Source organism: Podarcis muralis, chromosome 7 (assembly GCF_964188315.1).
Source record: "Podarcis muralis chromosome 7, rPodMur119.hap1.1, whole genome shotgun sequence".
NCBI lineage: Eukaryota > Metazoa > Chordata > Lepidosauria > Squamata > Lacertidae > Podarcis > Podarcis muralis.
In genome coordinates this window covers 20,223,059-20,295,147 of record NC_135661.1, presented here as the reverse complement: position 1 = coordinate 20,295,147, position 72,089 = coordinate 20,223,059, and the positions used below count along the sequence as shown (strand labels likewise).

Sequence of the window (72,089 nt, the reverse complement as noted above, 5' to 3'; positions counted from 1 at the left end):
GTTGAAGAACCATCGCTTCAAAACTGGTGATCTTTGCTTCTTCCAGTACACTGCTATTAGTTCGCCTGTCTTCTGTGACAGGAATTTTGAGGTCCTAGATATATGGTAATGTTCATAACCGCACGTACATAGATCAGCACAGGAAGACCGACCTGAAGCCATTTTGATTCTTAAACTGAGCAAATATTTTCTCTGCAAGGTCAAAGTGGAAAAGCCTCCCCATTATCTTTTCCTTCACAAATCCTGTCTTAAGGGTATGTCTTTGTTTGAATAGGGTGTGAGCCTGTGACATGGCTGAGGAACTAAGTATTTATCATTACAAAAGACTGGCCAGGCTCCCCAGGCAATCCAATCAAGTAATCTGCCAGACAGGAGATAAGGAAAGGAGAAAAACAACATTCAAATTTCTGTTTAGACCGCCTTTTCTGTGATGTAGGTATGATGTATCTGAGGGGTGGTCTTAGGTTACACCCCTTCTGTGATGTATGTATGATGTTTCTGGGGGTGGTCTTGATCTACAGGGTAGCAATTTCAAAAGTCTATATAAGGCCTTGCGGCCATTTTTCTGGGTCCCTCCTCTCTCCTGCGGGTGAGGGAAGCACCCTGTTGCAACAGATCAATAAAGATCAAGCTTACTAGTTGCTTTGCTTCTCAATATTCTCTGGTTGGCCTCTGTTATTCTCTCCTACCAATAGGGAACCTACATAAGGACTCTATATGGGCTCTTGGATACCCCATAAGGGAAAAGGGCAATTTTTGTTTACAACACTTCCCAAGTGATGTGTAAAAATTTTCAGAGACACCCTTGATGGATTCTTTTGAGGAGCTGGAGATGGCGTTTATAAGTGGTCCATGTTTCACAAGCATACAGTAAGGTTGGTAGTACAATAGTTTCGTAAACAAGCATTTTTTGGTTTCCCTGCGAATGTCCCGGTCCTCAAACACTCTACACTTCAATCGGGAGAAAGCCGCACTCAGAGCGCTCAGAGGAAAATCTCTCTTCTTGAGCTATGCCTCTGGAGAGGGTGGTTGTTTTCTCCCAATACATGGAACCAGCTTCAGAGGAGAGATTTTATTTAGAATTGCAGCCGGGGCAAGAAAGTGTTAAAATGCCCCTTGATGTCTAAGAGACCCACATTACCTGCAAGAAACCGTCTCGCCCCTAGTTATATCACCGGTGCAACGTCCACTTGGAAGGCTGACCCATGCCAAATTTTCTTTCTCAGTCCCACCCCCATTAAGGTTGGCACTGTTCCATCACCTTTTGAAGGACCCGTGGAAAAGAAGCTCAAAACAGACCCAACCCATCTGTATAAAACTTGCTTCTGGGAATGCTCACGGAGAGATGGATCTTATCAGCCTTTGAATGTATTCCGCTAATCTACATTAATGATTACCCTTGTCAGCCAAGAATCCGGTTAAGTTTTCAAGGGAAGGCAAACTCACTGCTGTTTACAACTCTCCCAGCCTCATTTGCAATGCTAAAAGGCAGCTGGGAAGGTAATTAAACGATCTGTCTTCCCTCCCGAGGCGCATCAGTGTTGTTGCGGGTGGGAGGTGTCAGGTATGAAAGAGGGGGAAGCTGGGCTGTTAATATTATCTCTCTGCCTTCATGAGATCCGGTCTAGTGGTGCAGCTACCACATTACTAGGTAGGTGTTAGAAGAAAAAATGCTCCCTTTCACTTATTGGGTATTCCAGAGCTCGTATAGAGTCCTTAAATGGGTTCCCTATTGGTAGGAGAAAATAACAGAGGCCAACCAGAGTATATTGAGAAGCAAAGCGGCTAGTAAGCCTGATCTTTATTCAAGGAACTGTTGCAACAGGGTCCTCACTCACCACACGCAGGAGGGAGGAGAGAACCCAGAACAATGGTGCGCAAGCCCTTATGTAGACTTTTGAAATTGCCCACCCTGTAGCCTAAGACCACCCCCCAACATCATCCATACAACACAGGAGGCGGCGGTCTACAGCAGAAATCCTGTCTGCCAGGATACCCGATAATGGTCACTGATTGCATTACCTGGGCAGTCTGGCCATTCTTTTGTGATGGTTAAATGTTTTAGTTCCTGAATCCAGGTCACAGGCTCACACTATTCATACAGAAATACACCCGTAAGACAGAATTTGCAAGCAAATGACATTGGGAAGGCTTTCCCCATTTGCCTCCCTTTCTGCAGAGGAATATTTGAGGTCATTGGGAGAGTCAAATTGGCTTCAGGATTGCTCTCCATTCTGTTTCAGACACATGGTTCATATAATTAGATATGTGTGCATTTATGATTATTTATTATGTATTTGAGACCTTAAAATTCTTATAACAGGGTTCCACTAGGAACTCATTCACCCAGTCGATCCAAAAGGGGTTGAATTCACCACCCAGGGCATCAGCTCTGACCCTATTTGCATATTACATTTATTTTATTTTTTAAAATAACATATTTATAGAAATTTTCAAAAAATCCAAAAGAAAAAGAAAAAGAAAAAAGAAAACATTTACATTTAAACCTTACTTTCAATAACATCTTTCCAAGACTTCCCCACCCCTCCCCTTCTTGTATTCCATTTCCATTTGTTTATTTCAGCAAGTTCTTATCCCAAATTTTAACCTTAATGTATTTAGCCCATTATTCGATTTAATTCATTTTATATAGCCACTTTCCCCTTATAATCCACAGTCTTTAAACATTAGAATCTTTTTCTAAGGTCGACCCCAGTTCCCTTCCACGAATTCCCTTTTTTTTTTATATACTCATAACAAAACAGAATAAAAAAGGAAGAAAAATTCAAAATATAGTTGTACACCCTTTGGATTCCCAAACTCCAACCCCCCTTTCCCGGTTTCAGTCCCCAAAATCCATCAGTCTATCTAGTGTCAGCCTGGAGACCTCACATCCGAGGCCCTTAATTCTCTCTCAGTTCCTCTTTGCCGGTTTTTTGGGTAGTCCTTTATATCAAGCGCCAAGTCTCGGAGAAGTTCTTTCTCAAAGATGTTCATTTTTCTTCCATCCAGAGCTCTATATTTAAAAGTAGAACTCAAATCTTGTTTCTTAATCCTTTTAAGTCTGGATGTTCCAAATGCTCCAACTTCCATCTTGATCAAATTTGTAATCCATAGGTCCTCAGATCTCCCCATCAGGAGATCTCTCCAATCTTCATTATCCAATTCAAGCCAAATTTTCATAATCCAATTCTTGTTTTCCTTTATATCTTTCCTGACAGGCCTCTGGCCTTCCTTGATCTTCTGCGACGATGTAACTCCTCCTTCATTCCCTTCCAGCTCATCATGTATCTCTTGTTCCCTTTCATCACATTTCTCAAGTTTCTTTTCCTGCTCAGCTGCAAAAACTTCTGATTCCGCTACAGGGGCTTTTTGTTCAGGAACAAAACCTTGAGTCAGGTCCCTTCCATTTTCAGTAGATTTATCTATTGTCTCCTTCAGTGTAGAAACCCCTGTAGTCAAAATATTGCTCTGTTCTTGAAGCTTTCCCAGGAGATAAAAAGTCCTGTTTAGCTCAATAAGTATTTTTCCACTTGCAGCCATTCTTGTAATGTCCCAAAACCCCCTCTAGAGGGGTTATGGTTACTTAGTATCCTTCCAGTTCCAACCCAAAAGTCAAACTAACTTGTTATTCCTTGTTTTCAACACTTTATATCCAAATTGTATCAAATCTAGCCAGCAAAGGCACCAGAAACAATGTTCTCTTTTTATTCCCCAACTTTGACAGCTACTTTGACAGCTGTCAAAATATTCTGTATCTCTTCACCAGGCTCTCTCGCGGATCACCCCCGGTTCCCGGGGGGTTGCACTTCAGTTCTCAAAATCCACTCTTATCCTCCAGCAAAATTACTTGTACTTTCCAGTCGTGAAATTAATAACTTTTATCCAGTAAAGAAAGAATATTCTTTCAACCTTAGTTATCTAGTCCTTGCTTTAAGTTGTTTACAAGGCGGGGAGACGGACTTCCTCTTTGTGTCTTCCCCGATCGTGCCAAATTCAAAGAAGATGCATATTACATTTAAAGCAGTATTATAGAATTGTAGAGTTGGCAGGGAACACAAGGGTCATCTAGTTCAACCCCTGCAATGCAGGAATCTTTTGTCCAACGTTGGACTCGAACCCACAACTGTGAGATTAAGAGTCTTAGGCTGTATCTAAACTGGGCTGCAATCTGACAATTTGAGTCTAGGTGTCCTGGGTGGGTATTCCAGGAGAGTGATTTATACAGCATTATAAAATATAATTGACTTATACATTTGCCTTCCACAGCTGTCAGCTGCCATTCCAAGCCGGGGAGGTGGGGGCTGGCTTAGGAAAATTGATTCAGAGCCGAGGGTTGGGGGATCGCTCTCTGTCTAAACACTAGATAAGGTTCATTACCGCTTATCCTTTTTCGAAAGCCACCTAAGGGAATGAAAGTCTTTATTACACAAGCTGGTAGCTCGTTTTTCTTCCCTCTGAACATTCGGCTCTGAAATGTCCTCTCTTTTATTTGTATTCCGGCAAAGAGCATTCACCACACCTGCTTTTCGTTAGAGGCGGTGCCATGGGGGGCCAGGGTGGCTAAGGGCTCCTGCCCCTCAGAGAAGCTGGTTGCCCTTTATCTCCACCTCGTGACTTGAAGGAAAAGCCCCTTTCCCATATAAACCATAACTGAATTGTAAACTATCATGGAGAATAAGGTTGTCCATGGCTACTAGCCACAATGGCTAGGTTCTCCTTCCACTGTCAGAGGTGGTTTGTCTCTAAATTGCTGGGAATCACAAGTGGGGAGAGTCAATGGCGTAGGAAGGGGGGTGCGGTGGGTGTAGGTCACCCTGGATATCACCACTGAGGGGGTGACAAAATGGCCAAAATGTGTGTTTAATTTTTTTTAAAATGGGCTCATGACACTTTATATCATTGCATTTTGTACGTTTTGCAATTCTAATTACACTCATTACAAAATAGCTCAAAATTTAAAAAACATAGGTAAAGGTAAAGGGACTCCTGACCATTAGGTCCATTCGTGGCCGACTCTGGGGTTGCGGCGCTCATCTCGCTTTATTGGCCGAGGGAGCCGGCGTACAGCTTCCGGGTCATGTGGCCAGCATGACTAAGGTGCTTCTGGCGAACCAGAGCAGCGCACGGAAATGCTGTTTACCTTCCTGCCGGAGCGGTACCTATTTATCTACTTGCACTTTGATGTGCTTTTGAACTGTTAGGTTGGCAGGAACAGGGACCGAGCAACGGGAGCTCGCCCCGTTGCGGGGATTTGAACTGCCGACCTTCTGATCATCAAGTCCTAGGCTTTGTGGTTTAATCCACAGCGTCACCCGCGTCCCTAAAAACAAACAAACAAACAAACAAACAAACAAACAAACAAACATAGAAAGGTAGAAAACTTCCCATTACAAGATAGCCCTGCTAGTGATGGCTTACGATAATCTTTCAGATATCGTATAAATTTACTCCGGTCCTTTTGGAATACTCGATCATGCTGGTTTCAGATTTTTCCTGTCAGCTTTGCCAGTTCTGCAAAGTCCATCATCTTCATCTGCCACTCTTCTTTCGCTGGTATGGCAATGTTGCTTTCGAACTCGAGTCCTGCTTCTGAGTTTCCCCAGGCATCTGGTTGGCCACTGTGAGAACAGGATGCTGGACCATTTGGGCCACTGGCCTGGGTCACCTGACTCTTCCTACGTTATTATGCAGCCACTTCCCCCTCTGGCCTAGGCTGTCATGGCCTAGGCACTCTATGGATTCCAGTCACGCAAAGAGACCAGGATAAACTCCGGGAAGCGGTAGCATCAATCTTCTTGCAATAGCAGCTGCTGTTGACAGCCGCCGTTTGACAACATGCATTGCCATGAATTTTTTATTCCACCTCTCCCCCCTCTTTTAGAAAAAAAACCCATGAACCTATATTTCACGGGAGAGGAAGAAGAACCTCTGAGGTGAATCATGTCAACGTTACATTTCACCTTCAAGAATGAAGGTGCAAAGCCGGGGTTGAATCCCTGCCATCAGATCTGATCTGTCCAAGATGGGTATTGCTCAGGCTGGGTGAGAATCAATATCAGGCTGGCGTGGGAGGAAATAACAGGTCTTTTAGTCCAGCACAGAGGCAGGGAAACTTTTTCCAGCCCCAAGACTACACTCCTTTTGTGGGCGACGTTTCATGGGGGCAGAGGAACACAGGCAGGTTTGACTTTTGTACAGTAGGCTAAAAAGGACCCCTGACCATTAGGTCCAGTTGTGACCGACTCTGGGGTTGCGGCGCTCATCTTGCTTTATTGGCTGAGGGAGCCGGCGTACAGCTTCCGGGTCATGTGGCCAGCATGACTAAGCCGCTTCTGGCGAACCAGAGCAGCGCACAGAAACGCCGTTTACCTTCCCGCCAGAGTGGTACCCATTTATCTACTTGCACTTTGACATGCTTTCGAACTGCTAGGTTGGCAGGAGCAGGGACCGTGCAACGGGAGCTAGTTTCTACAAATAGAGTGGTACCTCAGGTTAAGAACTTAATTCATTCCGGAGGGCCGTTCTTAACCTGAAACTGTTCTTAACCTGAGGTACCACTTTAGCTAATGGGGCCTCCCACCACCTCCACACGATTTCTGTTCTCATCCTGAAGCAAAGTTCTTAACCTGAGGTACTATTTCTGGGTTAGTGGAGTCTGTAACCTGAAGTGTCTGTAACCTGAAGCATCTGTAACCCAAGGTACCACTGTACTCGCAACATACCTTCACTATTCTCCATCCAGGCAGGCGAGAAGCACTCCTCAGAGTTCAAAGAAACCTTCTGGTCAGTCAAAAAGCACCCTCTGAATTTTGCAATGCTTTTCTGAAACCAAAGGATGTGTACAAAGACACGTATGTTAGTGCAAAGTGCATACAGAAAATACATCTGAGGGCAAACGGTGCATAAGAATGCCTTCTACTAGGGTTCAAATAGCTTCGGGGAAATGCAAACAGTACAGATTGTCACAAAGGTGGCGTGCCAACCCTCCACTCTCTGTCGAGTTGCAGCAAGATTCCAGGAGATTTCCAGGTGCTCACCCAGGATCTGTATTGAAAACTGCCGTAGCTAATAATAATAATAATAATTTATTATTTATACCCCGCCCATCTGGCTGGGCTTCCCTAGCCACTCTGGGCGGCTTCCAACAAAATATTAAAATACCGTAATGCATCAAACATTAAAAGCTTCCCTAAACAGGGCTGCCTTCAGCTAAGAAATATGATTTATTCACATTTTTAAGACTGTATCTAGATGAAGAGAATACAAATCTTACAGCATGGTCATCTCAAGAGGTACTTGTTCCTCATGGCAGTGCAGCCCTGGAGTCCAGCCTGCTAGAAGACGGATCTCCCAGCACACCTCTCTCACACACCCCATCACCCTGACAACCTCTGACTGCCCAGTCCCCAAGCTTCTGAAGGTAATGGGACCCTTTATATATCCAGCTGTTCTTTGTCAACAACAAATTGTCCCTGTTTTTGTGTGTTGAATATATGCTATATGGTCATTTATGGACCTAATAGGTATCTAAAGCCATTTGCACATGCAGAATGTAGACACCCTATATACAGAAATGAGCAAACCAGCGATATTTTAGGGAGCAGGCTAGCAGGCGGGGGCCATTACTTACATCATAGGAGCCTACACAACACAAAACACTGTTGCTGTAGGTAGGTTTTATTTTATTTGTGTTTTTATCTTATATTTTGGAAATGTACACCCAGTTTCCCCCCTTTAATTTTTTGGGCCCCCCCCCAAGAGAGTGGGGCCCTAAGCTATAGCTTGTTTAGCTTATACGTAAATCTGGCACTGGGCTTGGCTTATCTGCAGCTAGCTGTGTGATGCTACTTGGGCTTGTGGTCCAAAACTGAACGCAGCAACAGTGCTTGGCTTGCTTTTAATTAACCAAACTTTTTTCTTACTTCATGAAATTTATGAGCTTGCTCAAAGTTTAGCTCTTTACTGAATATAGAGATTATGGTGAGTTTGCCCCTCCCGGAAAACCATAACATCGTATGAGGGGGAATGGATATGAAGATCCGCACAATTTTTCCTGTGAAACTCAAAAAAAAAAAAAAAAAAAAATCTCAGATCTGTGCACAAGAGGGGTGCATTTGGACATAGGATATTCATCCATTCCTAGCTGGTGTGGTGTAGTGGTTAGAGGGTCAGACTAGGACCCAGGAGACCAGGGTTCAAAAACCTCACTCAGCCATGAAGCTCACCTTGGGCCAGTCACTGACTCTTAGCCTAGCCTACCTCACAGGGTTGTTGTGATGATTGAAAGATGAAGGGGAGCACCCTGTACGCCACCTTTTGCTCCCTGAAGAATGCAATACACAAAGGTAAAGGTAAAGGGACCCCTGACCATTAGGTCCAGTCATGGCCGACTCTGGGGTTGCGGCGCTCATCTCGCTTTATTGGCCGAGGGAGCCGGCGTACAGCTTCCGGGTCATGTGGCCAGCAGGACTAAGCTGCTTCTGGTGAACCAGAGCAGCACATGGAAACGCCGTTTACCTCCCCGCCGGAGTGGTACCTATTTATCTACTTGCACTTTGACGTGCTTTCAAACTGCTAGGTTGGCAGGAGCAGGGACCGAGAAACGGGAGCTCACTCCGTCACAGGGATTCGAACCGCCGACCTTCTGATCGGCAAGTTCTAGGCTCTGTGGTTTAACCCACAGCGCCACCCGCCTCCCAATGCAATACATAAAACACAATAGTCCGGAGGGCACTGGGTTTGAAAAGGTTGGACAACAGTGTTTAATACAGGATGAGATAATTTCCTGGGAACATGGTGACCTTAAAGAGCTCATCTTCGCCACTTCCCTTCAACAGCTTAAGGGATGCTTGGTGTGGGTTGCTGTTGTTTTTAGCTCAGCTTCTCACTTAAATCATCCTCTTCCAAGTCACAGCTGCTCTCTCTCTGTGTGTGAAAAAATAGAATAGTGAAAATAAAATTAGATCTGGCCGCTGACGACTTTAAAAAAACAACAAAACGCCAGCATCACATACTTTGAGTGTAGGAGGTGAGAAAGGAAGGCTTGAGAGCAAACAAGTCTGTGTTTGGGATTGTCTGGGAGAAGAAGAGAATTAGAAAGCGTGATGACTTTAAGAAATATGGGTGGTGGCAAAGTCTTGGGCAGTGACTGGCTGAGCTGCTGTGACATCACAAGAAGGATATATATATATATTCTATTTTACAATTTAGAATATTCATTTATACAATCTTAAAATATCAATGATTTCCATGAAGGCAGCCATGTTTAGGAAAGCTTTTAATGTGTGATGTATTACGGTATTTTAATATTTAGTTGGAAGCCACCCAGAGCAGCTGGGGAAGCCCAGCCAGATGGGCGGGGTATAAATAAAAAAATATACTATTATTAATTTTATTATTAATTATTATTATTATTATCTTTCCATGGTTCATTTTACATAGTATAAATTTCTGCATATTTTATATAATCTAAACCATTCAATACTCTATTATTACATCTATAAAACTTATTTACACTGCTGAAATAATAATAATTTATTTATACCACGCCCATCTGGTTGGGTTTCCCCAGCCACTCTGGGCTGCTCCCAACAGAATATTAAAAACAATACAGCATTAAACATTAAAAACTTCCCTAAACAGGGCTGCCTTCAGATGTCTTCTAAAAGTCAGATAGTTGTTTATTTCCTTGACATCTGATGGGAGGGCGTTCCACAGGACGGGTGCCACTACCAAGAAGGCCCTCTGCCTGGTTCCCTGTAACCTCACTTCTCGCACTGAGGAAATAGCCAGAAAGCCCTTAGAACTGGACCTCAGTGTCCGGGTTGAATGGTGGGGGTGGAGACACATTATTTTAATGCTGACAACATTTTCAAGTGTACACAATTTCCCCCCATATATTCAACAAACATTTTCCAATCTTCTTCAAACGAATGTTGTTCTTGTTCTCTTATTCTGTATGTTAGATCCGCAAGCTGCGCATATTCCAATCCGTTTAAGTTGCCATTCTTCTTTGGTTGGGACCTCATATTCCACCTCTAGTCCTATGATTCCTTTGCTCATTTGGGATTATGGCAGAGTGAACAATGCAGCCATCCCCTGGAGATGAAAGCCACACACACACACACACACACACACACACACACACACACGCAAACACAAACACTTTAATCCTCAAATATGGGTGACAGAGAACAAGTGTATCCGAAGGAACATTTTGTGCGGTCTATTTCCTGTTTATCACACTAATGGTGCCATATGGGGTTTATTCTGTCATTCTGGACTATATTAAACCCGGCAGCTGTGGCTAAAACTCACTTGAAAAATTCCCCTTGGAGGTCTGGCAACCAGATCATAGAATCAGAGTTGGAAGGGATACCAAGGGTCATCTAGTCCAACCCCTACAATGCAGGAACTCTGCCCACCTTGAACCACCAACCTTCTTGTTCACAACCAGATGTACAGACCCACTGCACCACAGGACTGCCTTGTTGCCTTCTGCTTCCAACAGTTTGGAAAACCAGGAGGCTGTCTGTCAGACGAAAAGTGGGTGGTGATGTCGCCTGAAGGTTTTGGAAGCCTTGGCTTCAAAGACCGACTGTGAGTCGTACACCTGTGAGCTCCATCTTTGTCAGACCTGACTCGTAGTCGAGTGGTGGAGCATTTGTTGTACATACAGAAGGTCTCAGGATCAATCTCCAAGTAGGTCTTGGGAAGATCCCTGCATGAAACCCTGGAGAGCTGTTGCCAGTCAGTGTAGACGATACAGAGCTCAATTACTGAGCTCGATCCTGACTCTGGCTCAGTGCTTGCAAGCAAGGTGACAAGGTGCATTAATGGCGAGCACGGTTTGCACCTCAAAGAGTGCCAGGCTTCAGGGAAAGGCGTACCCCCTCCCTTTGGCCGTGGATAAGCAGAACAAAGCAAAAATAGTCTCTTACCATTTAAAGAGATTTTAATGGTCACAGCGAAAGAACAAAGAGTCCATTCTCGGAGTAAAGGTGCTCCCAATTAAGGTTTCCACCCACTCCCCCCCCTTGATTCACCCTCTTCACTTCATTTCTTGCAACTTGATCTTGCAACCACTGTGCCTTCTGTGCAGCTACCTTATCTAATCTCCGTGACCTTGGACTGATCGGCTGGACACTTTCCAGTGAACCAGAGTTTCTCCCGGTCCTACTTCTCCTAGCTGTTCACCACCCAGTTCTTCCCAGCTTCTGCCTTCTGAACTATGTCCCTCTGCGAACCGCTGTTCCAAATCTATACTGTCCCACTGCTCCTGATCAGGATCATAATAATAATATATAATAATAATTTATTATTTATACCCCGCCCATCTGGCTGAGTTTCCCCAGCCACTCTGGGCGGCTCCCAATCAAGTGTTAAAAACAGTACAGCGTTAAATATTAAAAACTTCCCCGAACAGGGCTGCCTTCAGATGTCTTTTAAAGATAGGATAGCTGCTTATTTCCTTCACATCTGAAGGGAGGGTGTTCCACAGGGTGGGCGCCACTACCGAGAAGGCCCTCTGTCTGGTTCCCTGTAACCTCACTTCTCGCAATGAGGGAACCGCCAGAAGGCCCTCGGCGCTGGATCTCAGTATCCGGGCTGAACGATGGGGGTGGAGACGCTCCTTCAGGTATACTGGGCTGAGGCCGTTGAGGGTTTTAAAGGTCAGCACCAACACTTTGAATTGTGTTCGGAAACGTACTGGGAGCCAATGCAGATCTCTCAGAACCGGGCCGCCGGTGGCCGCCAGGACACTTTGATCTCTCAGAACAAAGTGTCCTGGCAGCCACTCCCAGTCACCAGTCTAGCTGCCACATTCTGGATTACTTGCAGTTTCTGGGTCACCTTCAAAGGTAGCCCCACGTAGAGTGTGTTGCAGTAGTCCAAGTGGGGGCCCTGTGCAGCCCTCCATATATTTCCTTGTTCTCTTCACACAAGTCTGGCAGGAACACTTCCCACGCTCCCAGAAAAAGCGTCTTTTTACTCTCTCCTCCAAAGGTGCTTCCTGGCAGGTTTGCAAGCTGCATTGCCTCCCCCAAAACTTGGCAATCTCCACCACCATAACTTGACGCTGGAGGGTAAACATTGAGATGCAAGACAAAGGCGAAAAATGGAGCGAGATTCTGCAGGCATGGTGGGATCCAAGACTCCATTAGAGCCCCATTCCCTGGACACATTTCCTTCACCCCATTGTCAGCTCGACATCCTTGTTTTGTTTTGTACACTAGGCTGCTTTCTGCATGCACTCACACATGGCCATAGTTCCCTATCAGAGCACCTGCTTTGCATGCAGAAGGTTCCCAGGTTCACTCTCTAGTTAGGAGTGCAGAAGACCTCTGGTCTGAAACCGTGGAGAGCTGCTGCCAGTCAGTGCAGCCAATACTGAGCTAGGTGGACTAACAGTCTGAGTTTGGCGAAGGCACCTTCCTATTTTCCTTTGAGAAGGGCCATACTTGCATGGCAGGGGATCTGTTTTGCATGCAGAAGGTCCCAGGTTCAACCCCCAAAATCTCCAGGCAGGACTGAAAATGTCTCCTGCCTAAAACCATGGAGGACCGCTGTCAGTCAGAGCGGAGAATGCTAAGCTAGATGGACAGTGTGCTGGTCCCGGGGGGTTACCGTGCAGCGTGGTCCGAGTCCAGTCCGAGGGTGTGGTATGGAGGCTGTCCGTCAAGGCTGAAGCAGGGTCCAAGGCAGGGAGTCGGGTGTGGTCAGAAACTCTGGCAGAAGAGCAGGACAGGGTGCTGGCAGGAACAGGCTACCAACAATGTTGCTCCCGCAACCTGGGACTGGCTGGCTTTTATCTCCTCTGAGGCATAGGGCAGCCCCAGTCCACAGGTGACTCGCCTCTCCTGGCCTGAAGGCGAGCACTCCTTCTGCGAGAACTTAGATCCCTCCGCCTCTCTGCCCTGAGCCTCTGCAGCTCAGGAGAGGCTGGAGGGTTACCGGACCCAGAGGCAACCTCACCTTCCCCTGACAGGGCTGAGAGTGGAGCACCTGCAGGCAATGGGTCCTCCATCACCTCAGGAGCCAGAGCAGATTCAACTGGTGTCTGCTCCTGAGGATCCGGCACAGGTGAGGGCCCTTCAGGTTCAAGCCCCAGCCCTGGCTCAGCAGGTCCTGGAGGTGGGGACTCCTGTGCAGGCTGGGATTCCTCAGGTTCAGCCTCTGAATCCGATTCCCAGGCCATCACAGACAGCTTCTGTGCTACCAAATATAGCAGTTCTTTCCAAGAATGCCAGGACAAAAGGAATGAGGAGGTGGAAGGGGAACCAAAACAGTTTTATTAACAAATAAACAGCAGGCATGCAAAGCATAAAATAAAACATACCCGACAGGGGCTACCCAATCTCCCTTTCAGCTGCCCGGAGCCCCAGGTAGAGCAGCAGGAGAAAGACCCCAACCGTCAGTCCCCCAGGATCAGATCCTTTGATCTGGGTAGAAGCTCTCTGGGCCTCTCCCACCTATGGCTTTTATAGCCTGCCTTGATGTAATCAAGTGCACCTGGCATTACTCATGATTAGCCCAGGACCCTGAGATGGAATTAATACAGAGCGGCTGAGAGTCTCCCACTACCTGCAGCCGGGCATCCAGCCGGCACTTGCAAGACAGAAGAACCCAAGAAACTCCTGACAGGTGTGTGAAACACAAGAATCCAGCAGACCTCCAACTGGGGATGTTAAAGGGAAAGGGACATGCCACCTAACTCCTCGAAATACAATTGTCTTAACATTTCCACTATAGCTTCCTATGTCCCTGTGTTCTCTCTCCTCCTCTAACCCAGTCTCAAGCCAGAATTACTATCAGAGTTCAGGGACACATTCCAGCCAGGCAAAAACACTCAACTCTATCTTATAATCAATTTCATTTGGATATCTATTTGGACACCCACCTGGCACCCAGTTCGTTTTGCCACAGCCTGATGATGACTTGGTAACAGAGAGGCGGGCTCTTTGATTGGTGGCACCATTGCTGTGGAATGCCCTCCCAGCTGAAATGCAAAAAGCCTCATCAGTATTGGCATTCCACCGGCCCTTAAAGACACACCTGCTTATTTCCTTCTCTCCTGACTTGAATCTTTAGCTGTGATTCCTGCATTGCAGGGAGTTGAACTTGATTTGGGTCCCTCCCAGCTCAACCATTCCACTATTCTGTCTCCTGCTTTGTTTGTTAACTGTTACACTGTTTTAATGGACATGTTTTAATTATGGAAGTTGTAAAGTAGTTTATTTTACTAGATATTTTATTTACGGGTAGCTGTATTTTCAGAACTGATTTTACCCTTGTTAGTTGGCTTTTATTTGTTTGTGAACTGCTGTGATATTTCTTCTTGACATGAAAGGCAGCAAATAAATTCTAACAGTAGTAATAGTAGTAGTAATAATAATAGTTTAAATTTGGATTGTTGGATTAGTCTTACTGTTAATGCAAGTTGATGTTAAGGCAAACATAACTGACCAGTTATGCAAGTGCATTTTGCAATTTTATAAGCTGTGTGACTTGGTTGCTCAGCTCAGTCTTTTTACACGATCTTTTATGTGCTGTGGTCTTTTAGGTCTTTGTTGTTATTGATTACAGTCTAGTAATGATTTGTTGTAATCGTCGAGGGTGAATTTCTGTTTCTTATTTGCTGGTATTTTGAGAGTCTTTTGTTTTGTTCTTGTGCAATATTATATTTGAAATGAATTGTTGAATGTTACTTTATTTGATGTGAGTTTATTTTAAAGCCATGTGACTTATTTGCTTTGGATTGGATTGTTATCAGATGTGTGACCTTTGTTTGTATATTTTGCGGCTTCAACGGCTCATACGCTGCCTTGTGTACAGCAACATGGAAAGGCAGCGTGCGAATTAAATGTGAAATGAAAATGAAATGCTGGTCTATTTATTTTCTTTCTGCAATATGTATACTTGAGTTCATAATGGCCTGGCTTGATGGCACTGTGTTTAGTAAGTGGTGCTGACTGGGGAGGGGAGGGGGGGTTGAGAAGCAGCTCTTGCCAATGATTGGCTAATGTCGGGGGGAGAGCGAGAGAGTCAATGAAACTGCCTGCAAACCCTGAAGCACTGCACAGCGATCGGAGCCGGCTAAGAGCGAGGAAGCATCTGATGTAGACTAGAGCCAGGGAGATGCAGCACCCTCCCATTAAACTCAGGATCTGTCCTTCTGCGCTCACCGCTGTGCATCGCTGGGATCCTTGAACAAAGCAAAGAATCTGGTCTGCTGATGTTTCTGGGGGATTTGGGAAAGAAAGAAAAAACTTTGGCAGAGAGAAATTCTGCCTTCCAGAACTGCAGGAGAGAGAGAGAGAGGAGGAGGAATGATTCAAAGTCCAAAGATTGATTCTCGAAAAGGTGACTGCTAGATCGCTCCTTCTGAAGAGGCTGTGTGGAAGCTGATTTGAGCATCATGGGTTGTCCCAGAACAGGGCAGGGACTCCTGTAGAACGAGACGTCCCAGCGGAAAGCATGCCTGCAACAACCCACGTTCAAGTGTGTGGCTTCTCTTCCCAAACTTCCAGCTAGAGCATCTCTGCTTGAACAGAAGATCTGGACAAAGCCCAGGGCGAAGATCAACTTCTGCGAGAAGGAGGCTGGGGGACAACCAGACATTGGAAACGCCCACCAGGACTCTTGGTAGGTCTTCTCCACCCCATTCCATTTAATGCTTGGTGTTGGCCAATTGTGTAGAAGTGCAGCACTGCTGGATCAAAGCCCACCAAATCCAGCAGAGGTCAGCCAGATCCTGCAAAGAAGCCTACACAGATTCTTTTGAGAAGCCTACATTAGCAACAACTTTCTCTGTTCTGAAGGCGTTCTGGGGGCAGACAAGAGCAGGGGGATTTTTTGAAAAGAGAGATTTTTCGGTGGCTGGAAGCCCTGTTTGATCCCTTCAATAATGTCTGACCAGGAGATGGATGACTATGACATGGACAGTCTGTCTGACACATCGCAGATGATCAAGGGACTTCCGCCTTACAACATGGATGATCAACTGCTGCCCATGGAGCGCCGTAGCACCTGCGGCTGCTGGGCCTGGACATGCCTGGTGGCAGCAATGAACTCTTTGGCCTTCCTCTTGAACTTCCTCTTGATGGCCACCATCTTTGCCATTGTGCTCCTGCCCACCATTGTGGTGGTCTACTTTGGGTTCCAGTGCCATTCCCGGGTAAGTGACATGCGACTTGCAGATGCTTCTGGTTAGGAAGCCCAATCCCTCACCTTGCATCAGAGGGTTAGGCAACGTGGTGCTCCCCTGCCCCATATAGCTGGACTAGGGATGCATGTGGCACTGTGGTCTAAACCTTTGAGCCCTTTGGGTCTGCCAATTAGAAGGTCAGTGGTTCGAATCCTTGCAACGGGGTGAGCTCCCGTTGTTCTGTCCCAGTTCCTGCCAACCTAGCAGTCCGAAAGCATGCCAGTGCAAGTAGATCAATAGGTACTGCTGTGGCAGGAAGGTAAGTGGCATTTGCACGCTTTCTGGTTTCTGTCACGGTGTTCTGTTGCGCCAGAACCGGTTTAGTCATGCTGGCCACATAACCTGGAAAGCTGTCTGTGGACAAATGCTGGCTCCCTCGGCCTGAAAGCAAGATGAGCACTACAACCCCATAGTTGCCTTTGACTGGACTTAACTGTCCAGGGGTCCTTTACCTTTACCTTTATAGGTGGACTACAACTCCCATCGTCCCATAACATGGGCTCTGCCATTTGGGGCTGATGGGAGTTGTAATCTGAGAGGCACAGATTTCCCATCCCTGGCCAACTGTTCTTAGAATGGCTGATAAGATCATAGAGTTTTCAAAGCATTTTTTCCTAGGGGGGGCATTTTCCTGCATTAACTTTACCCACACATTTATAAAAGGATGGATGAGGCGGGCAGGACATGATTTCTAAATGCTGAAACATGTCCCCTATGCACGCTCCCAGATGCCCCATAGTCTGTGTTACTCTTTCACATGTTCCCAGGACGAGCCTTTGCATTCAAACAAAGAGGCTTCAGAGATAGTGGGAGGCCACATACCTTGCTCCCCAAAGTGGCAGCAACTTGGCCCCACCAGAGGTTTGTGGGCTACAAATCCCATCACCCTCAACTCACTGGCTATAGTAGTTAGAACTGATGGAAGCTGTAGTCCATTAACATAATGGCGGGGGAAAGGACCACCTCTTTCCGTATGAACCTACCTGGACCCTGAGATCATCTTCTGAGGTCCTTCTTCATGTGCCTCCTCCTTGAGAGGTCCAGAGGGCGGCAACACGAGAACGGGGCCTTTTCTGCAGTGGCTCCCCATCTGTGGAATGCTCTCCCCAGGGAAGTTCACCTGGCGCCTTCATTATACACCTTTAGGCACCAGGCAAAAATGTTCCTCTTTAACCAGGCCTTTGGTTGATCCGATTTACACCCTATGCCCTTTTAAAATGTGGTTTTTTTCGGGGGGGGGGTATTGAGTTGCTGTTTTTATTTTTATTAGGTATTTTGTGGTTTTATATCTTGAATTTATTCTGTGAACTGCTCTGAGACCCCTGGGTATAGGGCAGTATATAAATTCAAATAATAATAATAATGGTTTCATTTACCTTGTATTGGGAGGTTATGGCGGGTCTTGTATAAAAAAAATAATATCTTCTGTAAAACTTTTTTTTGTGCTTTCAGTTTAGCATAACACTGTTTTAGTTTAGGAAGAACATGTTGGGTAATGGGAGACATCATAGAAGCGTATCGATCATGGAGAAGGCAGCGTTGATGGAATTGGCCTCTTCCCTTGTCTAAAACATGCTCAGAGGCAGTGTTTCTTAAAACAGGAATAGGGAACTTCAGGCCTGGGTGGGTCAAGTGTGGCCCTCCAGGCCTCTCCAGCTGGCCCCTGGAACACTCCGCGAGCCACACACCCCAGTGGCCCTGCCAGGCTGGACTTAGATAAAGCCTCCTGCCTGCCTGGATGGAGGCTAGAGAGGGGTGTGTTAGTGTGTGCTGAAATGGCAAAGATAAACGTTATATTTGTGCCTCTGCCCACTTTTGCCCCTGGCCCTGCTCACCACTGCCATGTAGCCCTTGGAAATCTTCCAGAAGGGAATGCAGCCATCCACCCTCTGCTTCAAAATGTCCCTTCAAAGAAGGAGAATCCCTCACCTTCCAAGTTATCCCATTCCACTGGGATGGGATAGCTCGGAAGACAGCTCTTGCTTTCAGAAAGTTCCTCCTAATATTTAATTAGAATCTCCTTTCCTGTTACTTGAAATCTATTGGTTTGGTTCCTACCCTCTGGAGTGGTAGAAAACAAGCTTCCTCCACACTCCAATTGGCAGCCCTTGAGATACTTGAAGATGGCTATCATATCACCTCTCAGTCTTCTCCTCTCCAGGCTAAACATAACCAACTCCTTCAACCCTTCCTCATATGGCTTGGTTTCCAGTGTGTCGAATTTCGTTGTGTTAACGTATCATTATATGTGTCATTTTGTATGTTTATGCTGTAAACCACCCTGTGATTTTTGGATGAAGGGCCGTATATGAATTTAATAAATAATGATAATAATAAATAATATAGAAAACATTGGCTGGTGCCCATTGTGGGCTGGCAGGGCAGAGTGCAGGGAGCCCAAACAGTGGGCGGAGCCAGAGCCAATGATTGGCTGAGTCAGAGCCACTAATATGCAGAGGCAACTCATTCTAGTTCTTCATCTGCTCAAGGCAACATTGAAACGAAGGAGGTCAAACACCACCCTCTTGGACTGGATGCTAGTGAGAAGGCGAGCAAATGGGGGCTGGCTGAGGATAGACTGAGGTTGGTGGATCAGTTAACCACACTAAGGGGCCAGTCTCCATTGGAAAACAATGGGCTTATGAAGCAGCTTTCATGGTCAGAGCTCTGGAAAAAAGCCAAGACCACTCCAAATTTTCAGCACCAGCTAGCAATGGACAGCGCCAATTTGCCAGTACTTTTCTCAGGATGTGGCTTTGACATTTCTCACTCTTGTGGCTTCAGACTCTTCTGTTCTAGCAGTTCATTCGGTTGCAGAAACCTGGCTGGACCAAAGCTCTGGCTTAGATGGGGTGTGAGAAGCTGAAACTTGGCCAAGAAGAAGGGTGTGTGCGGTTCTCATTTTAAAGCCACTAAATGCAGGTGGGCTTTCACGGGGACTTTTTGCTTTATTAATTGCAAACTGATGCAAAAATCTGACGAACTAGACTTCCGGTCGGTGCCAGCGCTTAATGGCGGTCCTACCTCCGAGCTCCGGAGAGGGACTGCTTCGCAAGTTCGGGTCTTACCCGCTACGGCGAGCGGGGGACCCCTAAAATCCCAGGCGCTGAAGCCTGAGAACAAGGAGACTCGGTGGGCACCTTTGCGCCCCCCGGTACCGTGAAAGAGCCTTTTTAAAGGCTACGGATCGACATCGGGAGTGAGCGCGGTGCTGAGAGTCGCTACCCAGCCTGCGAAGTGAAGCCGCGTCGCCATAAGCGGAGAGCGCCGACTTCTTCCTGAAAGGAAAATTTGGACTGAATTCCCGTGAGTAGGAGCTGGAGAATAATCGGGACCTTTTAAATTTAGTAAATTGGGCTAAAAACGGGGAGATTTAAATCAAGGAAGTCTGCCTCCCCCCGACTGCATGAAAGTGAAAGCAACGGAACTCTAGACTTGCATCCGTTGAAACCCGCTCTTTGATCAGCTAAACCGGACATTTAGACCTTTGATCTCCCCTCTAGCTAGCAGGGCAGAGGGGAGGTGAATGAGATTAATAACTGCATGATTCTTTTGAAGTAAAAAACCTCTGCTGTCTCACCTTTTGAAAGTATGAAACGGTCTGCCTTCTTAGGACACTGAACTGACTTTTCCCTGCAAAGTGATACTTTGATACAAAGTTTTCACAGTGCCTGGCTACAATATATTACAAGAAGAAGCAATATAAATTGGGCAACTGTGGCAATTTGAAGTTATAAGTTTTTAGTAACATTGATTTTGACTGTGCTAATCTCCTCTTTTACATCTTTGGACATTCTCCTTTGTCTTAGTGTTCGTTATTTTGTTCTGTGGCCATTTTGATTTGCTCCCTCTAGAGGATAAAGTAAAGTCCGGCCCGGCCTAGGACAGTGGAATTTTCCAACGGAGGACAAATCCCGTGGGAATTGACCTTGACATGAGTGGCTCACAAGAAGAGATTGTTACAAGAGCTAAGACCAAGCAACAACAACAACAACAGCTGCAGCAGCAACAGACAAAGAAAAGAGGCTCAATTTCAGGCGTAACAGCCGGATCAGCAGGAACAACAGGACAAGACAAAGGAACAGCCGCCTCTATGGAAGCTCTGACAGATGCTCTTCTCAAGATAAATCAAACTCTGGAGTCTTTGACAAAACAGACTTCAGAGAATACACAAAAATTAACAGAAATATCAGTAAGATTAAACCAGAATACAGAATCCATAAATAAATTGGTGGAGGAAAACGCTACCACGCGCCAAATAGCTGAAGATGCTAAAGCTACTGCTGGAGAGACACAGGAGAAATTAGAGCCGATTGCTAAGAAGGTTTATGAGCATGATGCGACTTTGGCCTTGTGGGAGTTACAGAGAAAAGAGAGAAACTTGAAATTAAGACTGATTCCGGAGAATGAAAGAGACAATCTTGTGGAATATCTGACACGGGAGTTTGTGGATTGTTGGGACCTTGAGGAAGACGAATTTAAAATTACGACAGCTTTCAGATTGGGTAAAAAACAAGACAGAAAGACCCCGAGAGATTGCTTAATCACACTCAGATCCAAGGAGGAAAGAGACAAAATATTAGGACTACATTTTGAAAAGGCCTTGCAAATCGGAAATTCAGCTGTACAGATCTTTAAAGACATCCCAAAATACATTTTGGATTTGAGAAACTTCTACAAGGATTTGGCTCTTCTGCTAAAGAAAAATTCCATTCGCTTTAGGTGGGAGTTCCCACAAGGACTGTCATTTGACTACAAGGCAAAGAAGGTGAAAATAAAGACAATCCAAGACAAGGACAAATTTCTGGCAAGAAATCAGGAGGACCTGCAGAAGGGGACTGTGGACGCACTTGCAGAACAGAGGAGAGCATTGGAGATTTTGAACCTCTCGATCGGACAAAAACCACTACCATCAGAAGAAGAGCAACAACTTGGAGCTGTTGGAGGAGTTTAGAAAAATAATAAGATGGCTCTGCAATTCCTTAGCTGGAATTGTAATGGGCTCAATGGGCCCTTGAAGAGAAGACAAGTATTTCATATATTGAACAGAGAACAATTGGACCTGATATGTCTACAAGAAACTCACATAACCAGAGCTCACAGGAGATTACTCACAAATAAAAGGCTAGGACAAGAATTTATTTCATCAGATAAAGTTAAGAAAAGAGGAGTGGTAATATATGTGAAAGAGAAATGGGCCCCAAAAATGATATTTAAGGACGAACAAGGGAGATACCTGGCAGTGGAAATACAAATACAAGGAGAAAAATTTTTAGTGGTCGGAATTTATGCACCGAATGAAGGCAAATCTGACTTCTTTAAGAGACTTCATGAAACCCTGACTGACTATTTGGATTACAATATGATAATTATGGGAGACATGAATGGTGTGGTCTCCACTAATATGGACAAGGCACAAAGATTAACAGTTAGCAAGGAAGGGAGACTCCCTAAGACTTTTTTTGAAATGACAGAAAATATGGGCTTGATAGACATATGGAGAACAAGGAACCCTCTGGAGAGAGAGGGAACTTTCTTCTCCCAAGCAATGATGACCTGGACCAGAATCGATCAAATTTGGATTACTAGTGGAATGGCCCCAAAGATTAAGAAAGTGGAAATCTGCCCAAAAACTTGCTCCGACCATAACGCCGTGAAGATGGAGATGAAACTCACAATGACTGGTCAATTTAGATGGAGAATGAATGACACCCTCTTTCGAGATAAGGAGATTCTCACGAAGGCCCAAAAGACCCTAAAAGACTACTTTGAAATAAATCTGAGGACCGACGTGGAGAAAAGAGTGGTCTGGGATGCAAGTAAGGCGGTGATGAGAGGATTTTTGATTCAACAAAATTCAATAAAGAGGAAAAAACAAAATGAGAAAAAAGAAAAGATTTTGGAAATGATAAAGGAAGGAGAGAAAAAATTAAGAACAAAACCAAAGTCTCAGGACATCTTAAGAGAGATTAAGTTGTATCAAACACAATATATGGAATTGATGAACCAAGAGATTGAATGGAAGATAAAGCAAATGAAGCAAAAGACTTTTGAATCAGCAAATAAATGTGGCAAACTTTTGGCATGGCAACTGAAGAAAAGGCAGAAATTAAATACAGTTACAAGTCTAGAGGTGGACGGGAAAAATATCTCTAAACCCAATGAAATTAGAAACTGCTTTTTAAGCTACTTCAAAAAACTCTACACTCAAGGCCCGCAAAATGAAGAAGATATAGACAAATTCCTTGGAAAATATGGATTACAAAATATCTCTCACCAAAGTAAGATGGATTTGAACCAGAGAATTTCAGAACAAGAGATAGAGGCTGCCATTCAGAATATGCAATTGGGCAAATCTCCAGGACCAGATGGACTGACTTCCGGATACTACAAATCTCTGAAGGAATGGCTGACTCAACCACTAAGAGAAGTTTGTAACGAGATCCTTGAGGGAAAAAGGGCACCTGAATCGTGGAAAGAAGCATATATTTCACTCATACCAAAGTCAGAGACTGAAAAGACCCAACTTAAGAACTACCGCCCAATATCATTGCTCAATGTGGATTACAAAATTTTTGCAGACATTTTGGCAAAAAGATTTAAAAGAGTGTTGATGGAGAAGATTCATAAGGACCAAGCAGGCTTTCTCCCTAAAAGACACCTGGCAGATAATGTAAGGAATGTAATAGACATTTTGGAAAAGCTAGAGGTGAATATAAACACTAAAGCAGTATTGATCTTTGTGGATGCGGAGAAAGCCTTTGACAATATTTCTTGGAGTTTTATGAGGAAGAATCTTCATGGGATGGGGGTAGGCCAGGGTTTTGAAAATGGTATGGCTGCAATATATTCCGAACAAAAAGCTAAACTGATTGTAAATAATGTTGTGACTGAGGAGCTTAAGATAGAAAAAGGAACACGACAGGGGTGCCCGATCTCCCCATTACTTTTTATCTCAGTTCTGGAGGTGTTGCTGAATATGATAAGAAATGACCAGCAGGTCAAAGGAGTGCAGGTCGGAGCTAAACATTATAAGTTAAGAGCGTTTGCAGATGACTTAGTATTGACTTTGCAAGAGCCAAACACTAGTATGAAAAAGGTTTTAGAAATAATACAACAGTTTGGCCAGGTAGCTGGATTTAAGCTGAATAAGCAAAAAACTAAAGTTTTAGGGAAAAACCTAACAGACATGGAAAAGGAGAAATTTCAAGAGGAGACAGGTTTGACAGTAGTCAAGAAGGTGAAATACCTAGGGGTCTACTTAACATCTAAAAATTTGAATTTGTATAAGGACAACTATGAAAAATGTTGGTCAGAAATTAAAAAAGATCTAGAAATATGGTCAAATTTGAAATTGTCAATGCTAGGCCGAATTGCAGTGATCAAAATGAATGTATTGCCTAGAATGTTGTTTTTGTTTCAGACCTTGCAGATTCTTGACAAGATGGAATGTTTCAAGAGGTGGCAGAAAGATATTTCGAAATTTGTCTGGCAGGGCAAAAAGCCCAGAATTAAATTTAAGATATTGACAGATGCTAAAGAAAGAGGGGGGTTTGCCCTGCCGGACTTAAAATTGTACTATGAAGCAGCAGCTTTTTGCTGGCTGAAGGAATGGATGCTCCTCGAGAATACAGACATTTTGGATCTGGAAGGTTTTAACAATGTTTTTGGTTGGCATGCATATTTATGGTATGACAAAATTAAGCAGCATAGTGCCTTTAAAAATCACATTGTTAGAAAAGCATTGTTTAATGTATGGATGAGATATAAAGATCTGTTGGAAAACAAAACCCCTAGATGGGTGTCACCAGTCGAGGCTAAAGCAGTAAAGAAACTTAATATGGAGGTCGGATGGCCGAAGTATTGGGAAATTTTGGAACAGGATGGAGATAAGTGGAAATTACAAAGTTATGACAAATTGAAACATAAAGTACAAAACTGGCTTCAATATTATCAAATAATGGAGCTTTTCAAACAGGACAGGAAAATTGGCTTTCAGGTGGAAAAATCAAAACTAGAGATTGAACTGCTAGAACCCAACAATAAGAATTTATCAAGAATGTATAACTTGTTGCTGAAATGGAATACACAGGATGAAAGGATGAAATCAGCTATGCTTAAATGGGCACAAGATATTGGTCATGACATTATGCTCGCTGACTGGGAACAGTTATGGACCACCGGTGTTAAGTTTACGGCATGTAATGCCTTAAGAGAAAACATAATGAAAATGATTTACAGGTGGTACATGACCCCAGTCAAGCTGGCAAAAATTTATCATCTGCCCGATAACAAATGCTGGAAGTGTAAAGAGACTGAAGGTACCTTCTACCACCTTTGGTGGACATGCCTGAAGATTAAGGCCTTCTGGGAAATGATCTATAATGAAATTAAAAAAGTACTTAAATGTACCTTTTCTAAAAAACCAGAGGCCTTTCTCTTGGGCATTGTCGGCCAATTGGTGGCAAAGAGGGATAGAACTTTCTTCATGTACGCTACAACAGCAGCAAGAATACTCATCGCAAAGTATTGGAAGACACAAGATCTACCCACTCTGGAAGAATGGCAGATGAAAGTGATGGAGTATATGACATTGGCCGAGATGACAGGCAGAATCCGTGACCAACGAAAAGAGACGGTGGAAGAAGAACGGACAAAATTTAAAAGTTATCTTAAGGACTACTATAAACTTAATGAATGTTAAAATGTTGTGATTCCCAGAAGTAAAGGGGTACAGGATATAAGGTCAGAATTATAAAAGAGGATTAAGATGATAGAGAATGGAAAGTAACAATGGGGAGTTGCTAGTTGAATTATGGTCATTGGGATGCAGAGAGGGGGGGTATGGGGAAGTCCAAGAAAAGAGGTTTATGAAAATATGTTTGAAACTATACGTGTATGTTTGTCGATTTTAGTGTTTGTTTGTTTCTTTTAAAAATTTGTAAAACCAATAAAAATTTTTTTTAAAAAAAAACAAAAATCTGACGAACTAATTTAAGGCTGGGAAAATGAGAAACGGAAATGGATAGATTGGTCCGTCCTTATGCTGATTATGGTGATTAATGCCACTGAAATCATCAGGGCTCAGGAAAGCATTAGTAAACACACCAAATCAGTGCCGTCCTATGCATGTTGATTCGGAAGTAAATCCCCACTGGGCTGTATCAAACGAAGAGTAGAGTCACAAAAATGGACACAAAAAGAGCCTGTTAGATCAGGTCAATGGGCCATCTAATCCAGCATCGTGTTCTCACAGTAGCCAAACAGATGTCCTGATGAGAAACCCTCCAGCAGGACCCAAACACAAGGGTCCTCTCCACTCCTGAGGTTTCCAGCATCTAGTATTCAGAAGCCTCCAACTGAGCAGGCAGAGCAGCCATAATGGCCAGTAGCCACTGATAATAGCTTTAAAGTTGCCCATCCAGGTTGGTGGCCCTTCACTTCTTCCTGGGGGAAGCGAATTCCATAGCTTAACTACGCACTACGTGACAAAGTCCTTTCTTCCGTTTGCCCTGAAATCTAACGTTCTAGGGAGTCTATGAGTTCTAGGGATAAAAGCTTTCCTCGATCTATGTTCTGCATGCCATGCATAATCTTATAAACGTCTATCATGTCATGGTCTAGGATGCATGTGTTGGGGTACGGCGTTTATCCTTGAATACTCTCCAGAATCCTTTAACATGAGAAGATCCATAATAATAATAATAATAATAATAATAATAATAATAATAATAATAATTTATTTATACCCTGCCCATCTGGCTGGGTTTCCCCAGCCACTCTGGGCAGCTCCCAACAGAATATTAAAAACACGATAAAACATCAAACATTCAAAACTTCCCTAAACAGGGCTGCCTTCAGATGTCTTCTAAGCATCAGATAGTTGTTTATTTCCTTGCCATCTGAAGGGAGGGCATTCTACAGGGTGGGTGCCACTACTGAGAAGGCCCTCTGCCTGGTTCCCTGTAACCCCACTTCTTGCAGTGAGGGAACGGCCAGAAGGCCCTTGGAGCTGGACCTCAGTGTCCAGGCAGAATGATGGGAGTTGAGACGCTCCTTCAAGTGTAGATCAGGCCAAAGGCCCATCGAGTTCAGCACACTCTTCTTGCAGTGGCCAAGCGGATGCCTCTGGGAAGCCCATAAGCAGGTTTCCAGCAACTGGAATTCAGAAGCGTTACTGCCTCCAACCATGAAGCAAGTGCATAGCCATCAACTCCTAACATCATGCTTGCTGGGTCAGATGAGAGTTGTATCCCGAGGGCCAAAGTGTCCCTACTCCTGCTGCAGATTTAAGAAAAGAAAGCGTGAAAGTTGGAGCCAGGAGATGTGGGGAGGAAAGCAAATTATTATGCATTCTTAAAAAAAAAAGCCCACGAAAATAGCTTTGCAGTAATTACCAAACCTCTGTGACAATCTGGATAAATACAGTAACGTCTCGGCTGACAGAGGATCCTTCCCAGCGCTGATTACTCACCGCAGTTTTTTATTTTATTGTCACAATATTTCTCTCCATTTCCTCGCCACCCTCGATTCCCTCCCCGCTTTTGCCAGCAGCCCTCCTGCTTTTGTCTGTGCTTGCCTTCACGCAGGCTGAAATCTCTTTAATTTCATTTTAATTAAGGCTGCTCCCTGCTAGATGCGGCCTCTGCAATTCGTCTATTCAATTAAACAGTGAAAGGAAGAGTGTGTGTGTTTGTGGGGGGGGGGGGGAGATATCCGGCCACTGGCAGCAACCGTAGAAACAGAATCTACCCTACAGCCGCGGATCCCAGAGCACTGCGCGGGCTTCCTTCCCAGCCTCTGCTGGACAACCTGCAATTTATTCAAATTGACAAACTAATTTCGTTCTCATTAGGTATTCCGCACATGGGCTGTGCATGGATTCACCGCTCTCTGATTCTTCCGTTAAGGGGAGAGCTGAGAATATTTGGCTTCGTTTCTCCCTTCATCATTCTGCCTTGGGGCTGCTGAGGAGCTTGCGCTTGCCGACTCAAGTTTTGATAGTTCTCAGATTCCCCACCCCTTGTACAACAGTTGCGGGGGGGGGGGACATCAGGCTCCTCTACAAATGTGGCCCTCCAATCTATTTCTCTCTCTCTGGCCCCTAGGATTCTCCCCTAGGCCCCTCCCTTCACTCTAGGCCTTCTGGCAGTTCCCTCACTGCGAGAAGTGAGGTTACAGGGAACCAGGCAGAGGGCCTTCTCGGCAGTGGCCCCCAAGCTTTGGAACGCCCTCCCATCCAATGTCAAAGCGATAAATGTTATAAGACCTTCCATAGAAATCTGAAGGCAGCTCTGTATCGGGAAGCTTTTAATGTGTGATGCTCTGTTGTGTTTGTGTATATTCTGTTGGAAGCCACCAAGGGTGGCTGGCACAACCCAGTGTCGGGGACCGTGCTGAGGAGGGCTACACTGAGGAGGAATGGGGGGTGCCTCCCCCTCCCCCTGCTCCTGATCAGGATCCTGAATCTTCCCAGGAGCAGGAGGACAGTATAGATTTGGAACAACGGTTTGTAGAGGGGCATAGTTCAGAAGGCAGAAGCTGGAAAGTACTGGACGGGGAACAGCTGGGAGGAGAACTGGGAGAGAGAGGGTTAACAGAATCACTGTCTCTGGAAAGTGTTCATCTGCTCAGCCCAAGGTCAAGAAGGGCAGAGAAGGTGGCAGCCTAGAAAGCACAGTGGTTGCGAGATCAGGTTACAAGACGCGGTAGTGATGTAGGTAACTAGGGAGGAAGTGGGTGTAACCCTTAATTGGTAGCACCTTCATTCCAAGGAATGGATTCTTTGTTCTCTCACTTTGGTCATTGAAGTTTCTAGCTGGTAAGAAGACTCCTTCCTCTTTGTTCTGCTTATCTACTGCCAAAGGGAGGAAGCCTATTCCTTGAAGCCTGACACCCAGTCAGATGGACTGGGTACAGTAAACTTATTATTATTATTATTATTATTAGCCACACCCTTCACTGGCTCTGGGAGGTCTCTGTTCCAGCTTTCCCCTCCTTCAGGTGCCCTTTGCAGCATGACTGTGCTGGCAAAACTGGGGTCCTCTTCCAGCCTCTCACCCACCCACAAATCCTCAAGCCTCTGGAGGTGCCCTCAGCTCTTCAATGATTAAAGGCTTCCTTTCTCCTTTTATCTTTTCGGTTACTCTTGAACTGATTTAAGAGCGTCTGCGCTGAAGCAGCTTCGAGGCACTAACTTACCGTAAATAAAGTGCACGAACGAAGGCGTTCAAATGGCCTCGGTGTGCGGTTTTGTTTCGTGATCAAACCCTGGGATCAAGGGGGGGGGGGTATAAGGCAAAGCCATTTGTGTGGCCCCGTATAGCTCGAAAAGCAGGCTCTCCTACAATTTGTTGATCGGGAGATTAATTGCGCATTGATTGCTGCTGCTGCTGATCCAGCCCTCGCCTGGGAGACGGTTGTGGTTGTTTGCTTGAGAGGGCTTTGCCATCATCGAGGAGGCAGCTTGCTCAATTGGGCATCCAAGAGAGTCGCTGGCTAATAAAATGAACAAATGAGATGGGTTTTGCGGCAATCAGTCCCTGCGGAGAAGGGGCTGCATGCGTTGCTTGTTTTCCACGCCAGTGGAAATTTCCTTACCATAACCAAACCAGCCATTTCTGATTATACACGGGGTTTACAAAGGGAGATCTCTATTTCCCTGATTCTGTTCCACTGGAACATGAGAATCTGCCTTATTCTGAGTTGGTCTATCTAGCTCAGTATTGCCATCTTCAAATATGGGACACTCCCAGCCATACCTGGAGAGGCCGGGGATTGAACCTGCAACCTTCTACATGCAAAGCAGATGCTCTGTCACTGAGTTCGGCCCTTCCCTGAAGATATAGGAACATAGGAAGCTGTTGTATAGTGCAGTATCTCAGACCCTCCGTGTTCCTATTTTCCAGGGACAGTCCTGGATTTACAGAAGCCATCCCAGTTTCTGATTTGATCCCGGAATGTCCCACTTTTCCTTAGGACGTCCCTATTTCAATCGAGCCAAGGAGATAAGCATAGCTGTCAACGTTTCCCTTTTTTAAACATCTTACTGGGTTGCCCCAGCCACTCTGGGCAGCTTCCAACATAGATAAGAACATAAATCCCTATCCAGGATTGCCTTCAGAAGGCTCGGGGATCGAATAACTCCATACCCTCCAACATTTCTCCAATGAAAATGGAGACGTCCTAAGGAAAAGTGGGACATTCTGGCATCAGATCAGAAACCGGGACGTCTTCTCTAAATCAGATATCCCTGGAAAATAGGGACACTTGGAGGGTCTGCTATCTATCTAGCTTTCCACCTACCTACCTACCTAAAGGTAAAGGTAAAGGGACCCCTGACCATTAGGTCCAGTCATGGCCGACTCTGGGGTTGCGGCGCTCATCTCGCTTTATTGGCCGAGGGAGCCAGCGTACAGGTTCCGGGTCATGTGGCCAGCATGACTAAGCCGCTTCTGGCGAACCAGAGCAGTGCACGGAAACGCCGTTTACCTTCCCACCGGAGCAGTACCTATTTATCTACTTGCACTTTGACATGCTTTTGAACTGCTAGGTTGGCAGGAGCAGGGACCGAGCAATGGGAGCTCACCCCGTCACGGGGATTTGAACCGCCGACCTGCTGATCAGCAAGCCCTAGGCTCTGTGGTTTAGACCACAGCACCACCCGTGTCCCACCTACCTACCTACTACCTACCAAATCTATTTATGCAGGGGTCAGCAAACTTTTTCAGCAGGGGGCCGGTCCACTGTCCTTCAGACTTTGTGGGGGGCCGGACTATATTTTGAAAAAATAAATAAATGAACAAATTCTTATGCCCACAAATTACCCAGAGATCCATTTTAAATAAAAGGGCACATTCTGCTCAAGTAAAAACACACTGATTCCCGGACCGTCCACGGGCTAGATTGAGAAGGTGATTGGGCCTTATCCGGCCCTGGGCCCTAGTTTGCCTACCCATGTTTTATGTCTCGAGAGAGAAAGAGAGATATGTTGATGACAGCAAGTTTAATTTCCCTTTCCCCTTCCCTGCAGAACTTTCATACTTTTGCCTTTGGCTGAACAGGTTTGTCAGGTTTGTCAGCTGCTTTAAGAACCTGCTGCGCCTCTTTGACCTGCAGGAAAAGTGGGTGGAAAGAACAACAGGACGCTATGCCTTCCTCCAAACACAATTAGCTCTTCTAAACACAGCTCCGTCTCTCTTCCCTCAAAAGAGTAAGGGAATAGCTCGATGCTGTTTCAATCTGTACAGTCTGTGTGTCCCTCACTCCCCTCCTTTTATTTTATTTTTTTAGCTTCCTCCTTCCGGATATTTGTTAGCGCTGACATTTTCTCAGCCACAGAGGAGCAAGACCGCCTACCTCATTGGGGTTGTTTACTGTCAGTGTTCCAAGGAACGAGGAAGCTCTCCAAGATTTTATAGGTCCTAATTACCTGTCATGCAGGAGATCTCCCCATCCACCATCTCAGCACATCCCGAAAGCCTATTGTTAAGCAGCCAGAAAGGTGTGGAGAAATGCTATGGGGGGCTGGAGCAACTTGCTGGAGAAGAAATGGCAAGATGTTTGGGGAAAATAGGAAGCTGCCTTATACAGAGTCAAACCAGGGGGTCTGTGTAGCTCAGTATTGTCTGCACCGACTGATAGAAACTCTGCAGGGTTTCAGACAGGGATTGCACCTTGGAAAGGACCATTAAAGGCCACGTATTTGTGGGATGCGGGTGGCACTGTGGGTTAAACCACAGAGCCTAGGGCTTGCCGATCAGAAAGTCGGTGGTTCGAATCCCCGCAGCGGGGTGAGCTCCCGTTGCTCAGTCCCAGCTCCTGCCAACCTAGCAGTTCGAAAGCACGTCAAAGTGCAAGTAGATAAATAGGTACCGCTCTGGCGGGAAGATAAATGGCGTTTCCGTGCGCTACTCTGGTTCGCCAGAAGCGGCTTAGTCATGCTGGCCACATGACCCGGAACCTGTACGCCGGCTCCCTCGGCCAATAAAGCGAGATGAGCGCCGCAACCCCAGAGTCGGCCATGACTGGACCTAATGGTCAGGGGTCCCTTTACCTTTTATTTGGACTGGGTAGTCTTCCTAGCTCTGCTGCGTCCTTTAGATCTATTGTTTGGTCCTGATTTCTGGATTTGCCTCCCCCAAGCTCCAAATCACGGTTTCCCCCTCTGCTCATTCTTCCTTGTCCCTTGTCTCCTCGCTCCTTACTGGGCCGTGCAAACTGTTATTCTGAATAATCCCTTTTTATTGGGTAGGGGGCATTGGCTGGAGAGGAGTTTATGGAGCCAAGGGGTCAGTGGCCTCCAAATGTTTGGGAACTGCTGGTTTCTTTTCTTTAGGCTTGCCTATTGCCGAGTTTTCCTTCTCCTTTTTATTTTTAAAAAAGCCACTGACCACTTTAGCAAGGGGGGGGGGGGCGTCAACAAATGCCCCCTCTCCATTTAGCAGCTCCGCTCTCAAAGCCTGCCTGGTTCTTTCTCGAACAGACCATCCTTCTCGAAAAGGGTTATCCAAACCTTTGCTTTTGTCCATTAAATAATATTCTCTCTATGTGCTTTTGGGCTTTTCTTTTTTCCTGTGCCATTTTCAAAGCAGAGGGTGGCGAGGAAGGAGAAAGCTTTCCTCTCTCCCTGCATTAGGCTCTGCCTGATGAGCAGATCCTTTCGCTGGACTAATGGCTAAAGTAGGCAGGCCTGAAAAGGAATCAGTCACGATGCCTGCAAGGCCGCCTTTTTTGCTCATCTGTCCTTTTTTTGTTCTGGCCGCCTTTCCAGACCCTTTTCATTTCATTTCATTATTTAGATATTTATAGACCACGCTGTTCAGGAAAAATACAGTGAGACAGCATAGAACGTGCAAAATTACCAGAAGACCATTAAAAAAAAAAAATCAATTAAAAACCGGTTGGGGGAAAAGCGGAAATCACATTTCTTCTTTTTTAAAAATAATTTTTATTAAGTTTTCCATTTAACAATCCAATCATATCACAGTAATTATTCCAAATTATACCAATACATATCATAAAGTCCAAATATTTTGCCAAATTATAAATTTTGTTGGGGCTTCCCATGCTTCGAGTTCAGTAGGGTCCAATCATCTCATATTTCTGCTGCTTTTAGTGTTCACCAGAGTGGAAATCACATTTCAAAGTCCTGCCTGAGTAACACAGTTTTCCGAGAGAAGCGAAAAGGTAAGGCAAGGATCGTTCTTGCCCAGCTTCAACTGGCAGGGAGTTCCACAGGGCAACACCTTCCACACCAGTAAAGGCCGACTGAACCTTGGGAGTGTGGGGAGCCAGAGGATCTTAATGACCAAGGTGGAGAATAAGGAATCAGGTGGTCGTTGAGGCACCTCTTGGGCCCAAGTTGTTCCAGGCTTTGTGATTAACACAAGAACCTTGAACCTGCCCAAAGTGATGACCAGCAGAGAAGTAACATGCCACCAGTAGCCTGCTCCTGGGACCAGTGTGGCCCCTACATCCTGCACTATTTGCATCTTCTGGCATGGATACAAGCAGCAGAAGTTGGGTGGCCATCTGTCTTGGATGCTTTAGCTGAGACTCCTGCATTGCAGGGGGTTGGACTAGATGACGCTCAAAATAATAATAATAATAATAATAATAATAATAATAATAATAATAATAATAATTCATTATTTGTACCCCGGGGACGCGGGTGGCGCTGTGGGTAAAAGCCTCAGCGCCTAGGACTTGCCGATCGCATGGTCAGCGGTTCGAATCCCCGCGGCGGGGTGTGCTCCCGTCGTTCGGTCCCAGCGCCTGCCCACCTAGCAGTTCGAAAGCACCTTCGGGTGCAACTAGATAAATAGGGACCGCTTACTAGCGGGAAGGTAAACGGCGTTCTGTGTGCTGCGCTGGCTCGCCAGATGCAGCTTGTCACGCTGGCCACGTGACCCGGAAGTGTCTGCGGACAGCGCTGGCCCTCGGCCTATAGAGTGAGATGAGCGCACAACCCTAGAGTCTGGCAAGACTGGCCCGTACAGGCAGGGGTACCTTTACCTTTTTTACCCCGCCCATCTGGCTGGGTTTCCCCAGTCACTCTGGGCAGCTTCCAACAAAGATTAAAAATACATTAAAATGTCACACATTAAAAACTTCCCCTCCAACCCTAGAATTCTATAATTCTACCACAGCCCCACACAAAAGCATGCCCGTTGTGCCTTTGGGGTGGCTTATGCTCATGATGTTATTGGGGTAGCCAGGGGTCAGCAAACTTTTTCAGCAGGGGGTCGCTCCACTGTCCCTCAGACCTTGTGGTGGGCCGGACTATATTTTGAAGGTGGGGAAATGAACTAATTCCTATGCCCCACAAATAACCCAGAGATGCATTTTAAATAAAAGGACACATTCTACTTGTGTAAAATCACGCTGATTCCTGGACTGTCTGCGGGCTGGATTGAGAAGCCGATTGGGCCAGATCTGGCCCCCGGGCCTTAGTTTGCCTACCCATATTATACGCAACCACACTTTCGGAGCTGTCTGCTTTGCCCTCAGAACTGTCCCCCGGCCTCACCTATCACTGGCTCTGTTTCATACCCTCCTTGAGTGTTTTGGCCTGACTGGAATATGCCTTTAAACCCCCACGATGCCTCTTGCTTGCCAGGACAGAGAAGGCATTTGTAAGCATAGTGTGGAAACCAGTCTGATATGCAAATGGAAATTTCCACTGAGAGTCAATGAGAGCCAGTGTGACACAGCAGTTAGAATGCCAGACCGGGACTTGTGAGAACAGGGTTCAAATCCCCACTCAGCCAGGAAGCTCACTGGATGACCTGATGCAAGCCTCTCAGCCTAACCTACCTCACAGGGTTATTATGGGATTAAATAAGGAGGGTGGGGGAAAGCATGTACCCCACATTGAACTCCCTGGAGAAAAAGGTGGGATATAAATGCAATAAGCAAGCAAACAAATTAATTAATCTGCTTGGTCACTTTGAGAACACATTGCTGGACTAGATACAGCTCTTATCAGGCTCTTATATGTTTCCTCCTACCCCCCCAGCAACCTATCTAACCAAGTCATGCCTCAACAGCCCCCCCCCCCGGATTTCCAGAAAAGCTCACAGTTTGTGCAGGGGTTTAGCTGCTGAGACATTTTCTCAGGAGCAGTCTCCTCAGGAGAAGTCAGGGGAAATCCAGCTGTGAGCTGATGCTTTTGGGGGTCAGTTTTTGCAATCTCCCAGTGCTGCAACACTCTCATCCCACCCAATAAAATATCTGAGGAGGCCAGGTGCCACGTCTTGTGATCGATTATGTGCCCCCCTCCATATTTTATTGCAGTTGGCAGCCCTGAATAAAGTAACAGAGGAATTGACCGGAGGCACCAAGAAACTCTTGGTGCAGGTTAGCTGAGGAAAGAAGCAGCGGAAACAAGATGCGAAATTGGCATTTGGGCCACATCTGCCACTGGTTATGAATTTGCATCATTAGTAAAGTGTCGCTGAAGCGCTGCCCCTTCTCACCAGCTGGGGGCAGACTTTCGAGGAGCTTGCCCTGCTACTCCTACCTATCAATCAAGTCTAGCTTTGATGCAGAATTCAGAGTCTCAAGGGGAGATCTTCTGAAGCGGGTCATGGCTGTCTACTCTTAAGGAAGCTAGCTTGCCCTTTCGCATTTCAGTTTGGCTTTTTGTTCTTTGATCCAGCCCGGCGCAGCTAACAAGGTGGAAAGCAGTCATCACCGCTTGGCTTTTTGAAAAGGGCTCCCCTTTGGCTGATGACTTTCATCTTTTCCCCTTTCTAGCAAGGGCAGCTCATCATAGCTGTTGACGAAACCTCTTGCCACCATGAACGGCCTCGACGTCCGTTTCTCAAACACGCAGTGGAAAATAGTTCTCATTAGACGTTGCGGCATCAGCAGGGGCGCCGACTTATAAAAAATATTGGGGGGGCCCATACCGGGAAGTTTTCTAAGTTCCAATGTCAGCGGCGCCCGGCAGAGCAGCCCTCTCGGCCACGGCAGCCCGGCTCTCCCAGCCCCCGGGGGCCGCCCTCCTCCCTCGCGCACCCGCAGCGTTCCCGCCCGGGGAGGTGGCGCCCCCAGGAGAGGCGGCGGCGGCGGCGGCAGCAGCTGCCGCGCGTGGCCCGGGCTCCCTCGCCGGCCGCGGGAGCTAAGGCGCGCGACGAGGGCAGCCGAGGAAAGGAGCGCGCGGCCCCGTCCCGCCCTCGCCACTCACCCTTCTGCAGCGGCCCCGCGGCGGCGACTCCCGCAGCGCCTTTTCCGCAAGGCCCGGGTGACATCACCGGGGGAGGATGTTTCCGCTGCGCGCGCCCAATAATTTTCTTAAATTATTGGGGGGGCGGAGCCCCCCCAATAAAATTTTTGAGGGGGCTCGGGCCCCCTCAGGCCCCATGGAGTCGGCGCCTATGGGCATCAGTAAGAGAACTTTGAAAGCTGCCTTGATGGACTTGTGGTCCATCAAGCTGGTGTTGTCAACTCTGACGGGCTCATTTCTGAGCACAATTCAAAGTGTTGGTGCTGACCTTTAAAGTCCTAAATGGCCTCGATCCAGTATACCTGAAGGTATACTGCGTCTCCACCCTCCACCTTCCCTCGCTGCGAGAAGCCAAGTTACAGGGAACCAGGCAGAGGGCCTTCTTGGGAGTGGCACCCGCCCTGTGGAACGCCCTCCCACCAGATGTCAAAGAGAAAAACAACTACCAGACTTTTAGAAGACATCTGAAGGCAGCCCTGTTTAGGGAAGCTTTTAATGTTTCATAGGTTATCGTATTTTAATATTCTGTTGGAAGCCACCCAGAGTGGCTGGGGAACCCCAGCCAGATGGGCGGGGTATAAATAATATATTATTACAGTGGTACCTCGGGTTAAGAACTTAATTCATTCTGGAGGTCTGTTCTTAACCTGAAAGTGTTCTTAACCTGAGGTACCACTTTAGCTAATGGGGCCTCCTGCTGCTGCTGTGCCACCGCTGCACAATTTATGTTCTCATCCTGAAGCAAAGTTCTAAACCTGAGGTAATATTTCTGGGTTAGTGGAGTCTGTAACTTGAAGTGTATGTAACCTGAAGCGTATGTAACCCGAGGTGTTAAGTTGTGGGTGAACATATCAGACGACACAGCGATTCTTCAAACAGCTCTTGTTTATTCACAGACCCAGAACAGAACTGAACTGAAGGGTTCAGCCAGCCTGCTTATATAGAGCTCCACTACAACGCAACAGTAACAACTTTCTGTAACTATCCAATCACTGAACGTCACTTTCAATCCCTTATTTGCATATGTGGACCTAAGTGAAAACTATCTACCGTATCCCCCTGCTGGCCCAGGATGAGAACTTCATTACATAACACGAGCAACCACTGTAGTATTAATAATAATAATAATAATAATAATAATAATAATATCTGCGCCTCCACAGTTGGAGGCAGAAATGCTTCTGAATACCAGCTGAATACCAGGAACCACTGTATTATTATTATTATTATTATTATTATTTGCGCCTCCACGGTTGGAGACAGAAATGCTTCTGAATAGCAGCTGCATGTGAGAACAGGATACTGGACTAATGGGCTCTGCTTGTGTCCCTATGGGCAGGGGCTCCAAAAAAGGGAGAAAGTTTGAGAAATGGCTCCATTAAGTCGTTTTCATTTCCTTCTCTCTAAGCTGAAAAGGCACAAATGCCGCAACCTTTCCGCACCAGGGAGTTGCTCCAACCCCTTGATCCTTTTCAGCTGCCCTTTCCAGAATTTCCCCCCTGCCTTGCAACATCCAATATCCTGGCGCTGCGGACGCCTTTCAAATCAACGCAAGCCCATTCGGCAACCTCTCCTGCGGTAGTAAAGGAGGACAAATATTGCAGCCCTTTTTCATTTGTTTTGGGACAAGACAAGAATTTCCATTTCTCGTCGGCCTCTTGGGTGACAAAAGAAACAGCAGCAGCAGCAAGCAGCCGTGTTTGGACTCAGACGGTTTTAATTTCAGGCTGAGTCATAAAGCGCTGCTCATAAAGCCGGCATCTGTTTCTTTGCTCTGCGTGATCTGCAGCTGAAGGCGAAGCGGAGGCACGCTGGCCACGTAAAAAGAGAGCAGGCAAGACAAAAGGCGGACAGGCTCTGATGGGTCAAACCTTTCAGTTAGCAAGCAGCAGAAGGCAGTGTATAGAGTTGGTGGTAGTTGGAGAAAGGTATCCTTTCCCATTCGTGACACGGAGCAGCGTTTCCTTTACGCTGCAATCCGCCTTCTGCCAAAAAAGTCGACTATTCACTTCATTGTTGGCTGCAGCAAAGCCACATGATTAATTACGCAGCCTTTACATTATTCCACCCCATTCATCTCATTGCAAAGGAAACACAGTGCAAATGGGCAGCGAGGGGGACTGCAATCAATTATGTACTATTTGCATACTGGAACGAACAATAACAGTGGCCACCGATTGTATTTGCTGGATTGATTTCTGGTGCAGACATGGAATGAAGAAGTGAAAATCAGATGTTTATTTACTTATTGGATTTACAGCCCATGTATTTTTTCCCAGGGAGCTCAAGGTCATGCAAGGTAGGTTAGGCTGAGAGACTGTGACTGGCCCAGAGTCACCCAGTGAGCTTCATTGATGAGTGAGGATTCGAACCCTGGTCTCCCAAGTCTTGTTCCAGCACTCAAACTATTATACCACACTGGCTCTCTGTTTCTGTTGGGATTCTCCATTCTCCCTAGTGATGGTAGAATCATAGAATTTTAGGGTTGGAAGGGACCCTAATGGTAATTTAGTCCAGGCATCCCCAACCTTTGGCCCTCCAGATGTTTTGGACTACAATCCCCATCATCCCTGATCACCAGTCCTGTTAGCTCAGGGGTCAGTAAACTTTTTCAGCAGGGGGTCGGTCCAATGTCCCTCAGACTTTGTGGGGGGCCGGACTATATTTTGAAGGGGAAAAAATGAACGGATTCCTATGCCCCACAAATAACCCAGAGATGCATTTTAAATAAAAGCACACATTCTACTCATGTAAAAACATGCTGGTTCCCGGACTGTCTGCAGGTTGGATTTAGAAGGGCCTTAGTTTGCCTACCCATGTATTAGCTAGGGATCATGAAACACAAACAAAAAAGAGAAAAAGAGAAACAGAACCCGTGCAGAAAGGCAAACAAAGGGGGGAGGGGGGAAACTCCAAAACTCTATATTTTACGAGGTTGTTACTGTACTGTATTAGATCTAAACCTATTAACAGTATTTGTAAGAATGGATTCCAAATATCATTGAATTTGTCCATGGCAAGTCTGCGTTTACATGCAAGTTGTTCATATGTTGCGAGTTTGTATAAGTCTTCAATCTAATCATAGAAGGGAGCTACATTTTTATTTTTCCAGTTTATCAGTATCAGTCTTTTTGCTGTGGTATGGGCAAGGAGAGTCCACTCGTATTGTCCTTTTGTAAGGTTCCATGTGCTGGGCATATACCGTATTTTTTGCTCTATAAGACTCACTTTTTCCCTCCTAAAAAGTAAGGGGAATTGTGTGTGCGTCTTATGGAGCGAATGCAGGCTGTGCAGCTATCCCAGAAGCCAGAACAGCAAGAGGGATTGCTGCTTTCACTGCGCAGCGATCCCTTTTGCTGTTCTGGCTTCTGAGATTCAGAATATTTTTTTCCTTGTTTTCCTCCTCCAAAAACTAGGTGTGTCTTGTGGTCTGGTGCGTCTTATAGAGTGAAAAATATGGTAATTCAAGAGGATATTTTGCTCTGCAAATGTAAGGTTGTTCCGTACAGTTCTGTTGATGGTTTCAGTTACCTCCTGCCAAAAATCTGTCAATATAGGACAATGAAAAAACATAGGTTTTAGAGAAGCATTCTCCCTATTGCATCTCCAACAGTTAGATATCCACACTCTACTTTTGAAGGGGGGGGGGAGCTGTTTGCAGACTCAGTATTGCCTACTACACTGACTGACTGCAGCTGTCCAGGGTTTCATGGACCACATATAAACTCCATCTCCAACTCCTTGAAAGATTCCATTAACAGCGTCTCCCAAAAATTTTACACATCACTTGGGAAGACAGGCAAACTAATATCAGTGTACTGGAAGAAGCAAAGATCACCAGTGTCAAAGCAATGATTCTTCAACATCAACTTCGTTGGACTGGTCATGTTGTGCGGGTGCCTGATGATTGTCTTCCCAAGCAACTACAGTGGTGCCCCGCAAGACGAAATTAATTCGTTCCGCAAGTTTTGTCGTCTAGCGAATTTTTCGTCTTGCGAATTATTATTTAGACAAAGGAAACAAAGTCGCGAGACGTTTTCGTCTTGCGAAGCAAGCCCATAGGGAAATTCGTCTTGCGAGGCAACTCGAAAACGGAAAAACCTTTCGTCTAGCGAGTTTTTTGTCTTGCGAGGCATTCGTCTTGCGAGGTACCACTGTACTCTATTCTGAACTTTAAAATAGAAAGCGTAATGCTGGTGGTCAACAAAAGAGGTTTAGACTCTCTCAAGGCAAATCTAAAAAAAATGTAGTATAAACACTGACAACTGGAAAACACTGACCTGTGAGCGCTCCAGTTGGAGAACAGCTTTTACCAAAGGTGTCATGGGCTTTGAAGACACTCGAACTCAGGACGCAAGGGAGAAACGTGCTAGGAGGAAGGCATGCTTGGCAAATCCACACCGTGATCAACTCCCGCCCGGAAACCAATGTCCTCACTGTGGAAGGACGTGTGGATCCAGAATTGGCCTCCACAGTCACTTATGGACTCGCTGTTAAAACCGTGTTTATGGAAGACAATTTTACTTGGCTACGAGTGATCGCCACAGAAGAAGGAAGAAAGAAGATTCCCCAGCCCTACCTGGAGATGCTGGGGATTGCACCTGAGACCTTCTGCATGCAATACAGGTGTTCTATTACATAGAGACTTTAATGCCATTGCTGGACATTTCTCAAACCCTTTTGAGAAACCCCCAAGTCCCCTTGAGCAGAACTGGGAAGCCATCCAGGTGAGAGCTGTCACCTGAATCTCCCGCCGGCCTGTTCCCTGGGTAAGAGCTTGAGGAGCTGTCACCAGGCCGGGCAGACATAATGGATAATTAAACCTTTAATCTGATGACTGCTAGCTTCTCTCGGCAATTTATCAGGGCCGGCTGGCAGGCTGGAGATTGAATATACAACAGGGAAGAAGAGGCAGAGCAGCCACATGGGAACTCAATCTGTAGGCAGTTTCATTTTGTCATTTCATTTCCCTTTATGAGATTGAAGCCGATGGACGAGCCCAAGGAGCAATGGCTCATAGACGCTCACTTATTTCCCCCTCCTGGTTTACTTTTTGAACGAGGAATGTTTGTCATGCTGAGAAACTCGACGCCATGATGACAGGCTTGTGGTAGGACCCTGGAGCATTAAGGCAGGGGTGGTGAACCTCAGGTCTGGGGGTGAGGTCAAATGTGGCCCTCTGTCTGGCCCTTGAGACTCCTTGCCCAGGCCATGCTCCTCACTGGGCCTGATTTGCACCTTTTATAGAGGTTCTCCCTTGTTGGGACATTGTCAGGGAGCCAGCCAGCAATAAATCACACGGAGTAAATAAGGTTAACTCTTTATTGAAAAAAAAACCAAGGCTGCTTAGGGGAGCCAAGCCTAATGGGCACAACAACTCTTATCAGTAGGTCTTGCCTCAAGGAGACAGTTATGAAGGCTGAAGACAGCTGCCTAAATTCCTTCCTCTCCCAGGTACCCTCCTAAGCAATCTGAGACTCCTGTCTCTCCTCTGCCCCCTTCATACCTCTTCTGGTCCTGGGATACCAGGGGTGGGAGGCAAACTGGTCACAGCAGGAGGGGGAAATGCCCTGGAATCTTCACCAGCCTGATTCATCTCTGCCTCTTGGCCTCCCTCCTCTCTGGTTTCTGATTGTGGACTTGTCTCTGCCACCCAGCAAGATTCCTGGTTGGGGTGGGTGGGATGAACCCACGACTCACAAGTTCACGCTAACCATGACATCATGCTGGTTCTTCAGTACAGCTGGGAATGTCCCTTGCTTTATTATTATTATTATTAAAGATTTTCTTGTTTTACAGAAGTATTTTTTCCATGTAACATTTTTACAAATCAGTTTCATTTGCTGAGACATTAGGAAGAAAAGGGGTGGAGGGGGGGGGAGATGGGTGGGGTCGGGTGGCGATGTTTCTATTTTGCTTAATGTATGTAGGGTTTTGTGTCAGCGTCGCTTGTGCAGGTTCTCTGCTGTTCACTTGTGTTCCTTTGGTGGTGAGAGAGGTTGGGGTTGGCCTAGGATGTGGTTGTTTGTTTGTGATTGGCTGTGGTGATCTTTGTTTTTGTGTGTGAGTGGGGTGGGTGGGGGAATGTCCCTTGCTTGAATCCTTGGAGAGCCACTGCCAGTTCCCAGCTAAACAGATTGATGATCAGACATGGCCAAAGGTAGTCTCATGTGTTTGCTAGGACCATAGGAACCTCAGAAATTCTAGCTGGTTCAGGCCAATGTCCCATCGAGTCCAGCATCCTGGGGTCACTGTGGCCATCCAGATGCCTCAATGGGAAGACCACAAGCACACTTGGAGCCCCCAGCAAGTAATATTCAGAAGCACCCTTAGTTCCACTGTATGTAGAGCATCAGCTTTGAGCTGGAGCCGCGGTTTGTTGCAAGCTTGTTTCATTTCTAATTTCCTGCTTGGCCGAGTATAAACGCTACCTCTTGAAGCTGCCTTTCCCATTGGCAAAAGTGAGGGATGGGTTTGGCACAGAGGGAAGGCGGCGCGTCATCCAGCTCAGGTTGCCCCTCCTCATTGCTCATCCGTCGAGTCTCATCTATCCCCTCCAACATCAAACTTCATTTCTTTTCCTCCCTCTCTGGATCTAACAATATTAATTAACCTAGAGAGGGCGTCAGATACAAATAACATCACCTTTTTGACATCAGGGTGTAGAGAAGCGGTGAAAGGAGTGGGGAGAACTGAGTGACATGAATGCTTTGCAAATGGTGAAGGGCTGAAAATTAATTTTTGGTGAGCACAGTGGTGGCTATTAGAGCGACTATTATCTGCTCAGGGGCAGAGTGTCTGCTTTGTATGCAGAAGCCCCAGATTCAATCCCTGGCATCTCCTGGTAGGAGCTTATAGTTCTCCTCCTCCCTCTTTCCTCATGGCTGAGTGAGGGATTTGTTTGTTTGTTTGCTTGTTTATTATATTTATAGACAACGTTTTTCTTCCAAGGAGCTCAAGGTGGTGTATGTGGTTCTCCTCCTCCTCATTTCACCCTCACAACAACCCTGTGAGGTAGGATAGGCTAAGAGATGGCCCAAGGTCACCCGGTGAATTTCATGGCTGAGTGGGGATTCGAACCCTGGTCTTTCCCAGGTCATAGTCTGTCACTCTAACTTTTACACCACACTGGATTTGAACCCTGGTCCTCTCGGGTCTAACCCCCCCCCCCGCTTTAAATGTATGGTGTGAATGTGGCCAATAGCAAGTTGTAGAAGTGGAGCACACATTGTTTGTTGTGGTAATGATTTACTTATTCATTTTGTATAATTTATACACTGCTTGATTGCAAAAAACAAAAAAACAAACCCACGAACAAACCTCTACAAAAAACAAAACAGTAAAATCAATTAAAGTCACTGCCGCACTTCAAAAGTTAAAATACTAAAACAGATTGAAATTAGCTTAACTTTATAAGCATCTGGGAAGGTTTGTCTAAACAGGAATGTTTCCAGCAGGCGCCAAAAAGTGAGTACAGCGAAGGTGGTTAGAGCGTGGTGCTGTGAACGCCAAGGTTGCGGGTTTAATCCAGGTCACATATTCCTGCATTGCAGGGGGTTGGACTAGATGATCCTCAGGAGCCCTTCTGTTTAAGAAAAAAAAAACACCTGCTCCTTTTTCCTTATGGGGTATCCAAGAGCCTGTATAGAGTCCTTAAGTGGGTGCCCTATCGGTAGGAGAAAACAGAGGCCAACCCCCAAAACATCATACATACATCATAGAAGGAGGCAGTCTACAGCAGAAATACTGTCTGCCAGGATACCTGATAATGGTCACTGATTACATTACCTGGGCAGTCTGGCCATTCTTTTGTGATGGTTAATAGTTCAGTTCCTGAATCCAGGTCACAGGCTCGCCCTATTCATACACAAATACACCCTTCAGACAGGATTTGCAAGCAAAAAGACAACGGGAAGGCTTTCCCCATTTGCCTCCCTTACTGCAGAGGAATATTTGAGGTCACTGGGAGAGTCAAAACAGCTTCAGGATTGCTCTCCTGTACTATTTCAGACACGTGGTTTATATACTTATGTATGTGTTTGCCTCGTACATTTATGAACGTTTAATTTATATTTGAGACCTTAGAATTCTGATAACACTTCCAACTCTACGATCCTATGATAGGCAGCCTGGGTAACAATGCCCTGGGCCCGATTCTTTCCCATTCCCACATCTTCTGACTTTCTCTCTCCCCACCCCCTCGCAGGTGTTCCACTCCACAGCCTCCTACTGCAAGACCATCTTGGACGACAACAGCTCCTCCGCCCTGATCATCCTCGGCTTCGTCATCATGTCTCCGCTCATCGTGGTGGCTATGGCCATCTACTGCGGCCTGGTCAGGCGTCTCCGCCTCTTCCTGTGCTTCCAGCCCTGGGCCCGGGCCACGTACAAGGGTGTGAAGTGGCGGTGGTACGAAGACGGGGGGCTGTGCGGCTGCGCCAAGGAGTGGAGCAGCCAAGTCAAGGCCTGGGTTTAAGCGCTTCCCGCTCCTTGGTCTGCCTGCCAGCACACCCCTCTCTCCGGTCCTCCAAATCTCATTTTCCCCATAAGGGCGCCATGAAGAAGCAGGCAACGGCTAAACCCATCTAGAGGAAACTTCCATGGCTTCTTCTCCTTCCACCAGGGGGCGCTGGGCCTCCCATTGATTCTGGAACTTTCCGTGAGATGGAGCATCTTGCTTTCAGCATGAACTCTGAGGTTCATCTTAGGGCGTGAGTGTGGGGGACATTTTCAACCATTTCTTCTGCCAAGCAACTTTCTGGGGTGGGTGGAGCAACAAATGGGCGGAGCAACAAATGCAAATTTTACCTTTGGAAAGCGGCCTACACACACACCTCCATCCAGGCAAGCAAGAATCAGAATTCAAGGACACATTCCAGGCCAGGCAAGAACATTTGAGGAGGATGCAAGGCTCAGTTGGTGCAGTGTGTATGGCAGTGTGTATCAAGGGCCAGATAGAGAAGCCCAAAGGGCCACATGCTGTCCTTGGTCCTGACCTTGGTTCTCCACTATCACCTTAGGGTAGTTACCACTCTCTTCACTTCAGCCCCCCCATGCAAGGGTAACAACATACCCTCCAACGTTCCTCAGATGAAAATAGGGACATTCTATTCTACATCAGTGGGACACAGGTGGCGCTGTGGGTTAAACCACAGAGCCTAGGACTTGCCGATCAGAAGGTTGGCAGTTCAAATCCCTGCGATGGGGTGAGCTCCCATTGCTCGGTCCCTGCTCCTGCCCACCTAGCAGTTCGAAAGCATGTCAAAGTGCAAGTAGATAAATAGGTCCCGCTCCGGCAGGAAGGTAAACGGCGTTTCCGTGGGCTGCTCTGGTTCGCCAGAAGTGGCTTAGTCATGCTGGCCACATGACCCGGAAGCTGTATGCTGGCTCCCTTGGCCAATAAAGCGAGATGAGCGCCGCAACCCCAGAGTCGGCCACGACTGGACTTAATGGTCAGGGGTCCCTTTACCTTTATCTTATTCTACATCAGTATCACTGATGTAGCATTTCCTCCATGTCAAGTACAAAAGTTATTAGAGGAAACACACAAATCTGCAGTATTTTAAGCACTGAAATCTTTGAATTTATATACTGCATTTAGGGAAGCCTAATCAATAAATACAACTCACTGGCAGTGGTACTAATGTAGAATAGAATGTCCCTATTGTCATCTGAGGAATGTGGGAGGGTATGTAGCAAGAATGTTCCGCCTTGCAGGGCTGTTGTCACAATTTCTGATTTAAGTTCTATCAATGCTAAGCAATATTATTTCTAGTGCTCCTCTGGCTATGCTGAACAGGACAGCTGTCTTCTGAACGCACTGCCTTCTGGAGCTCCCACAACCGCTAAGAGACCAGGCTCCCACGGCAGCCACCCTTCAACTGACAGCTTGACAGGACCCTGACAGCTTCCCCGCCCCCTTAATGGTAGTCATCCTTATTTTGAATCAGTATCATATACCAAAGATCCTAATCTTTGGGTTGTACCCCATTAAGTCCTGCTCAGAGTAGACCTATTAGAATCAATGTACCTACATTATACCACATTCACACCAGACATTTAAAGCACTATGACACCACTTTAAACATTAACGGCTTCCTTCAAGGAGTTCTGGGAGCTGTTTTCTATTAAGGGTGCTGAAATTAGTTCAAAGACCTTCCTATTTCCCTCACAGAACTACAATTCCCAGAATTCCCTGGGAAGAGGAATTGATTGTTAAACTTCTCTTGAGAAGGTATCACTCCCATCTACATGTCTTATACGTAACTGGGACCCACCTAGTTTAAACAAACCCATCTACTACCACACAGGTCATATGAGTTTCAGGTTTGGGGAAGAACCAGAATATCCAAGTAGGGATTACCAGCTGCCATTTTGGAAAAAGAGAAAGCCACTATATTTCCCACGTGCTTTGTCTTCACCACTGCCTGGCATGCTTGGTCTCAACGTAGCTGCCTTCATGAGGAACAAAATGCACAATAGCTGTGGGGATGTGATTAAACCAACGTTCTTTCCCCTGAAAGTGAAGAGATCCAGTTCCAATAAACTGTGAACTGCCACGGTTTTGCAAACACTCTTCCTTGAAGGAAATGTGTGCTGGTCCTGTGGGTTACCCGAGAGGTGAGGTCCAAGTCTGGTCCATGGTCAAAACTGCAACGTGGAGGCAGTCCGTAGTAGCTGAAGCTGGGTGCAGGGCAGGGAGTCGGGTGAAGTCAGTAAAAGGCTTGCAAGCAGGGAGCCAGGGCGGGTCAGGAGCTCAGGCAGGAACTAGCAACCACAATGTTGCTCCCGCAACTTGGGACTGGGGCTCGCTGGCTTTTATCTGCCCCAAGACATAGGGTGGCCCCGGCCCACAGGTGACTCGCCTCTCCTGGCCTGGAGGCGAGCACTCCTCCTGTGGGAACTTAGTTCCCTCCACCTCTCTGCCCTGAGCCTCTGCAGCCCAGGAGAGGCTGGAGGGTTACCGGACCCAGAGGCAACCTCAGCTTCCCCTGACAGGGCTAAGAGTGGAGCACCTGCAGGCAATGGGTCCTCCATCACCTCAGGAGCCAGAGCAGACTCAGCTGGTGTCTGCACCTGAGGATCCAGCACAGGTGAGGACCCTTCAGGCTCATGCCCCAGCCCCGGCTCAGCTGGTTCTGGAGGCGGGGACTCCTGTGCAGGCTGGGATTCCTCAGGTTCAGCCTCCGAGTCCGAATCCCAGGCCATCACAAAATGCTTTCCTGGTTGATGTCTTCGGAGGACCTCCTGTCCCAGAACCCATGAGACATGTCCTCTAGATGCATGATCCATTCACACAGACATCAGGCCTGCAAGTGTGTCCAATGGCCAGATGGGAATTGTGGTTCAGCCACAGTTGTAGGGCCAAAGATTCCCCACGCCCTGCTCAAAGTAGACCCAGCTTGGCAGGAGGCTTCTATTCTATCTTCACGCTACCTTTTAACAGAAACAAATGTGCACGCAGTGTTCTATGATCCGCCCACTCGCCTTCCACAAATACATATTATGTGCAGAACCGTTGGCTCATTTCTTTAACCTGATTACAGTGGGGTGGAGGGGGAACTACAATCTCAACCCCCTTCTTTGAAATGGTGTGTGAAACTCTGCTGTCCGTTCTCTGTAACTCTTCCAGCTCCTGCTCCGATGTATAAATATGTGGTTGTCCTGGGCTCCACCTGTACGATTTCCATGTGATACCTGATGCTCCTGCAATCTCCGCCTATATATTAAATATCATTTTTATACTAATAGATTTCCATTATTCTCTTTTTTTAAACACAACAACAACACGTTTTTTATTTGTTTTTACAAATATGAATTTATAACAAAACCAAATACCTGTACATATCCACATAAAGAGATTTCTCTGAATCTTGAGACTTCCCCTCCATGGGTTCTAATGTCAACATTTTCAACCGCATCTTATATCATAGTCTATATTTTATATCTATTCATATTGCCCATAGTGTTCGTTACATTACAAGTGTTGTTAAAATCCTGCTAATGTTTTAATTTGCTTTCAATGGTCTCCTAAATAAATTATATTTCCCTCCCATTCTTTCTTTAAAATTTTGTCTTCTTGGTCCCTGAGCTTTCCAGTCAGTTTTGCCATTTTGGCATAGTCTAACAGCTTAGTTTGCCATTCCTTTCTGGTAGGGACTCTTCTTTCCATCTCTGGGCTAGTAGTATCTGTGCTGCTGTTGTCGCATAAATAAAAAGTCTTTTCTGTTCCTTTGGTATATTGGTACTTACTTACAATTCCTAATAAGAAGGCTTCTGGGTGTTTTGTGTGTGTGTGTGTGTTTTACAAAAGTTATTTCAAACTTATTTTTCAGTTCATTATCTATCATTTCCCAGAAAGCCTTTATTACTTTACATGACCACTACATATGTGATAGGGACGCGGGTGGCGCTGTGGGTAAAAGCCTCAGTGCCTAGGGCTTGCCGATCGAAAGGTCGGCAGTTCGAATCCCCATGGCGGGGTGCGCTCCCGTTGTTTGGTCCCAGCGCCTGCCAACCTAGCAGTTCGAAAGCACCCCTGGGTGCAAGTAGATAAATAGGGACCGCTTACTGGCGGGAAGGTAAACGGCGTTTCCGTGTGCAGGTGCAGTTCGCCAGATGCAGCTTCGTCACGCTGGCCACGTGACCCGGAAAGTGTCTCTGGACAGCGCTGGCCCCTGGCCTCTTAAGTGAGATGGGCGCACAACCCTAGAGTCTGTCAAGACTGGCCCGTACGGGCAGGGGTACCTTTACCTTTACCTTACATATGTGATAAAAGGTACCTTCTTTTTCTTTACATTTCCAGCAGGTATTCATACTTGTTCTATGCGTTTTTGCTAGCTTACTAGGAGTCAGATATGACCGGTACATCATTTTCATATAATTTTCTTTCAGCGTACTACATGCCGTAAATTTCAGGTCTGTTTTGCATAACCTTTCCCAATCTGCCACCTGAATATTATGCCCCAATAGATTTCCCTTGTTCTCATCTCCCTCCTTCCCTTCCAGTAAATTCAGAACAACCAAGGAGGCAAGAGGATGCAGACATGGCTAGAGAAAAGGTTGACAACTTTTTGAGGCTCATGGGCGCGTTTGGATTTTGGAGCAAGGGCCATGAGTGTGACACCCCCCCATCACTTTTCTCACCTCTTCAGGATCAAACCGCTGTCTTCGGAGGGATATATAAATAAACTAGAAAGTACATGCACATTTTGCCTTTTAAGGAATGTGGGTAAAAGTCAGACCCAGTAGAATTATTCTGAGCCCTGAAAAGCACATAGAGCTGAAACAGGAAGTTGGGAAGAGCATCACTCGCCCCACTTCCTCCTTCAGCATTATGAAGTTTTCAATGCAGCTCATGACCAACCGGCAGTGAGCCCCCTTTGTGGGCACCAGGGCAAGACTTCAAGGGAACCATTATGCCCACAGATATTATGTTGAGGAACCTGGGTTGAGATAAATGTCAGCTCCCCCCCTAGCAATATACCCTGATAATAGTCCATTAAGAAACTACGGTGTTAAGAAGTTTATAAATTTTGTGTGTGTGTGTGTGTGTGTGTGTGTGTGTGTGAGAGAGAGAGAGAGAGAGAGAGAGAGAGAGAGAGAGAGAGAGAGAGAGAGAGAGAGAAGAAAGAAAGAAAGAAAGAAAGAAAGAAAGAAAGAAAGAAAGAAAGAAAGAAAGTTGTACACCATGGGTAGGCAAACTAAGTCCCAGGGGCCGGATGCGGCCCAATCGCCTTCTCAATCCAGCCCGTGGACGGTCCGGGAATCAGCGTGTTTTTACACGAGTAGAATGTGTGCTTTTATTAAAAATGCATTTCTGGGTTATTTGTTGGGCATAGGAATTCGTTCATTTTTTTTCTTTTCTTTTCAAAATATAGTCCGGTCCCCCACAAGGTCTGAGGGACAGTGGACTGGCCCCCTGATGAAAAAATTTGCTGACCCCCCCCCAAGAGGAATCTGTCATGCTGGTGTCTCTAAGTCACCTTCAGAATCAGAATTTGCTGGCTGCATTCCATCATTTGGTGTCATTTTATAAATGTGGATGCCAGACCAGAGAACAATGTTCCTCCTGAATCTCCAAACACATAACATTGCTTTTCTATCAATGCTGTGGCTTTTCCATCGGCGATAGCAAAGAAACAAGCCCTCTTCCCCGGAACAAGCCTTGTTAATAATGTCGGCGAAGATTGAATTTGCCCTTTTTGCTATTATTTCCCCAGATGAGAGGTTTTAATATCATTAACAGAAAAATGAAATTGCTGGGGAACCGCCATTAACCTTCCCGCAGCGCAGGAGAGGCTTTCAGGGGTGAAATAAAATTGGATTTCATTTCCCACATCAGGTAGCTAAAATGCCTTGATGACTTGGCCTTTTCCATGCCCTCTGATTCCCTGGGCTGGCAATCTGCCAATGTCGGCATTAAAAAGTTGTCGTCTATGGAGCCAGGCTATGGCCCCATCTAGCTCAGTACTGTCTACACGGGCAGGCAGAAGCTCTCCAGGGTTTCAATGAGGGGACATTCCCAGCCCTACTTGGAGATTTTGGGGCTTGAACCTGGGACCTTTTGCATGCAGAGATGGTGCTCTGCATCTGAGCTACGGCCTTGTTGCAAATCAGAGACCACCAACCAACTATTATGGAAAGATGCCTTCTTAATTGCCTGCATAAGCTCCCCAGCACAGAAAAGTTTCAGCAGGCGTGCAGAGCAGTGTTTCCCCAAACTTGAGTCTCCAGCTGTTTTCGGACTACAATTCCCATCATCCCTAGCTAGTAGGACCAGTGGTCAGGGATGATGGGAATTGTGGTCCAAAAGCAGCTGGAGACCCAAGTTTGGGAAACACGGGTAGAGGTGAAAGCGGATGGTGCCTGCCAAATTTTATATTGGCAGAGCATTTTACTGGGTCGATGACATGGTCGATGATACAGTTTCTTGTTGCTGTCAGATGAGCCTTGGCAACTCACCAATGACACTCCTGTGGATAAGCTCAGTGTCTGAGCCAGGAGATAAGGCAGGCTTCCTCAAACGTGGCCCTCTGGATGTTTATGAGACTACAATTCCCATCATCCCTAACCACTGGTCCTGCGTGCTAGGGTCCATGGGAGTTGTAGGCCAAAAACATCTGGAGGGCCGAGTTTGAGGAAGACTGAGATAAGGGTTTGGTCCCTAAGATACCTTGGACCTTAAGTTGCTCAGGGCTTTGTAAATTAAAGCCAAATGAGAAATCAAATTTGACAGGTTTGGCTATTCCTGAGCATAATCCAATCTAAATCTCAAGGATCAGGTCTAATTGATCCAGATGTGACCTTTCATCTGTCTTATCAAAGAGGTGGTGGTTACTTGGCTGTGCTGGAGGCAGGGGACTGTTGGTTACCATGGAAATTCAATTCCCCCATTAACCTGATTGGGGAAGACAACTGGGATTTTCCTGCCAATTGCCTCTCTGATTGAGCCACTGAGCTTTGAAATGCGAAGGGGGAAAATGCGAGGGGAGGGTCAAGCTGAAAGCTGAGTCCAAAGCGCAGCGAGAGGATGTGCTTGGAATGCAGAAGGTCCCAGGTTCTCAACTGCCCACTGGGAGTTGCTGCTGAAAGAACTGCAATGAACTACCAAGCCAAGTTCAAGGTGTTGGAAGTGGCGCACATGTAGGAATGAGTTTAGGCACTAGGAAAAGGGAATATTGTTTAGTTATTATCCTTCCTTGCTCACATTAGTGAGATCAGCAGAATGCCATCCTTTGTACCTTAAACTTGGAAGCTAAGGCGAGGTTGATTTAACCTTCAAGAAACAATAATCCAGGTTGCTTTAAGGCAGACTCAATTTTCCCTGGTATTACCCCTCTTCTCCCCCTTAGAAATAACAATCATACACACATTTTGTGAAGAAATAAAAGTAGTATTTACTTACATATCTAAATCACCAAAGGACAAAATGTAAGTTCAAAAACGGTGTCTGACTTGCAGTACTCAGACATGCGCATGTGGTCAGTTTGGAAGCATGATGAAGAAAGAGGAGGCTGCCCAGGAAGGAAGGAAGGATGCAGCGTTACAGCTTCCTGTCAAGGCAGACAAAGGAAGGGATCTCACATAGTTGTCTCTAAAATAATTTACATGAAAGCTCTGTAACCTTCAGCCCCTTCACGTGCACATCTGGGAAAACATGAATTGTTGGTTTGACTGCAGTCATGTCCCACTGTACAAAAGCCCCATACAGCTTATGACCTGGATACCTGACAGGTAATCTCTTCCCTTGTATGCCCAATTGATCCCAGAGGAAGAAGAAAAAGAAGAAGAAGAAGAAGAAGAAGAAGAAGAAGAAGAAGAAGAAGAAGAAGAGGAGTAGTAGTAGTTTGGATTTGATATCCTGCTTTATCATTACCCGAAGGAGTCTCAAAGCGGCTAACATTCTCCTTTCCCTTCCTCCCCCACAACAAACACTCTGTGAGGTGAGTGGGGCTGAGAGACTTCAAAGAAGTGTGACTAGCTCAAGGTCACCCAGCAGCTGCATGTGGAGGAGCGGAGACGTGAACCCAGTTCACCAGATTACAAGTCTACGGCTCTTAACCACTACACCACACTGGCTCCTGAAGGTGCCATTTCTCTTTTTTTTTTTTAATAAATATTTTTTATTGAGTTTCTTTTCTTATGGTCATAGACACAAGATTGAAGTAAGAGAATACAAGAAACAAAAACAAAAAAAATGATAAAAAGATCATTACAATCCAATTTTCAATAGTTTTTCCAATATTCCAAATGGACTTCCCCGCATCCTCCAGACTCTGCGTTCTTTGCAATAAAAGTTTCAGCAATTTGTTACCTTGTTTCTTAACTTACTGTATCTTTCAATTATTATGTTTCTAAATTCAGAATATTATGTCCCAACTTTGTACATTTAAAGTTAACATAATAAAATTGTTTCATATTACCACCTCTTTTTTCTTGTCTTAGTTTTCAGTTTACCTAATCAAGTTGCTAAAGCAAAAAATTCCCTAATCGTGCGTATTTCTTAACATTCATACAACTTATAATGTTTTTGCAAATAGTCCTTAAATTTTTTCCAGTCCTCTTCCATTGTTTCCTCGCCCAGATCTCGGATTCCGCCAGTCATTTCAGCCAGTTCCATGTAGTCCATCAACTGCGTCTGCCACTCCTCCAGCGTGGGTAAATCTTGAGTCTTCCAATGCTTTGCAATAAGAATTCTTGCTGCTGTAGTAGCGTACATAAACAAAGTTCTGTCCTTCTTTAACACCTTCTGGTCCACCATGCCCAATAGGAAGGCCTCTGGTTTCTTGGGAAAGGTATACCTAAATACCTTTTTTAACTCGTTATAAATCATTTCCCAGAAGGCCTTCACTTTTGGGCAGGTCCACCAAAGATGGAAAAATGTCCCTTCTGCCTCCTTACATTTCCATGAAGGTGCCATTTCTCCAGGTGGTCAATTCCATGTGGTGTAGTGGCACCGACCCTCCAGTCACACCTCAAGCAGGCACTATCTATTTCCTGTTATATCTTCTGGGGTTGATGAGGCATGTGATCCTCACCTTCCCTGAGCCTGCTCCTGCTGAGGAATCAGGCAACTCTTCCCAAAGCTAACAAGCCCCACCTGACCTGCGAGTCCTTGCACTCCTTCCCTCCAAACTGGCAGCTGTTCCTTCTGGAATCCTGAAGTCACGGTTGGTATGTCCCATTTTGCCACTTGAGGCAAAACAGGTGCCACCCTCCTCTCCCACACCACTACCAGGTGCCACATTCACCACCACTTAGCCTCCTGCCTGTGGCACTGCAGCAGTGCTTGTCTCTGGGAAACGTGGTGTATTCACGCCAAACATTGCAGGGGGCCTTTTCTGGGTGTTTGGCGTCGTTTTGGAGTGAATCGGATGGCGTCGGATTTTTGGCAAAATCCTGACCCCGGGGGTTAGGGTGCCAAGGGCTTTTTTTTTTAATCTCTGGGAAACATAGTGTTTTCACTGCCAACTGTTGCATGGGGGCTTTTCTGGGTGTTTGGTGCCATTTTGGAGTGAATGTCAGATTTTTTGCGCAATGTGCCCCTCTAGTCCTCTCTACGTGGCCCTCAACTTTCTCCAGAACACCCCCTTTCTCCAGGCCAGGCCAGGCCAGGCCATCACAGTCCCTTCTCCACACCCTTCCATGAGATGTCTGAGGTGAACTCTCATAATTTTGCTCACCTGGATGGAGGATAGAGAGGTGTCTGCATGTGTGTAAATTTAGCCTACTGTGCAAAGGTGATGTTTACATTATTGCCCTGGCCACTTTGGCCTCTGGCCACTGGCAGGTGGCCCCAGTAGATGGCCCAGAAGGGAAGATGAAAAAGCTTCCCCACCCCTCATGTAACAGAAGAAGAGTACTACCACTACTAGGCCTGCAGCTTATCTCTCAACAAGATGGCAAGGTACGTCTTGCTACGGTTAGCTCTGCTTTAGGAAAAAACTCCTGACGGATTACTGCAGTGTGTTATTCATTGGGCTGCCTTTACAAACAGTTCGGAAACTCCAGCCAGCTCAAAGTACGGCAGTGAGGTTATTAAGGAGGACTGGTAGATATGCAGTTCCCAAAGTTCCTTGGGGAAAGAGATGGACTCTGAATATTGTAGGAGAAAAGGGGGGAGTTTCCTAATAACTCTCAGCATTCTTAACAAACTACAAGTCAGCAGATGGGACCCATCAGTGTTGTGGCATCTGCTGCCTCTGCCTCACTTGGCATAATCGTAAGTCTGCCCATGCCACCTTGACAGATTTCTCCAGAAGTATTATCAAAGTGACTTGCGCAGTTTCAGAGACCAAACCAAATCCACACAATTAATCAACTCCCAGAGGTTGTGGCTTTCTCAGAGCACGTGCAAAGACTTGCTTTGGAAGTTAACTCCTGGCTGGGGAAGGGTTCGCCGAAGAAATGCCGCAACCCCCCTGCGCTCTGCCTGTAGCCTAAAGCGAGTTCGCTTTCTGCTGTATCGTTTTATTGAGCTCCGTCACCAAAGATTAATGGGGTGCATTTGCATGCAATGCGGCGTATCATATCCAGGGTTCTCCTGCAGAGATGTGCAAACCTCAGGCCAACTACAACGAAGCTCAAAAACGTGAAAAAAGCAAAGTAGGGACAAGTTAGTGCAGGGTTCATAAATATCCCAGAAGTGTCTGTATGCAACATTAAAGTCCACTGACCTTCATGAAGTCAAACGGGTGTTCTGTCTCAGCTATATATTTTCCTAACCAGACCTCTGCAAAACCGCAAGCACACATGTTTGATGTTAGCAGAGAGATCCCGGCTGGACCAAGGCTGTATATCTGGGCATTTGAGAGAGCACAGGTAGTAAATGGTTATTTGAGCAAGATGTAGGGCGTTAACTATATATATATATCTATCTAAGGCATTTACAGAGCTTCTTCAAAGCACACAGTAAAAAGCAGCAAACGTTTTAAAGCAAATGGGTAAAAAGTGCTTCTCTGATCTGATATTGGGGCCCAATTGCCTGCAGTTAAGCAAGATGTGTTTGGCTGGAGGATCTTAGGACCAAACTCCATATTATAAGAACCTAAAAAGAGCCCCATTGGATTAGCCCAGTTGGTTGCTGGACCAGCCTATCTGGTCCAGCATCCTATTCTCACAGTAGCCAATCAGATGGCTCCAGGAAGTCCCCTGGCAGGACATTAAGGCAACAGCCGTCCCTCAATGTTATTCATAAGAGCCTAAGAAGAACCTGGGTCAACCAGCTCAGTGGCCCGCCTGGTCCAGCATTCTGTTCTCACATTGACAAACCAGATAACTATTATAAGAGAGCCAGCATGGTGTAGTGGTTAAAAGCGATGGGCTCGTAATCTGGTGAACCGGGTTCGCTTCCCTGCTCCTCCACATGCAGCTGCTGGGTGACTTTGGGCTAGTCACACTTCTCTGAAGTCTCTCAGCCCCACTCACCTCACAGAGTGTTTGTTGTGGGGGAGGAAGGGAAAGGAGATTGTTAGCCGCTTTGAGACTCCTTCAGGAGTGAAAGGCAGGATATCAAGTCCAAACTCCTCCTCCTCCTCCTCCTCCTCCTCCTCCTCCTCCTCCTCCTCCTCCTCCTCCTCCTCCTTATTATTATTATTATTATAAAAAGCTCACCAGCAGTACCCGAGTGCAGCAGAACTCTCCCTGCTTGCGATTCCTGGCTATTGGCATTCAGAGGTGTGCTGCCTCTGACAGCGAAGGGGGAACATAGCATCAGGGAATCTGACCCCCCTGCCTCATGGCAGGCTGCCAGTAATGGAAAAAACAGGAAACTCTTAGCAAGGAATTTTATTCAATATTCACAGAGAGAGAGACATAGGAATCAGTGTCTCAGATAATGGCATTGCTCCAAGTCCCACCCCCTCTGTCTCACCTACTGTACGTCATCCCTGCGCCCGCTGATCTGTGCTTTCTGCCTCTGAGCTTTCTGTTCTACTACTCCCCATGCTTGCATGGTCCTGGGAGGGGAGGGGTTAGGATTACTTTTTAAGGACACTGGGTCTGCCAGCTGTCTCTCCCCAGTGCTTCTTCTCTCCCAATATTTCCCAGCTTCTCCCTTCTGCAGTGTGCTGGTCCCGGGGGCTAACCGAGAGGCGATGTCCGAGTCCAGTCTGAGGTTGATGGTGCAGTATGGAGGCTGTCCGTCAAAGCTGTAGCTGGGTCCAAGGCGGGGAGTCGGGTGGGGTCAGAAACTCTGGCAGAAGAGCAGGACAGGGTGCTGGCAGGAACAGGCTACCAACAATGTTGCTCCCACAACCTGGGACTGCCTGGCTTTTATCTCCTCTGAGGCATAGGGCAGCCCCAGTCCACAGGTGACTCACCTCTCCTGGCCGGGAGGCGAGCACTCCTCCTGCAGGAACTTAGTTCCCTCCGCCTCTCTGCCCTGAGCCTCTGTAGCTCAGGAGAGGCTGGAGGGTTACCGGACCCAGAGGCAACCTCCTCTTCCCCTGACGGGGCTGAGAGTGGAGCACCTGCAGGCAATGGGTCCTCCATCACCTCACGGGCCAGAGCAGTGCCTGCACCTGAGGATCCACCACAGGTGAGGACCCTTCAGGCTCATGCCCCAGCCCTGGCTCAGCTAGTTCTGGAGGCGGGGACTCCTGTGCAGGCTGGGATTCTTAAGGTTCAGCCTCTGAGTCCGAATCCCAGGCCATCACATGCAGCCTCTATGACCTTCTGCAAACCACTGCTGTAGATCTATACTGTCCTCTTCTCGGGAAGGTTCAGGAAGAGGGGGTGGCGGTCCCTACCTTTCCTCCTCGGTCCAGTCCCTGACACATAGTCATCATAGATCAATGGGAACATTCTGAGGGATTCTGCAAGGCCGGGGACTCTGCAGAGCTTGGTCCTGATTTCACGGGAACAAGTTCCTGGCTTTCCAGAAATAGGTACTGGTGACAAACCAGGGATGAGCAACGCACTCGGGTTGAATGTTATCTGTTAACTCTGTTCTATCCCGTTTTCTCTTTGCTATGGTTATTGTTTTTATTTAAACCGTGAACCAAGACAATGTACGTTGACCACTAACAATGAACTATACGTTCCATATATTATTGCAAATTTATTGTGCTGTTTTTGTGACGTACAAATGGCATGAGAAGACTTGGTCTATTTATTTGTATCATTTATCACGCCTATGATCCCTGTTTATAAAGCTCAGTAACAAGTCGATTTAAAAAACCTGAGAGGCAGCCCTCCTTCAAGAGAAGAAGAAGAAAATAAAGATTTGTGAGCCTAGAGGAAAGCAGCACAGAGGTAAGGGAGAATTCTTCTTACTGCTGCTTATCTGTTCTGCGTGGAATTTGCTTCCTCCCACTGGGCTTAGCCACAAACTAAGCGTGTGTAAGTAAATGATGCAAGACGAACTCATTACACGGCTGACATAGCAGCAGCTACCTGTGATTCCTCGGTGGGACGAGACCCTTAAGCCACCAGACAGCTTATGTAAGAGATATTTTGGTTGACATGGCACCAAATTTAATTTTAAATTTGTTTCTAGCCAATAGCACACGAGAGCCAACCTGGATCAGTGGACACAACCCCCTGATTGGTTGGAATTGTTTCAAGAAGGTCATTATAGTGTACAGATCAGAAAACAGAACTGTGACCAGTATATGAACAAGGGAAGTGGTGTGTGTGTGTGTGTGTGTGTATGTGTGTGTGTGTGTGTGTGTGTGATACAAATTTAATAAACTACTACTACTATTACTTTTCACTCTCTGAAGCCTCTTGATTCAACTGGAGCAGTTTCCTGAGTGAACATTTGGCTCAGCCCTTAAATAAACAAGGAGATTGCTCAAAAATTGCTGAGGGTTGAATTATTCACTTTTCCAGCTCATGGTTTTCTAGGATGCTGAGCGATGCATTTTTGACCCCTGCAGAACATGCCATTTCTAATAAGGAAAACAAAGGGCTGTATAATTTTCCTGATGCTGAAATGAACGTAAAACAACAACTGCATGATTTAATCCTAATATATATTCATCGAGTTTTAGGGGAAAGATGGGATAAGGGTACATACTGAATAGCAAGAGAAGAGGGGGAAGAGAGAAAGGATGAGTGAATTGTTTTCAAAGACATTTGGATATATGAAAATCAAGTTTTCAGCATGACCTCTCTAATGCCACCGTTGCGAAATTAGCAGCTGCTGTGACGTCAAAGGAAGGATCTTATTTCTGCTGTAGAGCTGCATGCCTTGAATTCACAATGACTGACTAGGCTTGTGTTGTGTTGCGCGATTGCCTTGGGATTCCTTCTCCGATTTCTACGTAAGGCAGTAGTGAGGCATCTGAATATAGACTGTATTTTTAATTAAGGTTTATATTGACTTATATTTTGATCAGGTTCATAAAGTCTAAAAAGGGCTTAAATTCACAAATGTTTCATGCCAGGCAGAGAAAACCTTGGCCATTCTCCTAAGACAAGGGGCCCCCTTGATTTATAGCAGAAAACAATTCTCAAAGTCGTAAAAGCTGGAATTACAGACTAAGAGCGAGGACATTGACCCTACATGTTACAGAAGATAAAAAAGCAGAGATAAACATAATTAGGAATGAGTAAAATGATACCAATGTGCCTCCCAGTAAAATGAGCCAGATCTTCTCCCTAAGGTTAAAAAAGCCACGAGCAGAAAGCTGGCAGAAAGAGTATTTTTTTGAGAAGTCTTTTCAAAAGCTGTTTCTTAAACTGAGAGAGTTAAAAGAGCAATAAATATTGGGAACAGCTAAAGAGGAGAGCAGATGGCTGAAGGGGGGGGTAAACTGAAGGGGTTCCTTTCAAAAACTGTTTTTTACTGAGTTCCTTCCTTTCTACTTTGAGAAGCTTTATTCTTTTAAAAGGTTACCTATGATAATGTATGAAATATATTAGCTTAAATATATTGGCTTAAATGTAATTATGCAAAGGATTTAAGAAATGCTAGATTCTTATTTCATATAGTTGTAAGAGTTGTATTTATCCTGAAATTAAGTCAGCCACCAGCCTAGCCCCCCTGCCAGACAAGAAGACGCCATTTGGGCGCTCCTGATATATAGTTGTCAGACATTTGTTTAGAAACCTTCAAAATGAAGGAGATCTTTCAATGTTGATGTGAAACTCAAGATCCTTGACATATGTTTAAGATAAAAATTTAAGATTAACCATTTGTTTTAGAAGGCAATAGGGCGAAGAGGGCAAGAGGTGAGCTGGTAATTAAGATTCCATGTAAGATATATTACTACTTATTTGTCATTTATAGATGTAACAATATATAGCTCTTTGTGTTCCATATAAGGACAGGAGGATATGGGTGTATCTTTTGTGATTGGATATAGCAGGCAGCCAATAGGAATTTCAACCAGGCTGATTGGACAGATGCAGCCACAGGAGGAGCAAAGGGGGCTGGATTAAGGGAATATAAGTGCTGGCCATAATGGCAGGAGGCCAGGCCAGAGCTTGGTAACCATATACCACTGTGCCTCTCATTTATTTGTCTGACAAATAAATTATTATTTTAATTTCTCTATTGCTGCGTTGAATATTTCATTCCAGCTAAGCGTTAACCACAAGCAGGGTGCTACATTTTATGGTGCTCCTGTGACTCGGATAAGTGGTCTGCTGGAACGCAGCCCCTTCGCTCTACTGAGCAGGGTACAAGAGAGAGGATCTCTAAACTGCTACCCAGCGCGCACTGGTAAATTTTTCCAGGGGGAACGCAGAAGTCTCGTCTGTCTGATACCCTGCTCACTGGCGGCGACGGACCGGGGGGAAACGGAACCAACCAAGGGTAAGTGCACAAAGGGATTTTTGGCCCTCCAATTAATTGGGAGGAAGAGAAGTCTTGATCAAACTTCTGCGTCTCAGTAAGTGGGAACTGAGTACGCTAGGTGGTTGGGTATATCAGATGGTGGTCTGGTGGGGGAAAAGGGAAGAATGGGAGGTAGAGTGTGGTGAAGTATCTTGCGCATTGTATGTGTGAGAAAGTACAGAGCAATCTGTAGCTGACCTGAGTGTGGAGTGGGTAGTACTTCGGTTCCCAGTGAGGCGACTCCATCTGGGCAAGAAACCCCACGAAGCGTGTGTGTGAGTGACTGAGTGGATACTTCACAGGGCCATACAATGGGAGTTGGGGGTTCAAAGGGGGGAAATACACCTCTTGAATGTATGTTAAATAATTTTAAGAAAGCCTTCTCAGGAGGCATTGGAGTCCTATAATGAAGCCCAAGCAGAAGTGGTTATTCCATCTGTGAGTCCCAGTAGAACTCCATCTACAGTGCATGTATGGGGACATATTTATACTACTGCTGGCATTATATCACTCCGTTTCTCCTCTCTTCTACAATGGGAATAACCATGGCCTACCTCCTAGGATTGTTGTGAGATCACATTAAGTGTGTGCAGTCGGGTACTGCTGCTGCAAGGCTGAAAACAAGAAACCAGCTCCCTAAAATACAAGCTGGCAATAGCCCATTATGTGGGTCAGAGGCGGCTCTGGTGCAAGTTCAGCTTTTCTGCGGAGCTCAGAGAGGCATTTGCCACCCTAACCCACCACGCTCCGTTGGCCCCAGTGTCTGTTGCGTGTGCCCCGGGGGGGGGGATGATTGCCACGAGGCTTCCGGCAGGTGCTTCACCCAGGAGGGAGAGGGCCCAGCCTGCCTCCATCTCTTACGGCCCTGCACCCCAGGGACCAGGCCGGGCTGTGCCAAGCCTGCAAAGGAAAAGCACAGGCTGCTTTAATATCCCCATGTGCTTGCTGACAACCTCCCACTCCACAGCACCAACAACCGGCCCTTAAGGTGGCACGGGCCAGCAGCAGCAGTAGGTGACACAACTTCGGCTGCCATCTCTCCAGCAGAGCAAGGCGCCGACGCCGACGCTGCTCGGCTTCCTCCGGCCAAGCTTCCCCTGGTGCGCGGGCTTTGCTTTCGTGCTCTCTTTATTTATTTTTTTGCAGCAGCGACCTTGCTCAGCCAGCACCCGTTGCACGTGGGTTGCTTGGAGGGGGGCGCGCACAGAGCGACCCGAGCGGCTTTCCGAGCCAACCCTCCTCAAGCCCACCTTAACAAGGGCCTAGGCTTGCTAACTTTGCAGCTAGACCTCGGTGTTTGTACGCACTGCAGAAAATGTGCAGGACTTTAAAGGTGCAGGGACCGTCCCGCATCCAGCCTGCCTTTCTGGGAGGAGAGGAGGAGAGGGAGAAACCCGAAAGGGCACCGCGCGGCTGGGTTGGGTTGCAAATCAAGCGTGTGAAAGGGTTGCCTTTTGCAGAGCCGGACAGGCGCGGAAGGAGCGTTCCTGCCTTTGTCATTGATAAAAGGGCTTGCGGGGGAAGCGGGGGCGGCCCTTACGGACACCAGGAATTGCTGGCTACACGGGCCACATGACGAGGTCTGGCGGGCCTTGTGCTTGACACCCGTGGTCTAAAGTCTCAGGAGGGTAGATGTGTTACCCATAACACTGTTTCGTGTTCGGTGTGCACCCACAAAAAGACTTAAGTTGTCACCTTTTGAGCTCCTGTATGGGAGGCCGCCCTCCTTTGTTCAGGATATTCCAACTGACCTCAAACAAATAGGAGACCATGTGACACAGGGACAAGTGCAATCTCTCTCCCGTGTTTTTGTCTCTCTCCTGTGTTTGTTTGTTTGTTTTTTATCTTAACAGGTGGGCCCTCAAGCACACGCCGTGCAGCATTGCCGTGCCGATTCATCAGCTCCAGGCTGGCATAGCATATGGGTGAAAGAGTGGAAACGTGATCCACTTGCACCTAAGTGGCGTGGACCTTACACCGTCTTGCTCTCTACTCCAACAGCGGTGAAGGTAGCTGAGGTGACCCCCTGGATTCATCACTCCCGTTTGAAGAAGTCCGAAGGCAGTTGGACGTGCAAAGGTGACCCCTCTAATCCTTTAAAACTAACTCTCTCCAAAAACCCCTGTATCTAGCCCTACGGGGAACGGGCTAGGTCACGGGCAACATTAGACGACCGGCCTGCTGCAGCCACAACTTGGAAGCTGGCTGACCTGCGCACGCCTGAAGCTTGAGGAGCGTCTAAACCAGCGATTGTGAAAGGGAAGATTCTCTTATACAATTGATTGACTGCCCCCTTGTGGAACAATTATCAGAGATATTACTCATTGGGGATCCTTGGGATATATGTTTTGGTCTTGGTGGTTCCCCATTTCTGTCACTGGGGGAATTATATTGGGACTAATATTTATTTGCTATCACAATAAGGTAATCTTTTGTGGAAGGAATGCATATGCTAGACATCAACATGATTCTATTATTAATCCTGATCCCTTGGGAAGGGGAAGGGTCCTTGAATCTGACCAAATTTGCTAAATATGGATTCAGCCATGACCACAATATGTGGGTAGGTTTAGCTGAAATGGTAGCCAATGTTGCAAATAGGACCAATTGCCTTGTTTGCTCTCTTGGGCCAGATGATTCAGAGGGAGGTATGCCCTTATTACCGATACCATTAGATGCCATTGGTATGGTAAGCGAAATGCCACACCAAACAGAAATACAGAATTTCCCCGGATGGAACTCAACTAAAACATTACGAGTTATACCTGTACAAGGGGAATTCTGTGTACATAAATTATCAGATGCAGCTGATTCTACCATGATAGGCTCTTCTCATTGTCACTATACTTGGGATTATTTTAAGAATAGTCATACCTGGGCACACGGTACTACCTATCGAACTCGGAATACCTTGCCCTGTGCACCTCCTTTTATTCATGCATGGAAAGTGGTATGGAACATAACTGTGACAGAAAAAGGCAATCTAACATACTGCACTGTGAACTCTCTACCTCTTTTGATATTTCGCCTTCTGTACTCCACGTACCAAAAACCTCAGACCCGATGGTTGTGGTGGATATGTGGAGAATGGGCATACAAGAAACTCCCTTCCAAATGGAGTGGGACTTGTTTCCTGGGATGGGTATTACCACCAATGTGGATTATGCCCACTAGTTCGGCCAAGCGAACACGAAGGAATGCTGATATTTCTCGTATAGCAGGAGGAAGTACCCAAAGTTGGAGCGGTACTGATGATTGGCCGCCAGAGCGCATTATAGCCTATTATGATCCTGCCTCCTGGAATCCTGGTGAGCTCATACAAGGGGCACGGGATCCTATTTATAATCTAAACAGAATAATTCGATTGCAAGCAGTAGTGGAACTGGTAACCAATGCAACGGCCCAGAGTTTGAGACTTATTGCACAACAGTTGGATGAAAGTAGAGCCGCCATTTTGCAGCTGAAAATGGGAATGGATTATGTACTTGCCAGGCAGGGAGGCCTATGTGGAGTCTTGAACTTGACAGGGAATGCCTGTTGCTTTAACATTTCTGATAATGGTGAGGCAATCCGTGTGTTGGCTACAAAGATGGAGAATATAGCACATGTCCCAGTACAAACATGGGAAGGATGGGATATGGGATGGCTCACCAATTGGTTACCTAATGTCACAGGACTCAAAGGGATACTATTGTCTTGCTTGTTTTTCTTGACAGTAGTGGTAATGGTTTTATGTATGATGCCATGTATCATTTCATGTTTTAGAAGTACAATTAGCAAGATGGTTTCAAATGAAACTCTACCTCATATCATGGCCCTATACAGAGCTTTACCTCAGGAACATGATGAAGGTCAAGCTATCAAGGACACTTGGTATGAAGGTCCTTGAGCTTGAAAGGGGGGAATGAGGCATCTGAATATAGACTGTATTTTTAATTAAGGTTTATATTGACTTATATTTTGATCAGGTTCATAAAGTCTAAAAAGGGCTTAAATTCACAAATGTTTCATGCCAGGCAGAGAAAACCTTGGCCATTCTCCTAAGACAAGGGGCCCCCTTGATTTATAGCAGAAAACAATTCTCAAAGTCGTAAAAGCTGGAATTACAGACTAAGAGCGAGGACATTGACCCTACATGTTACAGAAGATAAAAAAGCAGAGATAAACATAATTAGGAATGAGTAAAATGATACCAATGTGCCTCCCAGTAAAATGAGCCAGATCTTCTCCCTAAGGTTAAAAAAGCCACGAGCAGAAAGCTGGCAGAAAGAGTATTTTTTTGAGAAGTCTTTTCAAAAGCTGTTTCTTAAACTGAGAGAGTTAAAAGAGCAATAAATATTGGTAACAGCTAAAGAGGAGAGCAGATGGCTGAAGGGGGGGGTAAACTGAAGGGGTTCCTTTCAAAAACTGTTTTTTACTGAGTTCCTTCCTTTCTACTTTGAGAAGCTTTATTCTTTTAAAAGGTTACCTATGATAATGTATGAAATATATTAGCTTAAATATATTGGCTTAAATGTAATTATGCAAAGGATTTAAGAAATGCTAGATTCTTATTTCATATAGTTGTAAGAGTTGTATTTATCCTGAAATTAAGTCAGCCACCAGCCTAGCCCCCCTGCCAGACAAGAAGACGCCATTTGGGCGCTCCTGATATATAGTTGTCAGACATTTGTTTAGAAACCTTCAAAATGAAGGAGATCTTTCAATGTTGATGTGAAACTCAAGATCCTTGACATATGTTTAAGATAAAAATTTAAGATTAACCATTTGTTTTAGAAGGCAATAGGGCGAAGAGGGCAAGAGGTGAGCTGGTAATTAAGATTCCATGTAAGATATATTACTACTTATTTGTCATTTATAGATGTAACAATATATAGCTCTTTGTGTTCCATATAAGGACAGGAGGATATGGGTGTATCTTTTGTGATTGGATATAGCAGGCAGCCAATAGGAATTTCAACCAGGCTGATTGGACAGATGCAGCCACAGGAGGAGCAAAGGGGGCTGGATTAAGGGAATATAAGTGCTGGCCATAATGGCAGGAGGCCAGGCCAGAGCTTGGTAACCATATACCACTGTGCCTCTCATTTATTTGTCTGACAAATAAATTATTATTTTAATTTCTCTATTGCTGCGTTGAATATTTCATTCCAGCTAAGCGTTAACCACAAGCAGGGTGCTACAGTAGAAGTCTCTGTTGGGAGGAAAGCAACAAAAGCATGCCAGGAGCTACCTGAACCAGTGGAGGGTGATAATCAGAAAGGCAACAGAGGACTCAGAGGACTCAAATAAAACGTTTTGAATGTTTGTACATTGAGTGCATAGGGACGCGGGTGGCGCTGTGAGTAAAACCTCAGTGCCTAGGACTTGCCGATCGCATGGTCGGCGGTTCGAATCCCCGCGGCGGGGTGCGCTCCCGTCGTTCGGTCCCAGCGCCTGCCAACCTAGCAGTTCGAAAGCACCTTCGGGTGCAAGTAGATAAATAGGGACCACTTACCAGCGGGAAGGTAAACGGCGTTTCGTGTGCTGCGCTGGCTCGCCAGATGCAGCTTGTCACGCTGACCACGTGACCCGGAAGTGTCTGCGGACAGCGCTGGCTCCCGGCCTATAGAGTGAGATGAGCGCACAACCCTAGAGTCTGGCAAGACTGGCCCGAACGGGCAGGGGTACCTTTACCTTTACTTACATTGAGTGCAATGTACAATTGTGACACTAGATGGCGATGGTGAGCTATAGCAAATTCAATGCATTTTTCAAAACGGGTTTTTTAAAGCATTTTAACGTTTTCAGCATGTGTGTAGATTCCACCCTGTTCTTCCCTCGCTGATTCTTTCTCATGTCGTGTGTCCTTATGCTTTCCTTCCTTCCTCCTCCTCCTCATTCAAGCCATTTTGCTTTGGATCTTTTGTTAATCTCTTGACCTGATGACTCCATGATGGTCCCATATAAGCTTCTACTCAGAATGGCTTTGTTTGCCAGGAATAAAAAACACATTAAGTTCCTTTATTCTTTCTTTCTCCCCCCCCCCTTCCCCCAATATTATTATTATTAGGTTTTACAACAAATTTTAACACATTCACTGCTGATAATATAATCACAAAATAAGTTTCCAAATGCCCCCCCACGACTTCCCTCAACTTCCCTTTCTGGTTTATAATGCATTTGCTTCTCCTGCATATTATCTTATTCCGTAATAAAGTAGAGTTAAAATTATAGATCATTATTATATTTTATTAGTTAATTGTGTCTAATCAAACCCTGCAAGTGAGTCTGTTTCCTTACGTTGCTTCTGTATATACACCATAAAAGGTTCCCAGTCTTTTTTTAAAGTCTCTATTATCCTAAGTTTCTTTGTTTTTTCAACCAGCAGTCTTGCCAGACTATTTATTTATGCACTCTGCTGGTGTGTGTGTGCACGTGCGTAACCCAAAAGATCCCTTCTCCAGCATCCTAGAGCAGGGGTCAACAAACTTACCACACCTCAGGCCGGTGTCTCCGGCGCCGATCGCGCGGCGGGCGGGGGAGTGCGTGCCCATACGCGTGCGCACACATTATTTCTGGCGCACTTCTGGGTCGGAGGAGCACCGGAAATCGCTTGTGTGCATTTGCACTGGCCTTCTCCGACCTGGATGTGCACCGGAAATAACGCTTCTGCATGCGCACAACGCTTGCGCATGTACACAAGTTATTTCCGGTGCTCCTCCAACCCAGAAGTGGGCAGCCGTGCAGTGCAGCGCCGGTAAGAGCAGGTGGTGGCAGCGGGTGGTGGGGGTCGCCGCGGTCCGGATAAACGAGTCCCTCAGGCCTTATCCAGCCTGCAGACCTTAGTTTGGGGACCCCTGTCCTAGAGTCACCCAACCAACATGTTGTTGGCATCCGTCTCCTACTCAAGAGACAATGGAGTGCGCTTCCAAGGGTGAAGTCAAACTGCTGCCTTAGCAGCACCCAAGTGACTTCCCCTGGGCTGCCCAGACAACAGGACACCCCTCTCATCCTTGCTGATGTGGTCCAAAGGAAAGCAGAGCAATACATTTGGCACCAGCTGGGCTGCAGGAATTGCCGGAAGGAGGCCTACAAGGTGCCAACCAACCATCTTAGGTACTCCGCTCCAGATTTGTGTAGGGTATACTCCTAAGCCTTTTCTTTTCCCGAATATATCCTGCAAGGTAGTAGAGGTTTAGAATCAGAGTTTTCTTTCTCCTAGATGGGCTACCTTCCCATGTTGACAAGTCCCATCTGGCCCTCACTTCCCTCTACAGCACATGCAGAAACCACCTTCTTGACCGCTGGACCCACTATTGGTCTCATCGGCTCAATCCGCCAGAGCTTGTCTTTACACGCAGGGGAAGTCCATAACAATCAGCATGCAAGTGGAACTTTTTAGTCACTGAAAAAAGCATTCTCACCCCTTTGTGCCTTTTGGAGCCAATCAGAGTAAAAGGAGGCGAGTCAACCACCGAGGATTGGCTCCCAGGATCACTCTGGATAAAGGTTGTGGGAAGAGCAGCAAGGAGGAGTTGTTCTGCATGTTCTGCATGCTCCAAAGCTCAGTATTTAGGAACACTGAAAGCACAGTTTTCAGAGAATGGTGTGCAAGTTATTTTGCGTACAATGGGACTTCAAGGAAAATGCAACTTAACTCACTCAAAATATTATACTGGAGCACTCAGAATGAGTCACCTGTGTATGTGCCCAGAAAATAGTAGAAACAGACAGAGGTCTGCATTGATCTCTAATGATTATTATTCCATAATTATAGGATTATTGCATAATCTTAGAAGGTTGTATGTAACAGAAGGCAGCATGGCTATGACTACGTACCATGAAGGAACCCTGCACTTCTGAATTCGCCGCTACTGTGGATATATATAGCCAAACTCCCACAGTATCAGCCTATAGACTCTTGAAATATTTGTATGGGCAAATCTGACCAGTTGCACGATATCTCATTATGCATGGTGATCCCTGATTGGCTAGAAGAAGCCCCCAAAGTTTGGCAGTTTCCCTGAGCTAAAGATTTTGTGTGTATGTGTCTGTTGTCATGGAGGAGGGGGGGAGGGGAATAAGACCATTAAGTCTAGAATCGAAAATTACCTAACGCTTTCACTGTTATCTCTGATGAGCAGAGAACCACAAACTGGCCACCGGCCACTGTGTCCGTAGCGTTACTTAAAGAGAGAACAAAATCCAGACCTACAAAGGTCCCTTATGCAACTCTGGCTTTTAAAAAATACCCCGTTAAATATTTCATGGTTGCTGCGGGCAGCATTTCAGGGCTCTCGTCATCAGCCTTCTCCTGCGTTATGAAACATTTATCAGCCCAAGCCAGGAAGTCAACGTCGCTGGCTGACAAGCCTGAAATTATTTGCAAACTGAGATGGAGCGAGGGAAAAGATATGTAGCACATGACCCTGAGGATTATGCTAAGCAAAAGAGTGAAGCAGAGGAGGCTGATCCGTTATGGCAGATGGGGCAGTGCCCCACAAACCTCCGTCTGCCCTCATCCTGCTTCCACTTGCCTGCCTTCCTAGTTCCATGCAGTCCATGGGGTGGCCCTGCCTGTCAGTTTCCTGCTCCTCAGCCTCAATGTTGCCCTCTCCAGGAGGGAGGAGGATGGGGACAAAACTAGAATCCTTTGGCTCTGCCTGCCATTGGCTCTGGCGCCACCTACTGTTGGCCTCCCTGCCTTCTGCCCTATCAGCTGCCACTGCCTTCCAGTATTGTCCTTGTTAAGCTGTGGGTGAACATATCAGACGACACAGCGATTCTTCAAACAGGTCTTGTTTATTCACAGACCCAGAACAGAACTGAACTGAAGGGTTCAGCCAGCCTGCCTATATAGAGCTCCACTACACCGCAACAGTAACAACTTTCTGTAACTGTCCAATCACTGAACGTCACTTTCAGTTCCTTATTTGCATATGTGGACCTGAGTGAAAACTACCTACAGTATCCCCCTGCTGGCCCAGGGTGAGAACTTCAGTACATAACAGTCCTGGCCCTGAAATGGCAGCTAGGTGGCTGGGCAAGGGAGCTACCAGAAGAGAAATAGATGGTTATTCCAAAATAAGCAGGCAAGGATGCAGTTTGGCTGATGGTTTTCAAGCAAACTTTCTGTATCTGTTTGCCCCAGAGACCTGTCAGGAGAAAAGAAGCAAGCATACCTCTCCGTAAAGATGAAGTCAATCTAGACTACCCACTCCTAGGCAGAAGTGGGGGGTCTGCAACAAAATGTTACATCGTGGAGTGCTCCTGTCTAGGGCTTGAACCAGCCAGCCACACCCCTTCCTGATAAAGGATTTCAACCCTCATTTTCTCATAATTTCCAACAGTTAATCAGCACCTGCCAAAGGAATGTGGTATTGAAAAAGAGGAATGCTACCTACATAGGGAATATGCTGAAAATGTGATTTCATCTACTTCAGTGTTTCCCAACCTTGTGCCTCCAGCTGTTTTTGAACTACAACTCCCATCATCCCTGACTAGCAAGACCAGTGGCAAGGGATGATGGGAATTGTAGTCCAAAAACAGCTGGAGGCACAAGGTTGGGAAACACTGATCTACTTTAAGGAGATTTTCCAGCTTGAACTGGCTCCTCGCATGACCTGCCAACTGCACTAGGTAAAGATTGCAGCCCAGGGGGCTGAGCCGTTTCACTCAAACTCGATATTAACTTTGGAAAGAATGAATGGCATGGTGGCGATTCAAGGGAACGTTTGTTCTGAAATAATCAGGACGGAGGCTACAAGAATGTGGGCTTTGCTGCAAAAGTGATTTCAGGTTCTTCAAGAAGATCCTTGCCTCAAGCTGACCCCAATCATATCCTACAGGCCATGGAAAATCACGAACAACCATCCCAGCCTACTCTTCCTTCCTTGAGACAGGTAACCATTGACGTCTCACTGCCACCTGTGACACCTCTGTCCCCATTTTCTAAATGTTCTGTGTGTCAATCCTCTTTGTCTAGCCAGGACTGTTTCTTCTTCTTCTTCTTCGGCGATCACTCGTAGCCGAGTAAGATTGTTTTCCATAAACACGGTTTTAACAGTGAGTCCGTAAGTGACTGTGGAGGCCAATTCTGGATCCACACGTCCTTCCACAGTGGGGAGATAGATTTCCGGGCGGGAGTTGATCACGGTGTGGATTTGCCAAGCGTGCCTTCCTCCTATCACATTTCTCCCTTGCGACCTGAGTTTGAGCGTCTTCAAAGCCCATGACACCTATGGAAAAGGCTGTTCTCCAGTTGGAGCGTTCGCAGGCCAGTGTTTCCCAGTTGTCGGTGCTTATACTACATTTTTTTTAAAAAAAAGATTTGCCTTGAGAGAGTCTTTAAACCTCTTTAAAGAAATAATGGAGGAGGACTGGGAAAAATTTAAGGACTATCTGCAAAAACATTATAAGTTGTATGAATGTTAAGAATGTGTACGATTAGGAAACTTTTGCTTCAGCAACTTGAATAGGTGAATTAGAAATTAAGTTATAAGAAAGATGAGGTAGACAACATGAAGTAACCATACTATGTTTATTTACAGGGTACAAATAACTGAGATACAGTATTCTAAATTTGGAAACATAGTATTTGAAAGATACAGTAAGATATGAAATAAGGTAACAAATTGCTGATGTTACAATTGCAAAGAACGCAGAATTCGGAAGATGTGGGGAAGTCCGATTGGAATTGTTAAAATATTTTGGAAAGTTGGAATTTATGTATACTTTCTTTTTCTTACTTTTACTTTCTACTTTTTATTCTGTAAATTTCTGAATATCTGAAAGAAAACTTAATAAAATATTTTTTTAAAAAAAATAAACCTCTTTTGTTGACCACCAGCATTACGCTTTCCATTTTTAAGTTTGGAATAGAGTAGTTGCTTTGGAAGACGATAATCAGGCATCCGCACAAGAAGAACATAAGAACCTTGCTGCTGGATGTGGCCATATGGCCCATTTAAATAGTTGTTTTGACTGATTATTTTGTTGTTCTGTTCTCTTTGTAAACTGCTTTGAGGTTGTTGGCTTTCCCCACCATCAAGCAGTGTATATATGTAGTGAAATAATTAAATAATATAAATAGTCTGGCATCCTGTTCTCACAAGTGGCTAACAAGATTCCTGTTGGAAGACGGTAAGTAGGACCCTGAGCACAAAGGCCCTCTCCCCTCCTGTCATTTCCAAAAGGATCTAGGAGTCTTGGTTGACCACAAACTTGACATGAGCCAACAGTGTGACGCGGCAGCTAAAAAAGCCAATGCAATTCTGGGCTGCATCAATAGGAGTATAGCATCTAGATCAAGGGAAGTAATAGTGCCACTGTATTCTGCTCTGGTCAGACCTCACCTGGAGTACTGTGTCCAGTTCTGGGCACCACAGTTCAAGAAGGACACTGACAAACTGGAACGTGTCCAGAGAAGGGCAACCAAAATGGTCAAAGGCCTGGAAACGATGCCTTATGAGGAACGGCTAAGGGAGCTGGGCATGTTTAGCCTGGAGAAGAGGAGGTTAAGGGGTGATATGATAGCCATGTTCAAATATATAAAAGGATGTCATATGGAGGAGGGAGAAAGGTTGTTTTCTGCTGCTCCAGAGAAGCGGACACGGAGCAATGGATCCAAACTACAAGAAAGAAGATTCCACCTAAACATTAGGAAGAACTTCATGACAGTAAGAGCTGTTCGACAGTGGAATTTGCTGCCAAGGAGTGTGGTGGAGTCTCATTCTTTGGAGGTCTTTAAGCAGAGGCTTGACAACCATATGTCAGGAGTGCTCTGATGGTGTTTCCTGCTTGGCAGGGGGTTGGACTCGATGGCCCTTGTGGTCTATTCCAACTCTATGATTCTATGATTCTAACTGGTATTCAGAAACATGATTGCCTCGGACTGTGGAGGCAAAACATTAATGTGGTATCATAGTGTTTTAAATGCATGGTGTGACTGTGGCCACCAATAATAATCAATTAGTGGTGGATTTATACTGCCTTGGCCTCTGAGGTCTTCAGGGGAGGTCCTCCTCTCAGTTCTGCCACCTTCACAGATATGTTTACTGGGGCCTTCTCAGTGGTGGCTCCCAGACTTTGGACCTCCCTCCCTAGAGAAGCTAGATTGGCTCTCTCGTTGTTGACCTTCCACCGGAAGCTGAAGACTTTTTGTTCCAACAGTCTTTGGGGAACTGACTGACTTCTTTTTTTTAAGGAAAGGCTTTTAATAGTGTTGTGCTGTATTTATTATCTATATTTTAATAAATCTGTTTTTTTATATTGTTTTAATACCATTAGCATACAGTTACTTTCTCATGATTGTCTTTTATATGTTTCCAGCTTTGTCATTTTAATTTGTGTAAGCTTCGTTGAGTCCTGGTCTGGGGAAA

At 46.0% G+C, this 72,089-nt stretch overlaps 1 protein-coding gene across 1 annotated transcript; it reads left to right on the top strand.

Annotated features, from left to right (window-relative positions):
* The first annotated feature begins 15,054 nt into the window (after window positions 1-15,054).
* TMEM278 (transmembrane protein 278) lies at window positions 15,055-46,771 on the top strand. The gene is made up of 2 exons (XM_028740865.2): window positions 15,055-16,180; window positions 43,648-46,771. Exons 1-2 carry the CDS (start codon window positions 15,911-15,913, stop codon window positions 43,915-43,917), a joined length of 540 nt encoding a protein of 179 aa, XP_028596698.2. The 5' UTR covers window positions 15,055-15,910; the 3' UTR covers window positions 43,918-46,771.
* The last annotated feature ends 25,318 nt before the right edge of the window (window positions 46,772-72,089 follow it).

Excerpts from the sequence above, each read along its gene's own strand:
- TMEM278 (XM_028740865.2), top strand. The coding sequence starts at position 15,911 with ATGTCTGACCAGGAGATGGATGACTATGACATGGACAGTCTGTCTGAC. Across the intron at positions 16,181-43,647 it reads GGTTCCAGTGCCATTCCCGG|GTGTTCCACTCCACAGCCTC; the intron begins GTAAGTGACATG and ends ACCCCCTCGCAG.